This window comes from Homalodisca vitripennis, chromosome 1 (assembly GCF_021130785.1).
Source record: "Homalodisca vitripennis isolate AUS2020 chromosome 1, UT_GWSS_2.1, whole genome shotgun sequence".
In the NCBI taxonomy this organism is placed as follows: Eukaryota; Metazoa; Arthropoda; class Insecta; order Hemiptera; family Cicadellidae; genus Homalodisca; species Homalodisca vitripennis.
Window position 1 is genome coordinate 22,365,169 of NC_060207.1, and position 72,089 is coordinate 22,437,257.

At 32.6% G+C, this 72,089-nt stretch overlaps 2 protein-coding genes and 1 long non-coding RNA gene across 3 annotated transcripts; 2 read left to right on the forward strand and 1 right to left on the reverse strand.

The window, feature by feature from the left end:
- Window positions 1-5,029: 5,029 nt before the first annotated feature.
- Window positions 5,030-20,794, forward strand: LOC124358103 (lipase 3-like). Its single transcript, XM_046810400.1, has 7 exons — window positions 5,030-5,202; window positions 8,509-8,626; window positions 10,748-11,000; window positions 15,148-15,306; window positions 16,019-16,103; window positions 17,933-18,075; window positions 19,790-20,794. Exons 1-7 carry the CDS (start codon window positions 5,031-5,033, stop codon window positions 19,970-19,972), a joined length of 1,113 nt encoding a protein of 370 aa, XP_046666356.1. The 5' UTR covers window position 5,030; the 3' UTR covers window positions 19,973-20,794.
- Window positions 19,732-28,922, reverse strand: LOC124358121. Its single transcript, XR_006922041.1, has 2 exons — window positions 28,743-28,922; window positions 19,732-20,005 (listed from the first exon to the last, which is right to left on the reverse strand). It is a non-coding gene; the product is annotated as an uncharacterized LOC124358121 (long non-coding RNA).
- On the forward strand, window positions 27,686-56,526 carry LOC124358093 (lipase 1-like). Its single transcript, XM_046810389.1, has 8 exons — window positions 27,686-27,828; window positions 35,811-35,985; window positions 38,715-38,829; window positions 47,970-48,216; window positions 48,789-48,959; window positions 52,620-52,704; window positions 54,123-54,265; window positions 55,986-56,526. The coding sequence occupies exons 1-8, from the start codon at window positions 27,742-27,744 to the stop codon at window positions 56,139-56,141; spliced, it is 1,179 nt and encodes a 392-aa protein (XP_046666345.1). The 5' UTR covers window positions 27,686-27,741; the 3' UTR covers window positions 56,142-56,526.
- Window positions 56,527-72,089: the final 15,563 nt, after the last annotated feature.

A 72,089-nucleotide genomic window follows, 5' to 3' on the forward strand; every position in this document is an offset into this window, starting at 1 on the left:
CTCACTCTCTTGGATATTCGGCTTTTGGATAAAAACTCTTTTAGAGCCTATTTAAAAAGAAGGTAGCCTACTTGAAGAACATAATGTATCTCATAGAAGCAACAATCTTCTGAGACTTAGTGCAACATTATAAAGAATCATTTAATAGCCCAAAATAAACTGGTCTAGTTATATTTATGTTTTTCGATATCTCACCCATTTCGTGGTGAATAAAAAAGCAAAGACTGTTTTGGCCTAAGACAAGTCATGCAAATCTTTGTACATATCAAATTTAAATAAAAGAAAAATATGCGTCACGTTTTTTAAAGCAATAGTTTAATTTGAGCCAAAATTCATTATGAAACTTTGTAGCTGGGTGGAGTTTTGGACAAAATAAGTGTTTTGAGCGATTTTGGAAGAAACATTTGAGGTGTTTCACTTCTCCATAGAAAACTTAATTAAGAGACGACTGTAGTACAATGACCATGGCGGTTTTCCTCACTTTGACCATAACCATGACCATGGGAACTATGGTTAACCTCATGCTGTGTTATGGCCTTTCTTTATATTTATTACTTTATGAAAGATGTCTCAGTTTAAAGATATTATGAATACGTATACAAACGTTTTTTCAGGGTATCCTTTTTCAATATATTTACGTTGACGTACAAAAAAGTTGGAGATTTCTCTCTAAGTAACCGTAAAAAGACTTAAAATCCTAAAAAGCGTTTGAATACGGGTTAATTATACCATGCATCGTGTTCATGAGACATCTAACTCAAAGACTAAAAATAAGGTCGTAAAACAGCACGAAGTTTAACCTTGTTCTTATGAGGCTACACCCAAGATGGCATTTAATTATATTATTCTCTATAGAAACAGTGCCAAAAATTACGAACAACAAGGGTAGATAATTATAATTTTGTAAAATATAGTTTTTAATGTAAAAAGTAATGCTTTTTCAAAATTCAAGCAAGTCTGAGCATAACAAAATAACACTGCACACTACTGATAGTGTGATGGAAGAACAACAGTGAACTATGAATTAATATAAACTACCAAGGCATAAGAGCTTTTATTGGTATTTAACGCTGAAAACAATTTTATAATTAATTCGTTCATTTGTAAGTTTTGAGTGATATTTTAATTTTAACTATAACACTGATGGTCTGGAAATATATCTGAAGAATTTATTTAAGATCTTTCTCACACAGAGCAGTAACATCCACATGATGTCTCGTACGAAGTAGAGGAATCGGCGTTATGACATAAATTACAAAGAGGTCAAGGCCGAGGTCATGTCGTTACTGGTACCTGTATGTCTCAGCTTATTGCTCCACGGATCCGGGTTCGAATCCCAGTAGGGCAGTGCATTTTCACACGTTAACACGCTATCGTCATAATAATGTGGCAAGTGATTTTGTTAGGAGCTTCAAAAAATCGTAAATACCCTCTGCTCAGGATTCTACGTAACAGGTAGTTTAGTTACTACAACGGCATTGATTTAGACATTTTTGGATATGGCTACTATCGACGAGGTTGGGCTTAATGAATACTCAGAACAACCTCAGTTACCAGAGGCCTCATTCAGGAGCCGGCTGTGATGAAACGACCTTGACTTTTTCCCCATAAGGTCAATGTTAAACCTCGTGCACTTTTACGCCCTTTTTTTTTTTTTTTTTTTTTTTTTTTTTGTAGCTTTGTGAGAGATGGCGCGTGTAGAAGATCTTATTACTACACATCAAAACGCTGTTTATATTTTCTTGCGGACTCTATACTACTGTAATAATTAATTAAATAGTGGATTATAAAAATTTATATTCTTTCTGAATAATCAATAAAAATATTGAAAAAAATAAAAAGCGATTGGGTGCGTGTTAATTAATTATATCTTTCAAATTAGACATCCCCCATAATTGTACGACTAACCGTAATATCGTAAAAGTGCGTATCCTTACATTATTCTTATAGGGCAAACTTAAATTCATTTGAATATAGCCGGTTATTAAGAACATTGTAATCCTTAACTCAGTTTACACAGTGCGGGTCCTTTCAGAATAAATTTAAGAAACTTAGGCCCTGCCCTAAATTTATTGTATACTTCTTACAACGAAATAAAAATGTTTTCTTACAAAATTTGTGGTCAGCTTTCTAGAAAGTATTTTGATCCAGATTGCTTTTAGTTATATTTTTTGTAATACTGTCATCTCACAGTATTTAAAAATATCGCCACAGTACTAAATGAAATTGAAATTGGTTGGGACTTATACGTGGGAAGTAATGTTCTTGGGAGAAATTTGAACTTTATTTTGAAATTAAAAGAAAAAACTAAACACGACTGGGACTAAATATACGGTTTTACACGTTTAATGAAGTTCCTTTATTACATGAAGTAGCATTTATGTCACGTGCACACAACAGAAATCCCGAAATATTGCTGGTCTCGAACGAGGACAGTTCTGCTCCGACAGTTCTGCAGCGCTTCCATGTTATCTGTGTCGATAGTTTGACAAGCAGAACTTGCAGAAAAGACTAGCTGCTCACCAGGTCGGCTCGGTTAGTGGGGGGGGGGGGGACAGGAAAGTGTATCATCAATGTGGGCTAAGCTGTGTTGTGCGTGCACCGTGTACCGCATTACAAGGTGGTCTTTTGTAACCAGACGTGACTATCCTTGCTGCTTCCACTTTATTACTCAGTTTTGTAGCTCATCTCGAATTATGGTTAATGTTTTATTCTCAGTTTTTCTTTTACTCCTCCCGTCTTCCATTCTAAAATGAATGGTATTCATTCCATACGTTGAATGAATTGACACCACTTTTATCAAAGCCAGAGTTCCCAGTAAGTATCTTATGAAGCCAAACATTGCATTAGTAATTTGGCAATGGCTTTAAGTTCATTGCGTCCAACACAACATGTTTTTCAGCCCAACTTTGAAAGACACGGATCAAACATCAAACCATTTTTTATCCATTTATAAGATATTTTTATAATTGTTTTTAACATTACTTAAAATTAAGTATACTTCATACTTAAAATATTTTATCGTAATACATCATAATAACTAACAAATTCAAACTTTAGTATATTAATTAAATCGAACAATATTGCATTAATTTCATCACTAAAAGTACAAGCTATGAATGTGAACACTTAATTAACTTTATAACTCCACTTCTATTCTCCAAAATCCGAGGTAGTGATCTGACAATACAGAGGTATTATGACACAAAAGAATGAAGCCGTCACAGGATATAGATCAACTGCACGTGATCCAGTGGACTCTTTTAGATATTTTTTAAGCTCAATAAAAATATTAATGTATGTTTTTATGTATAAATGGGAGTGGGGAGGTTAAGAGTGTTTTTGATTGTTAAAAACTTTTATTTTCTTTACACCTATACATGAAACGATGCATAAAAATGTGTAACTCTTTGAACGTACAATTATTTGACCTTTACATTGTGGAGTGTTAAACTCCTTAAAGAATCTCAACAGTGAGAGTTATTGTGTATTCGCTATTAATAAAAATATTAAAAAGTGACAAGAATAAAAAACAAAAAATTAAGTACAGAGTTTTCCATAAGAAAAGATGACCACCATATTTCTGAAATACACACTTTAAAAAGTGCAACATTTAAAGGGTAAAATTTCGATTTCCAAGATCACAAAGGTGGCCCATTGAAAAAAGACAGTATTTATTGCTCAATGGCTGAGGAACATCAACATGTTTTAATGATGAATTTTAATAATGAGAAACAACTATTTTTAACGTCGATTGTTATTTACCTGGTGGTGTTTCACTAGCAGTTGTCGTATTCCCATACAAACAAGAGTTACTGGGAATTAAATCAGTTTCATATGTGCATAGCGAGAGATGGTTAAACAGTAATCTCATTCATACATCTCTTTCATTATCTCTTTAATAAACGTCAGCATGTAGCTGTACCAGAATCACCGACGACTGATTTATATATTTTAATGCAAATAAAATTACCGTTTCTTTTAAAACCCGATGCCAATTGATACCTACAAAAAATATCAGGTCTGAATTATGTGGTAAATCCATCGGTAAATTAATGTTGTATATAAGTAAAATATTAAATTTGTTTTACAATACTTTGTTAGAAATATAAATTAGCCTTTGTAAGCTATTTATTGTTACTTGTTGATTCAGGATGTTTGATACTCATTACTGGTGTATTTAAGTTCATATTATATAACATAAATTCATAAAATCGACAGTATGAAATAATAGTAGTTTTATGGAAGAGTTTAGTAAGGTAGATCAATTGACTTGAACCTTTTTCCATTAAAAATTAATAAGGTCGACCTATATAACATTTTGGTACAGTAGAATCTTCAAATAAATTAAAGATTCTATGTATTTATTTATGATATCAACGGCAAAACCAATTTCAAGGTTTATCATCTCAAATGGCTTTTTATTACATAAATACTACTAATTCTATAAACACAACGCTAAACTCATTTAGTATATACTTTTATTATAGAACATTAGCCTAAATGTTAAGTGGAATAAACATTTCAGCTAAAACTAACTATCAATAATAATATACAAGGCTAATTAAACCCAATATGCAAAATTAATTTATTTAAGTATTAATAATTATGCTAATATCAATCCAACAATAATAAATAATTGATAATACACATTTCATCATATAAATAATAATAAAAAAAGCATAAATTGCAAAAGCATAGATGCAGTATATGTTGGTCTAGAGGCTTATTGACAAATATTGTTGTTAATTTTTCCCTTAATGACTTAAAAAACAAAGAAATTACTTTCTTTTACTCACTAACAGTATTTATACAAATTCACATGTGTGAGCATTATTAAAATAAAGGGTCCTTCATTTCCTATTTTACAATAGGAACAAAAATTGAGATTTTTAATACCGTTTAAAGAATTAAAACTTTATATCAAATGGTGTATTCCTATTTTGAAAACTTTGAAGATTATTAAGATCATTAAAGATTTCATTTAAAAGTAAAATATGACATAACGCAAGTGTATGTTTTAGTCGCAGATGGCGCAAGAGAAAGGTGTGAACATCAGCAGGCACGAGGTACGGACCACGGATGGTTACTGGCTCACCCTGCACAGAGTAGGAGACTCCAAGGGCACCCCTGTGCTGCTGGTACACGGACTGCTGGCTAGCTCGGACCAGTGGTTGCTGCTGGGCCCGAGTGAGTCATATGGTGAGTCTCCTTACATTCCTCGCTGAAACAGAAACAGCTGGTGAATTATATTCTAATTTTTGCTTATAATCAGTATCGAGATAAAACGCACGACGGGTCAGCGTAAGAGGCTTCGCGTTCACCCCACAGCGGACAACATTATGGCTTGAAGAGTGTTTTCCACTGTACCGATATTTACCATTTTCAGTTTTGATATAGAGTTTCAGCATGAGTATATAGAAGAGTTACTGTAACATAGTAAATTACATATTACAGCATTGTTTTCCAGTTCAAATTTACAAATGTCAAGATCTTGTTAATATTCGTGAACTTACTACATCTTCGCAAAGTTGGTTCAAAAATGTTAAACTATTTTTACACGACAGATACACCAGACAGTGTCTCTATAGAAACTTTTCAACCACTACACATGAGATCCATTTCGTTTTTAATCAGTAAGGACAGTCAACATAACACAGTAAAATCGCCCTTTCATGACCTATGTAGATGATATTGCAGGTTAAGAAAAAAGGTTAAAGCTTTGTACGAAACCGATCAATGTAAGAATGTAACTTCAACTCATATTTTGATAAGTTACTGGAAAATGTCGTATAATTAATCTCAATATACTCTGTTTTTCATTTGTTTATTATATAGCCTACTGTCTTATGTAGTCTATGGTTTATTCTGTGTTTTCTTGGTTACCCATTCTTGGTACCAGAAATTGAGACTCATTATGAACTGAAGAGTTTACTAACACTGTTTGTAGATGTGTTTAATTTGATAATCATTTATATATATATATATTTATTTATATGTATTAATAAATATTGTATCGTATATATCAAACAATATTTTTTATACTTGGAAATACGTTTGTTAGCTATATCACATGATAAAATGCCTATTGTAATAAACAATTCACCAATTTCTTAATAGCCCATCAAATGTTATGGATTTGTTATGATATTGCAATGTATTGTATATGTTAACATAACATATAACACCGATTTATTTTTGTGTTGATATGGTGATGTGGGTGACAAAATCTCTATTAATAGTCGAAAAAAGGTAAATGGCTGAAAATACTTGAGTTGTTGAAGGTGAACTTGGAGTTAAAAAAAAACATGACAGTAAAATGATTTCCTTAGGGAACATCTCCTGACAACTGTCACGGCCACCTACAGAGATTCCCCGTGGCAGAAACGTTCTTTATACACTTCAAAATCGTACTGACTGAACTTAATGAGCCATTTGTCAAAATATAAATCCAAACAGGAACTAAGTAATCAATATGTTACTTTAATTCGTTGAATTGAATAAAAAACTAAAAGGTTTCATAGCAATAAATTGTCTATCGGAATCGAACAAAGTTATTATGATTCTTTGAATCAATATGTTGCAAGAAAACAGATAGGTAGCGTATAGTTTAGTTTAACATCTCACGCATGTCGTTATCACATCAATAACTGATCTAATTCAAATACAAATGATTAAACCATTTTCTTAGTTTTACTTAAATGTGTACAAAAATATTGTCAAAATTTGATTTTTCTCTTTTCCCATACAAGCACGTTTTCTATATATGAGCACATTTTGTTTTGTTTATATTTTATTACATATAAAGAAGTAGATAACATATAAAACCGTGTTGTTTTTGAATAGCTGGCGAAGGTGTGATTGGTATATAATCAATACCATAGTCCACATTATGGCCAATAGAAGATTAAAATTCGATGATTTTCAAGAATTATTCAAGGAGATTAATCGTTGGTTGAATATTGAATATTTTAAACTAGAAACTACTTCTAGTATGAAGAAAGTTATCGTTCTTTGTTAGCAACGAAAATTGTGGCCTTTCGGAACTAAATTGTTACATGTCCTTAAAGTTCATGTTCTTTTTCTGATACATGAGAGACAATGCAAACATGAATGGTACGCAAGCAAGGTATGCATTTTCCGTAATTTTGCATGTTGTAAATCAATGAACGTGTAAAAAATGACAATTTTAAAGTTAATGCTGGGTTATTACAAGTAAACAGTAAATTCAAAAATGTTATTATTTTATCAGGCAAAATTAGGCTAAGAAGTCCTAAAGTGTTCAGCTTGACCTCGGTATTAATCTACAGACATTGGTTAAAACTTTAGGAAGAGTTAGGATTACAAATCTTCAAGAAGTCTGAAAGTCATAAGTCTATATACAAGAACTGACCTGACAAAAAAAAACGAGAAGCGTCGAGGGGTCATCGTGCAGCTGACCGCAGTTGCTGGTAGTTTCCAATACTGGGCGAAGGAATGCGGCTGACCTTGCCGGATCAGCTGGCTGAGGTCAAGGTCAAGTCCACAGTCAGTGCCGTTCTCCCTACTGACACACTCCCCACCAACTTCCTGCCTTCCTTGCCTGAGGCCCTTGGTCTTGTACCATCAATCCCGCCTCACTAACTCGCACTGATTGTATATGGTGTCTTTATCCTTAGATGGATACTAATGATATGAAGAATATTATTTCATCTTAAATTAAAACGCTACCTTTCCTTATAATTTCGTGCGTTTAGGCTACACTCAGCTAAATCGTTTCTGTTCCCATTCTAATCCATACAACAAACTAGTGTTTCAGCACGTGAGAAAATTGCCTACCCTTTGAGAGTCTATAATTATTGAATCACATTCTAAACATCACATTCTATAAAAAATAAACAACAGAAATATTTTTTATTTTTTACTATTACTTCTTCAGGATCAGTGGCTTTTACTGTTTGCTAAGTACAATGAAAGAGTATAATACTAAATGAAAAACGTTTCATTATATTTCTACTTCTATTCCTAAGTACAAAAGGAACATAAGAAAGATCATTAGCCTTTAAATACCGATCCTCTATTATTGTTTTGCAGCCTCTATTTACTTCAGAACACCATCAGCAAAGCTGTATACTGTAAATAGATCCCAAACTTTAACGCCCTTTACGCCACGATTAACATACTTTGTTACCTTCGATGTATCTGACGTAACCATAACAAAATATTCATAGGAAATCACAAGAAAGTTTTTGTAGTATCACTAGATAAAGGAATACGACATTTTCCAATATATAATTTTTTTATTTTGTGCAAGGCCTTTCTGAATCAAAGATTCCATCATCAGGCACTTCACAAATTCACAATTCACAAAAAAAAAGAAAAAAAAAATATATATATATATATTGGAAAATGTCGTATTCCTTTATCTAGTGATACTACAATAACTAGTTTTTCCAATGCTCCAAGATTCTACACACAAGAAAGTTTCTTTATTTCGTTTGTTATTGAGACAAATATAATATTTTACAGCTCTGGTCCTGGCAGACGCGGGTTACGATGTCTGGATGGGCAATGTGCGCGGTAACGTCTATTCTCGTAAACATGACAGGCTATCTCCAGATGTCAACCCTGAGTTTTGGAACTTTAGGTAAGATTAACATTTTACTGAATGATTAATTAAATAATACATAAATATTTACATAAGAAATTCCTCATTGAGCAATATATTATCTTATGTATCAATAAATTAACTTATATTTTAACAGTATCCTTACGCTTTAAGATTTGTTTAGTTACAAATATGGTAAGTTGAAATGATACTGTGCTGTGGTGAATCAGGCAGAAACGTCCACCAGGCAGTGAGCCTTTATAACGATCAATTTCCAGACATGGTAGTGGATCGGGCGTGCATGAGACGTTTGGTCACAAGTTTACAACTACATTTAATTTAAATGATGCCCCACGATCAGGCCGACCAAGTACTTTTACAGAAGAAGATGAAATTGGAATGTTGGCACAGTTCACTGTAAATCCTCATTCGTCACTTCGTGTGGCCGCGTCTGAAGTTAATATTTCAAAAAGTACCATTGAAAGAGTGTTAAGAACAGATGAGTTAAGAAAAATAGTGCTTTTAGCGTAACTATTCAATAAAATTTTGACAATCCGTTGTTTCGTAATGGATTGAGATAGAGACCTCAAGTCTGTGGCATTGTTCTTCTTTTATAAAGACCTTTACAATGAGGTGTCATTTGATGGGGTTTGCATTTAAACATTTTGACTTGACCCCCCAACCCCCCATTTTAGGTTGAGGGGCTAAGTTCTCATGTAGCGCAAAAATCATCATTTGTCATTATATAACTACCCCCCAAAGGATATTGGTTTGTTTAATTCCGTTCAAAAGGTAGAAGGGGGGGACTGGGACTTTTGGGGCACCCGGTATATATCTCATTTTCAATAAATATAGAATCATAAAAAGTACTTGTTTCATGGTTACTCACACCCGGATCTCTCATTTGTTGGGTGAGCATGCTACCACTACACTTTTAACGATTCTATTTTTTCTTTAGCCGTTTCTCTCAATGTGTGTTTATGTAACAGAACTATATGGTAAAGACAGATATTTGGTCTTCTTATCATATGTTAGTTTAGTCTGTTTAAACACGTATGTGACAGAAACGGTCACATACAAAATAATTGAAACGTCAAAAGGTCTCTCTGTTGTAGTGGTAGCACGCTCACCCGGCACGTGAGAGACCGGATTAGAGTCCCGGGTGAGCTAATAGTTTTTGTGATTCTATGTTAATTGAAATTAAATCAGTCTATTATCTATAATCTCGATAAAGCAAACACACACATTTGAAACGTATTGAATAAGTATTGTGTAGTTACTTATATTTTGATTACATTATATATGTAAATCCTTTTCTTCATGGGTAAACATTTTATAAGAAATGTGTTAAACATACACCAACAATTACACATATCACCAGTCTCTCACAATCTCTAGTGCATGTGAAATGTGGTGTGAAGTGTGTTGGTTCTGTGCAGGGACATTATTTAAGTTCAGTCCCAGCGATCTGGATTTGTAGGTATATGCTTGGATTTTTACCGTACATACTTTCTGTTATTTAGAAAATAAATAATATCCACATATTGATGAATTTAAAAACTTTTGGGAGGGAGGGGGGTCTTAAGGAATGGGTTTTTTAGTGCCCACATTGACTGTAGCCAAAAAAAGAACAATGATAAAACTTCATGCACTTTTACGACCTTATTTTTATTCGATACACTACAAGTGTTATCTGTAAGATAATGCAAGTTTTATCGTAATAGTTAAAATATTCATAACATCTTTTAAAGTTTAAAACTTTATTTTAAGCAAACATCGTTATGTATTCAGTATTTAACATCATAAAAAATGAGTTTGGTACAAAATGACAAAATTACTTTAGAGATATTCATAAACAGTTGAGTATTTTTATAAACACGTAAAACGTAATCTTTGCATTGGTTAACTTAATTATCAAGAATAATTTAATTGTTATATGGGTATTTGTTTTGTACAAGCCGTTTGCTCACTTCCAAACATAAATAAAAGCACACTAGTAAGATAAGCAAACATGTTAGTGAAAACCATTTTGTTAGTCGACTATTCCCGAAATGAATATTTCCACTGAAATCCAAATCGAATGTTTTGTTGTATTAAAATTCTTACTTCAATACGCTCTGCAACTAGAAGATCGTAATGACTGTTTGCCCTGCACATCAGTCTGCACGAGATAGCATATTACGATCTGCCGGCAATGGTGGAACACATCTCCCGCTCGACTGGCCATGACCGGATCTTCTACTCAGGATACTCCGTTGGTGGAACACTGTTCCTTATGATGACGGCGGCCAGACCCGAGTACAACCGGAAGTTTCTGGGTGCATTCCTGCTAGCACCGCTCCTGGTGAGGCCCGACTCCACGGAGCTGTCACCAGTCTTCAGGATGGGCTTCGAGTTCATATTCGCTTTTGTGGTAAGGAAAAGCAAAACCAACCTACATCTAATATGTATGTAAAAAATAAATATCGCTTTTTCTAAGGAAAAGGTACAATAATGTAGTCTTCCCCTTCTACTTTTAAATGCTATGCATCTTAAAATCTTTTTGGGTAGTCAAAAATTGATTCTGTATCGTTAAATCAAAATTTAATTTCCACACTTGTTATTATGTTTCAAATGTAGTTAGTAAATGTGATTATATTATTACGTATAAATAGTAGTATAATATTACCCAGGAAATGTATTTTGCTACGATTGGTCTTCCAACCCATTAATTAGCATTATCAACCCGTGACTGCCTATCGCCCTAGAGGCTTGCATACAAATACTTTGTTCCGGCATGGATTCTTAGTAGACTGAAAACTTAAATCAGAGCAAAGCATTGAATAGTGTAATAAACACAGGACTTACGTTAAACTAATTAATTTATATTAATGATTTAGTATTATATTTTATATTATAGAAGAGGATATTTTTTAACCTGAACAAAACTGACTAACCAAAGTTGAATGTATTTGGATAAAAGAAACACGTTGCCAATATTTTTTGCAACAAAATTATTTTAAAATGTCTCTTTTTTCCTAATTGTATTGTAGTATTTAAAGAAAAAAAATATTTAATTATTGTTGAAAATAAGTGAACTTTACACTTAAAAGACCGATTAATAGAGATTTGTGCATCCCCTGAGTCAAGAGAATCCAAACTAAAAAATCCAGGATTAAGCAATAGCCCATAAATACATGAGCCCTGACAGTATGATAGGGGGTATACATCATGAGATAATGCTGGACCATTTTTCTTTAAAGAAACACTCTTCTGAATAGAAACATTATATTAACAGATTGTTACACAACGAACCAGGAACCGAGCACACATTGTGCTCAAAAGAAAGAGAATAAATAGAAAAATAAAAAGAAAAATAAATATGATTTATTTTACGTGAATGTGCTGGAAAAAAGAAGAAAAATTAGTATTATTTTAAGGTATGATAAGATAGCAGTGTGCATCAAACCAAAAGTCAACTTCAAAGTATTTTTTTTAATTTTTCTCAAACATTAATTGTAATGAAGCCAAATTAAGATCATAAAAGGGAAATCAATCATTGAAAATCAAATCAAAGATTACATGCAAATGGCACATATTTACCATATATAAGTTTCTAATAAACTTTAAATGAGCTGAGAAAAGATCGTGTTTAATAAATTTCAAGGAGGATGAGCGTACACTTACATTCTATGTATTCTACCTGTAATCGCGGATTTCGTTCGTTGTTATCGGTAACTTACGTTTTTACTGTCGCGATGATTTATTTGATATAAATCTAATAGAAACTATAGAAATAACACCTTTAAATTTACGTAGAAGAGATGGCACAGTATCCACTTAAACACTCATTTGTAAGCGTGACAAGCATGTTTGGGACGAGGACAATCGGATTTTGAAACAATAGACGGTGAGTGGGAAGCGTTAATGTGTGGGATACCGAGCAAAGCCGATCCCAGATTGAAACGTAAACAGCCGGCCTCCATTTATCATGTGACAAACAGCTGACAGCCCTGTGCCGAGTAACGGTTATATGTCAAACAGCAACTCTACACGACTGTTGTATCGAATATATAAACACACTTCTTTTTCTCAGTTCGTAAATGTTTATCCTAAATAATTATTATTATGAACAGAAAGTGTTAAAATTATGAACTATACCTGGAAGCGTCAATCGATCCATTTGTTATCGATCACGTAACTTCCAAAGTACGATCGACGCCGATAGGGTGAGTTGTTTATAACGTTAATGGTCTTTGATTTTTTGTTTTTTTTGTTCTCTTTTAAGCCTCAGCTTCAGCTATGTAGGCTTCGATGTACATTTATGTACATGTATTTTTAAAGTACACGCAGTGTTTCGTGTCTATACATTATTGGCCCTCTCCGGGATTTAAACCCGTGATCTCTCAGTTAGAGAGCAGAGACTATAACTATTAGTCTACGGAGGATGGCTGATTTTGTTTTATCCTGTTTTTAGTTGACAACCTGTGTGGGTTTTCCTACATACGATTTTGTTATTAACCTCTGTGTAGAGGGGCTTGTTTGTAAACAAATAATTGTGTTCGTTCGAAATTCTTTTTATTCGAATTGAGCAAAGTTTTATCATTCACAGTTCATTATTATACCTCATAATGAGTGATCCTTGTAGATAAATTGATATTGATGACATTCTAATGGAATCTGATATGGTTGACTTTGTTGAGTCTGAAGCAAAGTTTTGTATCTAATTTACTTTTAGTTTTTTATTTATTTTGAAGTAAAAACTTATTTATACACTTTTCTACGTTAGTTAACTTCATAAAAAGGTAGACAAACAGATTAATTTACATGAGAGCCAATTTTATTATGGTTATTTCATAGTGTTGCTTGCAATAAAAAATGGGTCAAGTTTTGCGACTGTGTTTTTTCCTCGGTAACAATAACAATTATTTTCATTTTTATTTCTGAACCCCATAACACTATATTTACACGACTAAGTTTCCTACAATTTATCCATTTCAGACATATTTTATATTTTATTATAATGTGGATACTTTTGTGTATTTTTAAATATCAAATATTAACACAATTTTTGCAGAAAAATATTTATTTTTTATTTAAAATTATGTAGTTGTGTATTTTCCTTTGATTCTTATCAAGAAGAATGATATATAAGACCTTATACTTATACTTAATGAAGATGTTTTATGAAATGTACATAGGGGCCCCGTAAAACGTACAAAAATCAAGGAATATTTTAGAATTCCTGATAAGACGCTTCCAATGCTATAGTCCCAATTTTCAGGAGTCATGTTTGTGACAGAGTCAAAGTACAAACACTCCACTAAGCGGAAGGTGAAATGAAGCTAAACTCAATATGTACATAAATTGTATTCAGTAGGTAAATGTTTCCAAAATATACTTCTTATTGTATACACTCAGATGGTGAAATCGTCTAATGGATGAAACTGTACTTAGAATATAAATATGTGTAATATGTCAGTATTAATTAAACAGTGCACAAAACATTAACAAATGCTTAGGTTACTTGCGTAATATTTAAATCATATACAATGCATGTATATTCAAATTTGGCTATTTTCACCTTCATGATAGTTGGATTTTATTTATATATTTATTAAACACATAATTTACAAAAACATTTTCTAAGTCATTATTTAACTTTTTAAAATAAAAACTAGTAACTTTATAATAAAGGTGTTTTATAATATTTTCATTGTCGTTGCCGTGATATTGAGACGGACGTATTGTATACAGATACGCATAAATGTTGCATTAGATTTATTGAAGGAGCAAACTATAATCAGCAAATTGTAGACCGTAGTAGATTAGCCTGTGTATTTTCATATGCAGTATTATTTATGTGAGAATACACATATTAAGTGATAAAAATATTATATTAAAGCTATTTAAAAAGAAATGCAACAGTTAGTAGCGATTATCTGTCGTGCCTTGGGTAGTATTGTAAATAATTAACCTTTTTTTAATACTTAAAATTAATGAAAGCACGTCTATACATAAAGTAATGTGCGGACAAATGTATTGTTTTAGTATTAGTTCATATTAGAGTTCTTAAGAAAAATGAACTTAGATGAAACGCACACAGCATTCTAAAGTAAATATCAAGTTTGACTGCAGTACAGTTTCTTTTAGTGCAGCGTCCGGAATGTGACGCCATCACAGACCCGCTCTTGGAATCGAGTTAAGTTAGTCTGAAGAACATCCAAAGAGTCGAAGAAACTCAAAATGAACTCTCTACATAGTTTTGACATCAGAGACACCTAGACTACAAAATATAGTGTAGCTATTAGGCGAATTTCACATTGACCCTTCCCACCATGTATCTTACGTTTTGCGTATTTTAAAGCTATGGTGTCCTGTAATTTAATACAAGCTAATTGAAGCAAATTGAGCCGAAGATATCAGCGTGGACTTACAGAATGGGTTTTGGGTCTAGATGACCTGGAATTTGTTTTAGACTCGCAGCCTACGATGAACAGCTGATCTTTATACTAATTAATAAACTAATGGCAGAATTTCTGAGAGATTGTCACATGTTTGCCTGACCTTGACTTGTGTAGCGCGTGCTGAAGGACTACCAGGTGGGGGAGTTCTACCCTCGTCAGGCGGAGATGCTGCGGATGAAGGAGGAGGCCTGCAAGGCGTCGGCCCAGACCTTCCCTTTATGTGTGCGAATGTTGTACAAGCCCTTCGGCCTCAGGCCGTCTCAGTACGATGTGGTACGTACGCATTTGGTGCTTTGGTATTTCTATTTCTTTCAAAGTTTACGTTAATACGTTAACTGAATCCGTGCATAGGATAGAACGTAGGATCACAACAAATTATAATAGTAGCCTTGCAAAATGACAGGATTTTGCAGATTACTTCTAGTGAAGGCAAAGTTGTATTAATACAGTAATAGTATATCGAATAAGTAAATTAAAACCTGGTAGAACATATTGATCTTGTGCCCTTTGATCATTAGTTCTTTTATAATACATATTTCTCGAGATCTTGTGTATTGTTAACAGTTTTAGATCACATGAGTTAGTGATACGTTAAGGGTTATACCTGAAATTTCAGACCATGATCATCTGCGAAAATTGTTATCACGACGTCATCTAAGAACTAAATTTTTATACTGTGTTCCATAATGTGACTGGCAACCCTTAAAACATTGTATTCTCGGAGCTGAGAGCTAATACACAGACCCTTAAAGTAGCGACACAGTACTTAGTAACACAGACAGGTTCATGATATATCTGAACTACGTGCTTGTAAACTCCTATCATAATACTAATACAATTACATATAGAAACTCTTCAAAGAATGGTGTCGGTATGAAGTTTTAAAGGAAATATACAAAATTCAGTTGACTAATTGAATAGGGCACAGACATAAGTTTTTATTGTAAACATTTCCTGATTAATAGACTTTGTATCTTCTTTGCAGACTAAACTTGAATATCTCCTTAAATCATTTGGCTCTGGAACGTCCACTAAAGTCATCGAGCACATAATGCAAATCATCCAAACTGGTAAGCTAATACTTGTTTCATTAAACAAAATTTTTAACGAAAATGATAGGTTAAATCATTGTCTTATCTCTACTTTTACGATTTTAAATTGTTTTACTGTACTTTTATCAAGAAAAATATTATAATTAGAAGTGTATTATGTAAATTCTAAAACAACGACATTTGTTTCTAAGAGACATTTAAATCTAAAGTACAATTGCCTTTCTAGAAGGCTTTTATTCTTAAATTCAATTTCAAGATTGCGCAAAGATTCTGTCTCCTTTTCCTTCAAACACTCTAGCCTCCTTAAAGGCGCCTTTCAAGCTCAATAAAAGGCAATACTCTCTTCTTTGCGGAGTTACCCATTCGTCCTGCTTTATTCGAATTCTTTCACTACAAAGTTTGTGGTAAATTGTGAGGGTTCTTTTTACAATCCCTCTTTCTTATTTTATTACTGTTTTATATAACGTTTAAGGTATTTGTAGAGTTTTAACTCTAAAATTAGGGAATACCACATTTCGTTATTCAAATCTTCTAGAGGGATCCCTTTTGGTGACCGACTAATTTTAAAGTGAACGCTTACATGTTACTTGTATGAACATACATGAGCCTATTACAGTTATTTGGCATATTTTATTATGTGTTTATATTTAAAACTTGTGTATTATTAACATGTGTAGATGAATAGGCCTTGGTATATAAATGAATGACGTTTCTTCTCGTAAAGCAATGGTGGGTTTTGTTCATAATCGTAATATGAACATTTCAAAATACATAGACGAAAGGATACCAGTATAACCTTAAGTTATTAGCTGAGCGTTGCGTACCCTATCCGAGCTACTGAAAAACTGATTCCTGTCTGCCTCCCTGTATGTATGTCTGTCTGTCTTAATGTTTGTCTGTCCGCCTGTCTGTCTGTTTGCACAACATCTCAAAAACAAAATATTCTATGAACGTGAAATTTTGCATTATGCTTCATTTCTATATAGACAATATCGAGTTTGATGACGATGCATAGCACTTTATGGTATTTAGCTGAGTGTTAGTAAACATTGTTATACCGGTATTATGGATAACATGATAATAAAGAGAAAATCGGTGAATAAATAAATGTGTAAACAATCTGAGTGTTATCATATGACATTTTAATATCTGACTTAGTAACACATGTAGCTGTAAACTTGATATTTTGTACCTGCAGCTCCATTGAAGTCCGTACGCAATAACTGATATAAATATATAAATATTATTAAAAAAGGAAAACTGTTAGGTTTGCCGTTATGCGGTGAAACTTCCCATTCTTTAAGATGACAAAACATAAACCTTGATGTGTGTGTGTGTGTGTGTGTGTGTGCGTGCGTGCGTGCGTGCGTGCGTGTGTGTGTGTGTGTGTGTGTGTGTGTGTGTGTGTGTGTGTGTGTGTGTGTGTGTGTGTGTGTGTGTGTGTGTGTGTGTGTGTGTGTGTGTGTGTGTGTGTGTGTGTGTGTGTGTGTGTGTGTGTGTGTGTGTGTGTGTGTGTGTGTGTGTGTGTGTGTGTGTGTGTGTGTGTGTGTGTGTGTGTGTGTGTGTGTGTGTGTGTGTGTGTGTGTGTGTGTGTGTGTGTGTGTGTGTGTGTGTGTGTGTGTGTGTGTGTGTGTGTGTGTGTGTGTGTGTGTGTGTGTGTGTGTGTGTGTGTGTGTGTGTGTGTGTGTGTGTGTGTGTGTGTGTGTGTGTGTGTGTGTGTGTGTGTGTGTGTGTGTGTGTGTGTGTGATAATATTGTGGTATAATCTAAAATATTGATTTGCTTATCTTGATGTCAAACTATCTTGATGTAGTTAACTGTATCGTTAATATGACGTTCATTTTTCAGGATGGCTCCAGCAGTTCGACTACGGTCCCCAGAAGAACCTGCTGATGTACGGCTCCCACAAACCTCCTGAGTACGACATCAGTAACACCACCTGTCCCGTGGTCTTACACTACGATAAGAACGATTACCTCGTAGACTACAAGGTCATATCAGTCACATTACCATTCTGCTGCTGATACTGTAATGATGGATGGTTTTATGATTAGCTATCGTTGACCGACATTAACGATGAAGTGATATTTCGGGTGCCATAATCCGTTTATGTTCCTTTATCTCATATGTTATCGATCTTCATCGAAGCTTAGGGACAATTTTGCGGTTCTTTAGCCAAGAGGTCACGTGTTTGACTCGCTGGAAAGTCACTTACAATTTAATAATGGCTTTTGAGAGTTGTCCTTTAAAATGATTGTCATTAAAATACCTCTGGCGTAAAAAGAACCTTCTTACAAAAACAAATACGAACTACGACATAAAAACAGAAAATATGAATAAAAAAGGCTGTAGAGATACTTCAAAATATAGCCATGATGCGGATTACAAATTTCAATTAAAACATTGATCATATTATAACATGACAAGTGCCTTTATTAACGAGGCGAAGTTGGTGTTGTCAAGCCCTCTCTACCACTCAGCCTCATATCATATACAGAAAATTAATAATAATTGAACACAAAGTAAAAGCCACCATTCATAAACATGTCGAATTCTTGTTATTCATCATTTCAAATATTTCCCATCTTCTCGATCACAGCTGCAATTTTTTAGTTAATTAATTTGGGATATTATAACTAAATCAAGTATAATAAACCACCGAGTATTTTGAGAATACGTTGAAAACACCTTACCCATTTACTCAGTATGTATCCAATTAAAACGCGTGTGGACGTCTGTATATTGATCTACAATTTTCGAAGGGATGAGAAATCCTTTACTACTTTGGATATTTTTTTAGTTGGTATATTTACAGTTAAGGATTCATTACGACTTTTCTGGCAATTTTGTAATTTTACTTCTCTTGCTTCTCTTAGCTGCTAAAACTTTATTATGCTCCAAAAGTAGGATTATACAGTTCTAAAACTGATTATCCAATGGAATAATATAGTATCATCAATATTTTTGTGTCATTATTAGTTCAATACAAATTATACATGTTTTAAGAATAACAAAATAATTAATTACACTAGCGTAAGATTTAAATAAATGTAATTAAGTAGCATCTGTCAGTATACACGAAGTTGTGAGTATTAAAGTCTTAGCGTACGTGAAATATAAAGTAGTATTACACAAGCTATCCACTTCTTTGGCGGTCGAGAAAGTTTTCTAAATATGTGTGACGATTTGTTTTGCGATGATCTCTCCAACAGGTCCAACCTGTTCCATTCCAAGTAACTTTCAAATTTATGTCATAGATAAACCACTCACAAAGAAGCCTGCGCAGAAGCAAATATCTGAGCAGTCACGCGTAGGAGAGGCTCCCCTTCAGTAGTGTGGATCGTGTCGCGCCATTATGTTTACACTGCAGCTATTTACATGTTTTATAAGTATATTTTAAGTATGTTGTATTTTTGCTTGTAGGTCTATGCAAGCGTAAAATATCAATATTTGAAAAGGCTAATGTAGCCATAGACAAATCCAGGAAGCTTGCGTTTTGGTGTGAGGTTAGCCGCTAAGTAGGAGTGGGCCGGTCAGGGAATAGAGCAAGCGGGCGAGTGCCGAGAAGTGGTGGGGATACTGGGAGAGGGAGCATCACATCGGCGGAGGGGTATTTACCCCACCCTGCGTGAACTAAAATCGCCCAGTGTCTTTTTGTAAGCAGTTTACTTAATAATAATATAACGTTGATGTCTCATATTGCAGGCTGTGGAGCTGGCGGCCAAGAAGCTTCCTTGTCTGTTCTGCGACTGTATGGGGAACAGAGAGGGCTTCTCCCACTTCGGCTATGTCATATCCAGTTACGCCAGCCAGTACGTATTCCGCAAGGTTGTCCGCAGCATGAGGCTGCTGGAAACCGAGGTCGGCCGTGACCTCGCCTGCTCCTGATTCTTACTGCGACCTCAGTTCTGCATTACCGACCTAGTACAAATATTTTCACACACATCATGGAAAACAACAATATTATTTTCTTTTATTCTCTATCTTGAAAGTAAATTTTAACTCTTTCAGTGTCTTTGAATTAGCATTTAACTTTAATCAACTTAAAAATAATACCAATTTTATAAATTTCGAACGGAGCTATACTTTACAGTATCAAAAATGATTTGTTTATCTGATAATTTATAACTTTACTCAAGTGTGCAAGTAAATTGCTTATATCGTTACAGGCATATCTCGTCGTGTCTAATAGTCGTGTGTCTAAACTGAAACCATTTTCAATTTTAAAGTAATCTTAGTAGTAGACACAAAAATTATGTTTTGTAAACTTTTTGCTCAAAGTTTACTTTTATTACACGATACAATTTTAGTGTGTATCATTAGTGACATAATAACTTGAAAAGTAAAAAACCTTAGAAGTTATTCAGTGAGTAATCAAAAATTTGCATTTAATTCCTCACTAGGATTGCGTGGCCATGCCCCTTTGAAAATTCTTTAATTCCATGTAATAAATTAATATTAATAAAACTGTAACACATCTTGCCCAATATGTTATTTTCTCGATAGAAAAATGTAAACTACTTTCAGCAGATTTTAGGTTAGTATATGATTTAGACTGTCCTAGTTCTTAGATATAGGTTCCTACTTTTGCAAAGTTTGACTGCAATTGTAATTTATTTATTTATTTTAATCGCATTTTTGTACATACTTGTAGTGATATACCGCTCATACGTTTATACACTTTAAATGATAAATGCATGAAAAGCTGATGATCGTATTATTTCTTTAACCTTAAATTTTAACCCATCTTACAACTATTTTTTCATGTATATATATATATATATATTATATATATATATATATATATATATATATCCGCGCAGTCTGCCGGATCCAAAAGTAAAACATTTACACAAGAAATATAGATATTACGATATACTGGTATAAAGATATATTTATAAAGAAAGAAATATATAAATGTAAAGATATACGAGTATTAACTAAATTGTGTATGTCATTTAGGGCGATTCGACAATGGTTTAAATTTCTAATTCGGTCCAATTTAAATTGTTTATTTAATTATTTTTATTTCTAAATTGTTGTGAATTTTGGCAATTTTATATTGTATCCGGCAGATTACACAACGACACATAATACAAAGTTAACTAATACGTAACAGCTGTTAATACTTTCTGCTAAGGTTTATCAGCATAAACATTAGTTTTACATTTAAATTTAAGAAAATATTAAATTATTGTAACGTGTACATTGATCAGTAGTACAATGCAGATTACAAAAACGAAGTGAAAAAGTCTGAAAAATGCAATACACTGTTCTCTGTACAATTTGTGTTATATGACAGTACGACCATATGTTTGATTAATTTAACCACTATTTTAATTTTTTTTTTACATTTATATGGTAATATAATATTGGGTATATAATAAACACTAAACACTAAAAAATTAGTAATTGATGCACAATATATGACTAACTCCATTTTTAAAGTATCATAAAACCCTATCGTATTACATCACAAGTGCTTTCCAACTGAACTTTAACTTTGGAGTTCTTCTAAATTGGTCTAAAATAGTCCATGTGTTACTTAATTCGTGGTAGTTATTCAATCAAGAACACGGAAAGTGGCATAGAAAGTGCGGTGCTGAGGACCACGCATCAATATGTTTTACATTAAATGTGTGGTTGAAATACAAATAAGGCAGATAAATATATGTCCATCGTGCTCCAACATCGATTAGTAACTCTCTTTTCTTACATTTATTTAGTGTACATGAGAAAATATTGATTGTCAGTTATAGTACAGATACAATAACTAAAAAAATTGAAATAACGTATTTAAATTCTTTTCTTATTATTGAGGTAATTATGTACATTAATATGTTATGAAAATCAGAACACTACAGGTACAGCTTGTGCAAGCTTATTAATTAATTAGTTTTATTAGTTTTTATAGTTGTTCCACCCTCCTTCAGGATCTTTTATGTAATACATTACGTTCGTAGCGATCACTCTAAAGTCTGCTACTGACGTAAATTACGCATAGTTATATTGTTCCTGTTTATTTATATTGTCTGACGTAATTTTGCGCAAGAAGTATTTCTACGACAAACAGAGATTGGCTTCTTTTGCGTGATGATAACATGGATACGGATGATGAAAATTACTTAGTGGACAGTATACAAAAATAACAGAATTTGAAAAAAGATATTAAGCATTTTTTATATTAAAAGTATATTCAAAATCTGCAAACCTTCCTCTGTAAACAATTTGCAAAAATAATCAGCAAAACAACATAGTTTAAGATACAAAAAACCTTTAAGGGGTGAAGAAGAGCTATAAAATAGTAAAACATTTACACAATAATAATTCAGACTCCCGCTTTCACTTGCACGCTCTCATTTAAAGCTATTCCTAAATTAGAGCTTAAGGTACCCTTATACCCTTAAATGTGCATTTATAAAAAAAAGTTGAATATTACTATTACCTGTGGTTATGAAACACAAATTAAACATGTTTAATGTTTTACTGTTATAACACGTATAGGACCATAATTGACAACGAAATGCAAAAATACATTGTGTTATTAAAAAAAAGAAATATTATTGCAAATACAATTTCCTTAACTTTCAGTAACTATAACTTAAGTTATCAAGATAGTCTAAATTGAAACGTTGTCAAGACAAGCCTTTCTGCTATCGACCCGATTAGATTCAAGTCAAATTATCGGAAGTTTGCTCGGAAGTGTAATGACATCCAATCTTCCTCCAGCCCGCCAGCATTCCCCAGATTTAAAGTTGTCAAGACAAGACTTTCTGCTATCGACCCGATTAGATTCAAGTCAAATTATCGGAAGTTTGCTCGGAAGTGTAATGACATCCAATCTTCCTCCAGCCCGCCAGCATTCCCCAGATTTAAAGTTGTCAAGACAAGACTTTCTGCTATCGACCCGATTAGATTCAAGTCAAATTATCGGAAGTTTGCTCGGAAGTGTAATGACATCCAATCTTCCTCCAGCCCGCCAGCATTCCCCAGATTTAAAGTTGTCAAGACAAGACTTTCTGCTATCGACCCGATTAGATTCAAGTCAAATTATCGGAAGTTTGCTCGGAAGTGTAATGACATCCAATCTTCCTCCAGCCCGCCAGCATTCCCCAGATTTAAAGTTGTCAAGACAAGACTTTCTGCTATCGACCCGATTAGATTCAAGTCAAATTATCGGAAGTTTGCTCGGAAGTGTAATGACATCCAATCTTCCTCCAGCCAGCCAGCATTCCCCAGATTTAAAGTTGGAGAGAGAGAACTCACATTTTCTACGACGAATCGAAAACAACATCTTGCCTTTTATACTTAATAAGGTTAATTCAATAAAAATTCTTGTTTTACGGTCTATATACGATCCTCGTAATATCTGTCTGTTAAGTGAACTCGACACGACTTGTTAGACAGCCTTCTTCGAATGTGGTTATTTATACTCTTGATTTAGCTCTTCGGTAACAGTACGTTCCCAAATAAATATAGAAATACATAAGGAACAATCTGTAAAAATGTTCTCGAAGATTGACTGCTACAGGGAATACAATATTCATTCATTTGAGTAGTTTCGTTTTGTCCGGACATTTATCAGTGAAAACTGGCATGTAATTGGCTGAGCTTTAGCGTAGGCTGGAAAATTCGTGAGACTAAAAAATTTCATTTTTGTCTGTTTGTCTATCTGTCTGTCTGTCCGCATGATATATCGAACACAAACTGACCTATAGACTTGAGATTTTGCGTGAATCTTCATTTATACCTAGATAAAAATAAGTTCAATGATTTTGCATGTCCAGCCACGGGGTTTGACTGAGCGTCGTTGAAGCCATCTCAAACAGGAAATTAGGTATAAACTTGAAATTTTGTATTCTACCTCAACAAAGCTTGAGCCGTACTAATAGCTAATATCGACTTTTAATTACAAATATTAAAGACTACATTAATTTTAAAACAAAATGTTACAGTTCTAACTCAAGGTAAAATAATAATAGTAACAGTACTATATAACCACTAATACGTCTTAATTAGTAGACAATTTAATAATAAAATTATAAACACTAAGTCTGTCCAATCATGTCAAGCAAAATAGTTCATTGGGACTTAATATTAATAGAGCACTTTCAATTAAATTAGAAGGATAATTTTAATACACTGAAATGGTATTGGTTCACTAGAAAATGTCAAACTTCAAAGTTTTAATTTGTTTGCGTCTATTTATTACGGAAAGCAACTAAAAGTTACTTTTATAGAGTGTGAGAAATCACCTAACAAATTTTATAAAAGGCGAAGTAAACCTTATCAAAGTTGCCAGGAATAAAGAGTTTAAAAAAGCAAGGTATATGCCTGTTAAATCTGGATACAATATGTTTATATTTATGTTTATAAATATATAGAATACGTGATTATAATATCCTCAAATTTCGAAATTATCCTCTATCCGTTTGTTCCTTCATGGATTCATATCCAACTATTACATTGTATTAAGGACTTATGTGAATACAACTTGTCCTAACAAATCTCAGTTCACATCAGTTACATTAAAGGCATGGTGACCGAGATGAAAGTTGCCACGCTGACTAATGGAGTTGCTGCTTCTCGTCAGCCCTACCACTTAGCGCTACAACTTGTGTTGGTACTTGATTTTAGTGACCGAGATGAAAGTTGCCAAGCTGACTAATGGAGCTGCTGCTTCTCGTCAGCCCTACCACTTAGCGCCACAACTTGTGTTGGTACTTGATTTTAGTGACCGAGATGAAAGTTTCTACGCTCACTAATGGATTTGCTGCTTCTCGTCAGCCCTACCACTTAGCGCTACAACTTGTGTTGGTACTTGATTTTAGTGACCGAGATGAAAGTTTCTACGCTCACTAATGGATTTGCTGCTTCTCGTCAGCCCTGCCACTTAGCGCCACAACTTGTGTTGGTACTTGATTTTAGTGACAGAGATGAAAGTTTGCCACGCTGACTAATGGAGTTGCTGCTTTTCGTCAGCCCTAACCACTTAGCGCCACAACTTGTGTTGGTACTTGATTTTCCACTGGTGAAAGTTTAGGCTTTGTGCTAATAGCGCAATTATAAATAGAGTTATTTCCATTGCTCCCTTCCTAATGGTGTAGTCTTATATAAAGTATTTAAAAAATGTAATTTATAGAAATTGTCTAATGCATTTTACTTCCTGCTAATCAATCTTCATCCTTTTTGGATTTACTCATATAGTAGGTCTTTAGTAACTCTCAGAATCGGTTTTATCCACTCAAAAAAAGTAATTTATTTAAAAATATTATAAAACGTTTACTATAAATTTAAAGGCTGATTATAAAACCCAGTTCTCTTTTAACAAAAGTAGGTTTCTCACATCTCTGATGTATATTTACATAATCGGAAAACAAAATAAAATCAACTGTGGAACAAAACATACTAAAAAACGTAAGTAAATTATAATGGCCATAATTATAAACTTTTTGACTTATTTTCTTTATCGTGTCGATAGGCAAACTTAACATTGTCGTTGGAAATATAATTCACTCGAACCAGCAGTGGTCATAAACATGCAACGCCTACTAAATTGCGTGCAAAACAGCAGGCAACTGCTAGCGGTGCAGATATAAGACAATGTAGTCAAAATTTAACTATACAATTAAAGACTGTTAAGAAACCTAACTGATTAGTCTTTTAACGCTGCTGTGTACGTATATACAAATATATTTTCTTGATCGGGAGAGTGGCAAAATCGGCTTTGGAACAAAAAATACTAAGACCGAAATAATTAAAAAGACCATAAATATACACTTTTTCACATAGTTTCTTGGTCGTGAAAAGAAGGCTAACTCAACACTGGCGTCCGAAATATAATTAACTCGAACCAGACAAGTAGGCCTACCCATACAAGTGGAAAACCTACTAAATTGCGTAAGAATCCGCGGGTAACTGCTAGTCTTCAATATTTTGGATCTTCTTCTTAATCGCTTGTTTATTTTAAACACGTTCATAACATGATAAATAAATTCATAACGCTTACATAATTACCTGATATATAATCATACAGTTTATATATTTGTTTTTAAATACCTTGTCATTTACATCTGCAGATTGTGTTTCCATGCTAGTAAAATACTATAAGTATAAAAAGAATGCCGATGTACTTCAGCAACACAACGGTTGATTACAGAAGCCGTGTAATTTCAGGTCAGTGCAATGTCAATAATAATCCGTGTCAGAGAGACTTAATCTCCAACCCGCTCAGTTATTATACGAAACTCGGTCAAAGTTGTCTGTGCTGATCATTGTGTTGTGTTTCCAGCATACTGTCTATGCTTGTTTATAGCACTATACTAAATAATGCTTTGTATATTCCCACAAGAAAAGGAAAAATGTATTCAAATAATTTTGTTGTTGTACGAGTTATAGACATGTTATGTTTGTTAAAAGGGAACAATATAATTAGGGATAATAAATGTTATTTTAATGGTTGTTATATTTTGTTGCACATTTTTTTCTACTAGCAAAAATCTTGAAATAAGCCATTTAAAAATTCTCGGGCGATTTAATACAATATAAAATTGCTAACAACCAACGTAACCTATTAGCTATAATTAACCCAAAACTCACTGAAAACTTATTTCTCCCTTATAGAATACACACACAAGGTACCCCATAATGGGTGACCAAATATTTCATAGCATCAACATAACAAAATTAAATGGAACGTACGTTCGAACATACTTTATTATCTGTATTACAAAAACGTGTGTCATGTTTTCTTATACTACCTTTATTTTGAAAACAATTATTGCTACAGGAATGACATTTTGCTTACAATCAACACAAAATAAATAGGTTTTGAAATGGTAATAGAATTTGAAACATTTACCATCGTTATATGTTACAAAATATATAACACTACGTTTCGAGGATTGAAATCTACCCTCTTCGTCAGGTAAGAAGACAATTAGAACACAAACGTGTACATAAAAAATACACCGTATGGAAATGGACAGTCAGTAAAAAAAGAACATGAGAATATGAAATCAGACGTTGTCACTGCACAGAAAGTAAGTCATGAGCACATGACACCAAGAGCACAACTACACATCACACAAAGCACAGCAGCTAATGTCCCACTGCAATGTTATTCAGTACATGAAAGAATGATTGGTTTTTATGGAGAATAATTTTGAAAACTATTGTCAGAATATGCCAATTGAACATTGCGTATTTTGCTGTAAGGACAAATACAAGTATATCAAGTAATAAATAAATTAAAACAATTAGATACTAATTTAGAGGCAGGATATTATTAGAAAATAATAATTTCCATTCTTTATATAATGTTTAGGTAACACTTTTGACAAACTATGGATTTGACGAACTATGGACAAACTATTGAAATCTTTACTAATAAAGGGTGGGAAGGGGGAGAGGTCGAAGCAGCTTGACTAAGTTGACTGTTTGTATGAACTGTTGCAGCGTCTGTGCCAGAAAATAAAAATAATTAATACTAAAACTCGATTATAATATTTTAATATTAGCGAAATACTAATGCAATTTGTAGATTGAGATTGACAAACTAGAATATTCCTTTTTTGCCAGTAAAGAAACCGATAATTGTGAATGAGGGGGGGGGACTTGCCAGTGAAAGTAACCAGTTCTGTAGACCCAGTATTACTATGTCGGTAGCTCTGCAAGTCTTGCTCTTACTGGTGTTATCGGTGTCGTCTCCTAGTCAGGCGGGATGGAGCACTATAACCAACACGGTGAGACGTCCTCTTATCACTGATTATCTGATAACAGAATCTATTATCTGGCTTCATTGGTGTTTTGCGTGATTATGTACACACATTACGTAAGCTTTGAAACAGTACCAAACTAGTAATGTAACTTTTTTTAAACTGTATAATAATGGGTTGCGTAGTAATCCTAGAGTTTAATTACAAAATGTAATAAAATTCCGGAATCAGTCTTAAGAATGTTAAGCTTTAAAAACGATAAATCTTTAGATGCATTAATTTTAAACTTCCGCAATTGTGTTCTCTTACTTACTACCACTATGGCCCAATGATTGGTTATTTGTGGTTAAACCTTCCATTTAACAAAAACCTCCAACCTAACACTGGCTTGGATCGCAAAACAAGTTAGAAACATTCAACACAAAAATGAATGTATTCAATACAAAGTTTTAAATGCTGGTAGGTCATAAAAATGTCAATATTGTTTGATACTTAAGGTAATAAATTTATCAATAACTGTAAATCTATTTACGAGATATCTATAAATAAAATAGTTCCACCAGCTAAAACATATTATTTCATTAAATAATAGAATACACTCGTGATTTAGGTCAACAAATATATTTTAGATTAAATATCGTTAGTTCATAAAAAAACTATAATATATTCATTCACTTGTTTATTTATACTTATTCTAATGCACGAAATTTTAGCGTTGCATATCGATCAATTTTGACTTTACAATCGCAACGAGTTTTATTGTTTCTTTTCATTTATAATAAATCACTTTGGCTTTTATAAATATTTTTTTAAATTTCTACAAAGTAATTTACATATTATCAGGTTTTGCACGAGGGTAAAAAGATATATCCCTTTGTTACAACAATTCACAAGAGACTCCCTATAAAACAGGTTACTTTGACAAGAACAAAAACGCTTACGTATCAGAGACAACTGAACAGTGAATATGAAAGGGGATCGCACATCAGCATTCTGCCCGCTTCCAAGAGTGATCCTTGGTGAATACCAACAACGAGACCGACCGGAGCGTTGTGTCACGGACAGAGAAACTGTTATCAGTCCGGAGTTGCGTCACGTGATGTCCGACCTCTTACGTAACAGAGCATCGGTGGCATCACTGTCTCCGGTCGTAATGCCACCTTTACAGATGTTGTTAATACGAGCCGAGAAAGTCGTCTTGACTGAAGTTATGTAAATTTGACTGCTACACTTAAAAATAAAATAATAATTAAATTCAGTACAGAAATGTTTCTAACCTTAGAGCAATTGTGCAAAACTAATTGAACGTGTTTCTTGAGAAGTCACGTGACTGAGTTTTAGTCTTGGATTAACACTAGCAATGGCGAAGCCAGGAATTGCCACAAGGATGGGATATACGTGTAGACAATGAAATAAACCAATGATTGTAAATTATATCAGGTTAAAAGTAGCTGTTTAGCAACTATTTAAATGCAATAACGTGGAAAGTTCTTATTGTATTATACTGTGAAGTCACTTCTTTAAAAGGTAGTGGTGGAGGGGGGGAAGTTGTAATCGCCATTAATAATGAGTGTTTTCATTTAAAAGTTAAGGCTTACTGAGTTTAAAATCTGTTATGCCACGGTCAAGTATTTCTCACTCTATTTGTAATATAGAATTGGTTCACATTTCCTTTGTAATTATTATAGCATTAGAATTTATTATCAATATTCTATTGCTGCATATGTGTACTGTCTGAGCAAATAAAAAATTAACCCTGTTTTATTTCCTTTTTATAATTCTAGAGTAAGTTTAAAGCTCGAATAAACAATTATTTGCATCAATAAATTATCCTGGTCTTTTTTTATGAGAAACTTGTTAAAATATCAGATTCCAGGAAAGAAACTTCTGCTGCGACAGGACGTTCTGGTTGACAGTAATGCAGGTGCGTTGTCCAAACTTGACGGTATCCTGTACCATAGAACTTTCCTCCACAAGGAAGATAAAGTCACATCCAACTGTTAAGCTTTGTTGAACTCCACAAACAATGTAGCTTACTTGTGTAACAATGTCGATCTTATCCAATTTTTGAGCGGATCTTCAACCACAAGAGATATTGTTGGAAACGCTGCATGTGTTTTTACTTAAATTGAAGTACAAATGTTAAGATTTAATAATAAGATTATTGAAAAAAAATTGAAACTAATAGAAACACTATTTCTGCCTTACCACTAAAAAATGACATATTATTAATTTGTAACTATACTATAAAGATCTTTGTGCCCGTATTTTCTCGATATTTGGGTTGGATAATGTTATGTATCAGCAGACCCGTTAATGCTGATAAATATTTTGAATTAAAAGTTATATTTTATAAGAAACTGTTGATTCCCTGGGTTATGGATACTATGCATTGTATCTTATAAAAAGCATAAATATATTGAACTTATTTTAAACATGTGTATGTGTGTGTGTGTGTGTGTGTGTGTGTGTGTGTGTGTGTGTGTGTGTGTGTGTGTGTGTGTGTGTGTGTGTGTGTGTGTGTGTGTGTGTGTGTGTGTGTGTGTGTGTGTGTGTGTGTGTGTGTGTGTGTGTGTGTGTGTGTGTGTGTGTGTGTGTGTGTGTGTGTGTGTGTGTGTGTGTGTGTGTGTGTGTGTGTGTGTGTGTGTGTGTGTGTGTGTGTGTGTGTGTGTGTGTGTGTGTGTGTGTGTGTGTGTGTGTGTGTGTGTGTGTGTGTGTGTGTGTGTGTGTGTGTGTGTTACAGAGTGTCCCAGAACTCTCCGCCTATATTTTCGGTTATTATTATTGGACTAAAGACAAACCAAAATATAATTTAAAACTTCCGAAAAGACAAAAATTACCCGAGTATTAAATTTGAGGACGGCTTCTTGTAATAAGCTATAATTAACCAAATAATTTATAACCAAAAGGCCTATTTACAGAAAGTTTAATTTTAAAAGCTTTATTCTTAAAATAGATTTAAAAAATTGTTTAACCTAAATGCTTTTAAAACGTTATATTATACAAAAGTCACGTTTAATATATTTTAGTTAGACACTATAATTACAAATCCAAAAATACCAAGTTTAACAAAATTCTGTTGATAAATAATAATTTTATTTAAATAGGGCAGCTAATAAATCTATAAGTTTTTTATTTTAAAATGTACAAAAATCAAACTTTGGGCTAACTCTATTGACATGGTTTAAGATGTGCAGCCAAACTGACACTAGGAATATTGAACATACAGTAGATTGTTAAATATTGAACTAAAATTGTTTATCCAGCAGCAGAAATCGGTCTTTTAATTCAAAACTATTTCTAATGTGTTAAAATAAAAAACTTATTACAAATCACCTGTAAATAAAGTTATTATTTTTGTAGATTATAAATATTTTCATTTCCTTATGTTTTAATCCAAAGAAACGTAAATGCAGGAATAGGTAAAGATATTACGAACCCAGTTCAACAATGTAATTATAATCAGCTAATTAGAGCAGCTAAAATTAAAAACCTGATTGTTGTGGCTCACAAACAATGCTGTCATATTGTCACAGTGGGTTTTGTTTAGTACTCGGATTTTTAATTGCTGCATTATTACCCTTATTTTTCAATCGATTTTCTTAAACTTGATATCGTTGGATTAGTAATTAAATTGTCTCATTAGAATGCAGTAAATGTGACTTATTATAATATTGACAGGTACTATATATATAATTTTTTTCAATAAACATTGAATCACAAAAAGTACTTGCTCCGCCGGGACTCGAATCTGGATCTCTCACTTCGAGTCGCTACTATACGGCCATGATTTATTGTAGAAATATTAGATGTTAATTATTTAATATATAATTTCATAGATAATAACTCATTATAGGCTTGCAGAATATTAATTAACTAAAAAACGACGTTCAGGCATCCTTATAGAAGTGGATTTTTGTTATGGACAAGAAATTGGAGAATTAAGTTTTTTAATATAACTAACTTAAACACACATTTTATTAAATTTCTTTATCATTATAGAAATCTTTGAACAAATCTTTTTAGCAACAAAAAGAAAATTACGTATATATTTTACTATAATTATTTTAAACGACGGGTGTTGTTTGAATGCACATAAATGACTTTTTATAGGAAAGAACTCATTTAATACCTTACGTCCCCATTAACAGGTTCAACTTGTTATTAGCCATCATATTTTGATGCGAGACTTTATTACTTTTAATATATAATCAGTTAACAAAAATTAATGGAAATAAGGGTTTTGAAATACTCGTTTGGTTCTAATTGGTTTGGGGGATCGACAAAATTGTGAAGGGCTACTTACTTTCACACTGTTGACCCACAACATCGTTCGTTACAAATGGTGTCCTACTGAAAACACTCATCTTAATAAGGTTTACGAGTAGAACGCGAGTGTTCTATGTTCGGCTCTCTGCCAACTGGGGTAAACTGTTTGCTGTTCACAAAGTCAGCTGAGAGCAGCTACAAGACTGTTCTGTTAAAATATGAATTTTATAACGTTTAGCTTATTCTCATATTATGCATTAGCTAAATCCATTCATAATAGTATTTTCCCATTTAACATTTAGTTTCAACTAAAACCTGTTTTATTTAATTTAAGCAAAGGACAACCTTGCTTAAATATTTGTCCGCATATACGAGTACATTATTTTAAACCTTAACTTAATGTATGGGATTTGTATTCTAACGTTCCCTAATAAAGAGCATTATTTTTTATTCTAACACACTGGAATATTTTTTTATCTTACTGCACAAGTAACAGATGTATTTTAAACTTAAGTTGCTCCATAAAATGTTTGTTTTTGTTACCTAATTCAGAGTTCTGAAAAACCAGCTGTTGCACGATCGAGTTTTTAGTGCGCTAACATCTAACTCAATTGTTGTTTCATTAGAAGTAAATGCAAAACTACACTTGTTTTAATATGAAAACTTGACAGTATTACTATATTTAGTTATTATGTAATAAATATGTCTGTATTAATTTTGTTTCCAGTATGATAAAAACCGTTGTTCATCACACGGATCAAAAGCTCTTAGTTGTATTTCTGACTTCGGCTTCGCCTCATACATAAAACACGATTGCGAACCAAAAATAACCACTTTTATTCCTAGTGGTGAAAATTATTAATATACACTCGGAACATGATGCGAAGGTAGCTATAATTTTGATGTCGTGTGTCACCTCCACCCGCTTTCGTTCATTAGAGGTGTGGATAAATGTCGTACTTTGGGTTAGTTATTAAAGGAATTCAGCTTAAGAGCTTATAGCAGATTGTCACGAACAGGCTTTACTGACAAAACTTTATTCATAATTGGTTGAACGTTATCGAAACCGACCATTCGAGTGATTGGAAAGATTTCATTTCTGTGTGTCTATATATCTGTTCGCACAATAAACCTTGTTCAAACCGAACTATTTCGAAGACAGATCCTCCACCGTTCTTAATAAGTTTGGGTCTCATGTCTTTGTGTTCAGGGAAATCTGGGTAGGACGAGATGACTTTCAGTATAGGAATGATAAAAAACAGAAGTCTCACCGGAATACATTTCACAGTGCGATCCGACGGCTTGATCCATGACCTAGCATTAGTGAGCCAAATCGCATCACTAGCGAATTCTGTTGACTGGTGCTAATTATTCACCTCAATGGGACATCTGTGTTTGGACTGTCCTTGACCACGAGACCTGAAGGATATTTGTGATGTCAGGTAGACTATCCATATTTTCCACGTGTAAGGATTAATTGGAACGGTTTGGTAATGCAGGTAAACAGATCTTTCTCGACAATCGTTATCTCTTCCACTATTGTATCGTTTATCATTTTCCCCGTCTGTATTGGTGATAATGTAATCTTTCTATGTAAAAAGCAAAGCTCCTCACTCAATCACCTATCTCTAATTCTCCAACTTCTCAATTTCGCAGAAAGTTTAAACTTTGCACACGCATGCCTCATAACTGAAATAAAAAAACCATAGGGGTTTTAAATGGGGTTGCATATCCTTAAAGGACTATACTTTTTCAACTTCTCTATATCGTAGAAAAGATGAGACTTGACACACAAGTGCCTCATGACTCACAAAGAAAATAAAAACATTTTTATGAAAATCAAATCTCTATAGTGGTTTAAATGGAATTTCAACCCCTAGAAGTACTATATTTTTAATTTTCAACTTCCTAATGTCCTGATACGATGAAATTAGACTTTTTTGTTTGAAAGCATGGCTGTCGTAATAAAAAAAAAGATTTTTCGCGAAAATATCAACACCATAGGAGCTGAAATAGGTTTAAAACCCCTATACAAACTATACTTTTTTTCAACTTCGCGGTTTCAGGAACGATGATTTTTAAAATACATGTGCGCTGCACGCAACAAAGTGAAGATTTTTCTAGAAGCTCTACTACGAACATAGGTTGAGATGGGGTTGGTAATACACTTTTGGCCTGAATATACTTTTCAGACCAACGCATGTATATATTTTCTTAATTGCTGCAACAAGGCAAACTTTAATATGACGCCAAAAATATTTTAGACCAAGTAGAGTAGCAGAACGTAGACATTTTTTAGCCGAGTAGGCTTTTGACACCCAAGTATGATTTTGATATTTTATTCGTTACAACAATTCAAACGTGACTAGGGTACCGGAACTTTAAGGCGTGAAAGTAGACACTTTTTGACTAAACTAAGCTTCCCAAAGAGATTATGTATAAGTTATTTTTCATCGTGGCAACAAGGCAAATTCTACACTGGTGTGTGAAATATAATTGATTCTAATCAGAAATGCGTCTTCACGCGTCAAAACCTAAACTAAGAACGAGTAGCTCTTAAAAATTGTTTAAATCATTAATCTGTTAAAATCATTAATTTGAGAGTATTCCCATAAATTACTACTACGAGCATCAGTACATTTTGATGCTCAGTAGTTTGCATTAATTTTGTAAGCGATATTATGAAGATACTGATAATTCGCAATAGCAGCCAATATTATCCAAGAAGGGTATCCTGCTGCATTCTATAATATACGATATCTATATAAATGAAGATGAAGAACTAATATTACCAATGTTAATTAGTCTGAGTGCAGTGCTTATTTTTAATGGAAAATTACTGACTTTAAAAGAACTGGATTTATCCTAGGTTTTCAGGATGAATGTGCGAACCCGTATTTGATTAGTCGAATTAAATGAGAGCATTGAGTTATTCAGAGCTGAAAAATTTAATATCCGTACTTTTGCTTTTGAATACTCAAGAATTCTTTTGCACAGGTTCTCGGATTTTCATTTGTTAAATAGAGGTTGGTTTTTTCAATTACGTCGGTGAGATTATTATTCTTTTCAAACAGCTTTTATTAAATTTGAACAGCATTCTGTTCTTAAAAACCTCAATTATGTTCCAAAGTGATGGAATTTACCAAAACAATTCTTCTCAGTTGCAGTACATTTAGTGGTATTTAGTTGGCGCTGTTTATTTTCATTTACTTTGTGTTAATTATTCTACAACGATTTACTTCACAAATAATTTGTATTATTTCATTATTATAAGGTAGCAGAAGCCAAACCACGTGTCGTAACAAGCTTCGCTGAGGTTACATGAAAAATTTCAAATCTTTAGCCCATTTCATTCCCGAGAGGTCCTACGGGCAGATAGATTTGGCAAACAAAAAATATTTGGCATAAACATTACGCATCATAGAACTCATTCCTGTAGAGATTAAATTTCATGCCAAATATTATATATGAAGAAATTCTTGCTAGGTGATACATTTAGGGATTTTGTTCGTTAAATTGAGTGTCACATAAGTGTTTAAATAATAAATTTCTTCAATTTAAGTTAGTATAAAATGTTGTCGGGGTAGTTAGGCTACATGTGTTAATATGTCACATGTATGAATGAATATCTTACGGGTGTATTGAGTTTGTTAAAATATTTATTTATTCTGTTACTTTTTTTCAGTTGTTGATATCGTACACCTATCACACCTAAAAGTTGATTATGTTTTCTGTTACAGACAGAGCTGATATCCCGGGCTGGATACCAGTCAGAGAAGCACACAGTGGAGTCCCAAGACGGTTTCCATGTCTCAGTGTTCAGGATACCCGGTCCCGGTGCTCCTGTATTCCTGATGCACGGACTCTTCGTCGCCTCCGACTCTTGGGTGCTGCGTGGCAAGGGTCGTGACTTGGGTGAGTACTACACTAGCAGATGATAATGTAATAATATAACTATCAGAACTATATGTGCTGCACGGCTTAAATTGTCCATCGACGGGTGATTCTAGTGTAGAATGAAAAGTAGAGAGAACTAAAAGGAACCAGAAGTGGATGATAGCGCTTTCCTTACCAGTCTATGTCTATAAAATAATATATTGGTGATTGGTTTAGATTTTGGTTCCACACAATATTGTGTTAGAAAGCCTTCCTATTTCTGACGTTTAGTAAAGAAACGTCTTGGAGAATAAAACGAGATAGTGCTTACAGATGATTCTTTTTCCAATGATAGCCTTAATTTAAACAGCATTGGCCCCTAATTATTCGCTATTTTTGATCATACTGATTGAATTATAGCGCTGAGATAGCAGTGATATTGCCTTACAGCGCGTAACTATAGGGGGGGGGGGTGATAAGATAGAAACTCCCCCTCTCCTAAAATGCCTACAAATAAAAAAGAAGATAAATCCAACTTGTTTCAAGTACGGCAATTAAGTGTTTTAGTTTGAATTATGCCTATCTAGTTTATTTTAATTTACGTGTTTTTGTACATTTATTTCACATACACCAGTGTGGTGTGCTCGTCAGTTGGCATCATTTCCCCCAAAGTCAGGTCCCAGTTACGCCACTGTGGTTATTTTCCAGTAACTCGAATACATCAATTCATTGTTGTCTTGAGCAGTATAATTCCTTGATCTTTGGAAATATTTTTTTCTAAGGAAGAAACATATTAAGCGTTTAGAAGTTTCCAGAAAACCAATGGGGAAAGCTGCGACATGAAATATCTTTAACTCAGACTCGAAAATTTTGTTCGGAAAATTAACAATATAATATTGAAATTTGATAGTTCACATTCAGTAGCATTACTGTTAAAAAGTTTTATCTAGTTAAACAATTTATATAATAACATTTTTCTAAACCGCTTGTACCAACGATACAGGCTTATCTTTTCTTTTGAAGTAGAGCGGCCAATAATAACTTTGCCAGCTCATGTAAAGCACATAACGAAGTGTACGTTTATCAATAAATAATTAAATAAATCAATGTAATGATCTATTAATGTTATACGCAGTGAATATTTTCAAATATGTTTACTTAATTATTTATGAACTTATTAAACATATTAGTAAGGAAATTATAGGAGCTTCATAGACAAAAATAGGGCTTACATAACTTACATAACATAAAGTTTTGATTAAGATTCATTGTTTTTAATCATTATGCTAACACATTTAATAAGATGTTTTTTTATTACTGAACCAGTTTTAAGTGTTTGAGTTTGAATTGTCGGAATGTACAATTTTGAATACCCTACACTAATTTTCTACCAAATAAGACGTAGTCAACATTTTTGTGGGTAAATTATTGCAAGAAACGTTGGCAAACATTAGCTTTTTTGCTTGAAAATCCACATTCAAGTTTGATAAGAGAAAGGCGCAAGTGTTGCTTACATCGCTTCTGAACTTGTAAAAAGTTTGGCAGTTATGGGACTTCATCTTCCTTGTCGTGACAGGAAGTTGTGCGACGCTGGGTCTCGTAAAGTTTGTACGACGTACCTGTTTCACTGTCAGCGACACATAACTGAATTGTCAGAGGTGTCATTTCGGCACAGTTTCCTCATGAGCCAGAGATAGTGAAACGCTATTAGTTTTACTACACAATAACAATGTTAACCTCTAACACTTTTCGCGCTGACTTTTGGTTAAATTATGAGGTGTTTTATTTTAAAGGTATGATTAATACGCATCAAACACATTGTCTTGTCAATTTTATACTTCGAAATATTAAATATTTACTTCTAGGATTATATCTCAATTTCCGGTTGTGGTTTACAAAATTAGGACATATGGGAAAATTTCACTGTTCTATACTTACAATAAAGGGTAAAACTGTTCTATTGAACTAAAATCAAGATGCCCGCCAGTTGTCAGTACAGCTGGTTCTTAAAGGAAGCGATCAATTGAGGTTGTCTGGCTTTGAGGAACAGCACTTTAATTTTACCAGCTTTATTCCACTGAACAAAGGATAAATTGCATAATTTAGATAGTAAAATATAGTATTAATAGATTTTTTATTCCAGGATAAAATCAACTCGTATTTCATTTAATTATCGAGACAAATGGGTCTTATGAAGAATGCGTAATGAAGCAGACAATTTGAGAAAGATTTTACATAAAAAAGGTAATGTTTTACCTAAGCCTGTGGAGGTTCTCCATACTTTCTGGTAATATTCATTTCACAAAACACTTTTAATTTTAATGTCTAGAGATTTTACGGATAGTGGAGAAAAACGAAAATTCTTACACATAACAACTGAGTATGCTTTTATAATAATGAAGGCTACCAACAAAGACTACCATATGGGTGAGGTTGGCGAGTCAGAGTTGTTAATAAAATTGCTAGAATAAATTATTTTGCTCGACTTTACTGCTTTCAACCAAGTAAATGTGTAATAATATATCCACATTGTTAAAAACCAAATACAATCCTAGATTCGGTTTCAATTTCACGTTAACTTTTGTTAGTAAAAGGTGCATGTTTTTACTTTTCAGTTTCAGGCACGTTTAAATTGGTATATTGAAACTTGAAGAATGAAAAGAGGTATCATGTAACGTAACTACTACAACCATATGGCAAACAACAATAAACATTATATGCAAACTTCAAACTATCTACATCCCACCAATAAAGTGAAATGTTTGCAGTATTCATGTTGGCTGACCGGGGATATGATGTTTGGCTGGGGGATGCCCGAGGGAATTTCTACTCCCGTAGCCACAACACGTTCACTCCAGATGACTCGGTCTTCTGGGACTTCAGGTTCGTGATAAGTCAAACAGCATATCCACTATTGTATAATAATCCTTTCATAGGTAATATGGAAAATTATACGTCTAAGTCCTGCTTATACTCTTCATTTTGAGTCACAGTGATAGGTCAATCTGCATATTCACTATTGAATAACAATCCTTTTTAGGTAATATGGAAAAATCATACGACTAAGTCCTGCTTATACTCTTGATTTTGAGTCTCCGTGATAGGTCAATCAGCATATTCACTATTGTATAACAATCCTTTTTTTAGGTAATATGGAAAATTATACGTCTAAGTCCTGCTTATACTCTTCATTTTGAGTCACAGTGATAGGTCAATCAGCATATTCAATATTGAATAACAATCCTTTTTTAGGTAATAGGGAAAATTATACGACTAAGTCCTGCTTATACTCTTGATTTTGAGTCACAGTGATAGGTCAATCAGCATATTCACTATTGTATAACAATCCTTTTTTTAGGTAATAGGGGAAAATTATACGTCTAAGTCCTGCTTATACTCTTGATTTTGAGTCACAGTGATAGGTCAATCAGCATATTCACTATTGTATAACAATCCTTTTTTAGGTAATATGGAAAAATTATACGACTAAGCCCTGCTTATACTCTTGATTTTCAGTCTCCGTGATAGATCAATCATCATATTCACTATTGTATCATAATCCTTATGGAGGTAATCCGGAAGTCCTGCTTGTACTCTTGATTATTAGTCTGCATGATAAATAAAAAAGAACAACCACCATTGTGTAACAATCCTTATATATGTCATCGGGAAAATTATACTAATAAGTCCTGCTTGTACTCGATTATATGTCTCCGTGATAAATCAAACAGCACATCCACTATTGTATAACAATCTATAAATAGGTAATCGTGAAAATTATACGACTAAGTCCTGCTTGTACTCGATATGAGTCTCGTTAGTTACTTGTTACGTGAATCATTTATGTAACGTATTGAAAACATTTGTTCGTTTTTTAATTTATAAAACCATCGGAAGATATCTAGGTTTGAGCCCTAACAAATATAAACTGAATTTACTAACTTTTATATTATATTTTATCGTTATAAGTAGTATACTTACTAACTTAAAACACAGATATTTATTTAAAATTAAAAACCAGTAATAAAATGGGAATATTACAAATATTAATAATTATTCTAATATTATTTCTTGCACACCTTTGTAGCATGGTGAATGTGACACACTGATATAAAGCTATATCTTAAAGGTCAGTCTTGGCGGTGAAAGATGTGAACGTGAAGATATAAATTCAAATGTAGATAATTTTACATGTAAAAACAATGTTTGTATTAGTCATAATATTATTATTGAAATCCATTACAAATTCAATTTTAGCTTATACCACTTAAACGTTGTTTTGTAAACATTACTAACCTTTTTAATTGTCTCAAGCTTGTCTTGTCTCAAGCTTTGACACAAGAGATGTTAGTAAAGATTTTACATGAATTCAAGAAAGATATTGCTGCTGAGCTCAAGAACTATGGCAAGCAGTTTGAAGAATTTAGGGAGTCTTTGCAAATGTTCTCAGATACCATAGACAAGGCAAATGAAAATATGAAAAAGCTGACTGAAAACTATAAGGACTCAAGAGCGAGAATCGACAAATTAGGGCTAGTAATAAGGAGCTAAGAGAAGAAGTGGATAGTTTAAAGATGAGAATGAGACAAATTGAGCAATACTCGAGGAAATCAAATATTGAGATTCAGGGCGTTCCTGTAACCAGCAACGAGGACCCTGTCCTAATTGCCGTTGTGGGGAGGAACTGTGGGTGTGGAACTGAAAGCAGAAGATGTGATGGCTGCTCACCGAGTGCCTACATTCAAGCCTAGAGCCATACCACCACTCATCGTCCAGCTTAGGGACCGTAGGCTTAAGAATACGTGCATTGCAGCCTACAAGAAAAACAAAAAGTTAAGTGCTAAAGACATAAACCCAGCGTTCCCGAACAAACATCGTCTACGTGAACGATCATCTGACCCCGGAAACCAAGAGCCTTCTCAGACTGGCAAAGATGAAAGCAAAGGAAATTAACTATAAGTATGTCTGGTGCAATGACGGCAAAGATATTTAAATGAGAAGCGAGGATGGCCAAAGGTGTATCCGAATCGACTGCGAAACAGGACTTGTGTAAAATAAAATAAGTCTATTCACCTACTTATGTTCCTAAGGTATTTGTATTTATTTCTACAGTATTATTTATTTTAATTAAAAAATATGTTTCTAATGAATTTTAAAATATTGAAGGCACATTTATTAATCAGTTAATTACAATTTAAACTGATTAATTGTAATTAATAATTAACTATCAGTATATTCATAGTTAACAACAAATGAATTTGGATGATGAGGAAGAAGTCATTTGGCCAGTCTCTTATACTCTAGATAATGTTTTTCCAGACACTAGTATTGAAGGTTTTACTTTTGTTCATTTAAATTTTAGATCCATAAGAAAATAAATTTAACTTTTTTACAAACACAAATTAATAGTTGTAATAAAAAATTTGACTTTTATAATTTTCAGTGAGATATGGATTAAGTCAGAGGAAGTAGGACTCTATACATTTAGATGGATATAATTTTGTATGCGACTTGTAATGACAATTATGCTTCGGGTGGAGTGATGGTTTATGTTTCAGATAATATCATATGTAATAGCATTCATAGTGATATGAAAAATGCTGACTCTGTAATTTTGAATTTTAAGCTGAATAATATCAAATATACTTTGGTTTCTTTATATAGACTTCATGATTACTCAATTAAAAACTTTTTAGAGGAATTAGAGGTTATATTGAGTGCCTTAGAAGGTAATTTATTGTATTTAGCCGATGGTAACATTGACATTTTAAAAGATAATTGTTATTCAAAAAACTACTTGACCTTAATGAGTAATTATGGTCTTTCATGTTTAGTTAAACAGCCAACTAGGATGGGTAAAGATACAGAAACGTGCATAGATCATGTGTTTTATTAGGTTTAGGTACTTGAACTCTTTTAAAATTGAAATTTGTAATTTAGGTAATATCAGATCATTGTTTAGTAGCAGTCAATTTTAGTAATAACCGTCGTAAAAAGGACTTTAATCCCACGATGAAATCAAATTTTTTAAATATCAAAACGGTTAAAAGATATTTAGAAAGCTCACATTGGGATGAGGTAATTAACTCACAGGATGTTAATCTGTGTATGGATAAATTTTACAGTAATTGTTAATAAAGCAATAGAGGCAGGTACAGAAAGTAAAGTTATATCACGCAGAGAGAGTAAAGCAAAAGCCAAAAGCCCTTGGATAAATAAATAATACTAGACAAAATTAAAAAACGCGTTCGCTGATGATGTTGCTTTTTTGTTTTGGAATATAGATAGCCAGAGATTATGTAACAGTGTAAACGAAACACTCCCCTCCTTCTTGAATAGTTAATGTTTAGAAAATAAAATGTGTGTCAATGTTTCAAAAACAAAAGTTTTTTAAATTTTAAAATGAATAGGCCCTTATTTGAAGAGATCCAATTTAAGTATCATTCATTAAATTGTCAAAGTGAGCCAAATTGTAATTGTCTAGCCATAGAAAATGTGGGATCCTTAAAATATTTGGGGGTTATAATAGACAGGGAATTATCTTGGAAGGATCACATTGAGGAGCTAACAAGAGGATTAAAAAGGGAGCATTCGAAAATTTTATTTTTTGAGGAATATATGTGACCAAAGGCTTTTAAAGATACTCTACTATTTCGCTCTCATAAACTCTAAATTACAATATGGCATTCATTTTTGGGGAGGAACTTTCAAGAAATTTAATAACAAAAGTAAGAACAGTGCAGAATCATTATATTAGGATTATATTTACATAAAAATAAAAGAGAATCATCTTTTAAATCTATTTAATCAACTAAATATATTACCTTTACAACATTTATATATCTTCAAGGTTCTTCAAATTTTATTTATTCGTAGTGGCAATAATGAAACCGAGCTTATAATGCATAATCATAACACACGTAGTAGATCAGCCAATTTATTAAGAAAACCAAAAGTTTCATAATCCTTAATGACAAGATCTTTTTATTTTTTTAGGTGCAAAACTATTTAATGAAATACCAGCAGGCATTAAATTGTGTAGATCAAAAATTAGGTTTAAAAATAATTAAAGCAATGGCTTTTTAACTTTGAGGACACGTCAATACTGATACATATTCTGAGATAGTCTGATTTGGTATATTTTGCTGAATGTGAATAAGTTTGAAATAATATTTTGAGTAAGATTATGCTATTTTTGTTTCTTTTACAGATACTTAGTACAATATTACAGTTCAATCATTATTGTTATTAGTATTTTCTTTTGTGGAACTTTGTTAATTTCAATTTGATTATATCTTAGCTACGACATTTTGTTATGTTACTTATGATGTCACATATTTTTTTATTAGAAGTGAAGCTTTGCTTTTGTCTAATTATGTTCTGACTATTGTTTTTTTGTATGTTGTTTTACTGATTTAGGTAGTGTACATACTGTGTTGGTTAAGATGTTGCACGAGCTCGTCGCACTATTTATTTTGTAAAGGTAGACTCTAAGTTATGTTTTTTTTATGTATTGCTAAACCATCGCAACTGGTTAAAGATGGTTTAGTATTTTCAAATGAGTAATTTATGATTAAATTGTAAATATTTATCGAAAAATAAATCATTATCATTAAAATAAATCATTAATTTGTCTCTTTAAGGAAATATTTAGGTTAATCCTCTCATCATCTTAATCATAACGCAAAAATTGGTTATAAGACCTATTCCGCGATCTGTCACAGTTCGCTTATAACATCTCAGATATTCTAGATGATACCAAAGAAAGTGGAACGGTAATAAAATCTCTCTTCATCAAGAAACTAATAGGAACAATAATATAGCATGTTTCTACTTGTTGCTTGAGTAATGTATGAAGATTTATTGCAATATTCCAGTTACAATATGAAGTTAAAAAAAATGGTTACAACATTGGAGTATAATCCACAACAGTTCTCCGTATAAACAGCGTTTCATTGAGTTCAGCATTTTACCGCCGAGCAGCACTGCTTTGCCATTCTATACCTAAGCAGTTTTCATTGTTCTGAGCTGTTTTATATTTTATTCGTATTCTGATATACTGGCAAAGTTACGTTTCTAAGTAAATAAATACAAACTATAGTTGTGTTTCAGATTACTCATATTTTAGATTCGCCAGTTTGTTGTCAAGTTGGTAACTTATGAAATATCATATGAGAACATACGTTACCGTAGTCATATTGTCTATTTAGGTTTAACTAAATTTGTATAAAATTATTACAGTTACTATTGTTATTAATGCATTTAGTAATTACTTGTTGAGTATAAAACGGGTATTTCTAAATCGATATTATCCCAAAGTATTCTGAGATTAATTAAAATTTTATTTTTTTCTATTTGGTAAACGGTTACATCCATGTGGTTTTGAAGTATAATTTAAACTCTTCACTAAACTAACACTTTTACGTAATTTACTCGCTATTAATCTCTGACAACTGTGAAGAGTTAAACTTATCAACCGGTGTTTACACTGTGGGTCGGAATCCAGATTTTATGGAGACATTTTGGTATTATTAATTTTTTCACCTACAAAACCTCAAAATAAGTAAACTTAAAATGTATTATTCGCCCAAAATCTAAAGTAAACTCAATAAGTAATCGGTTGAGTTACTTATTTTATGATCAGTTCAAATCCATAGTAATTGTTTCTCCACAACAAAATAAGGGTATTCATTAATAGCCCTAACATACTTGTCAACAGAAAATAGTTACCGTTTCCTCCAGCTGTTTATCCGAATTTTATGTACTTTCAATAAATAAATGAATGAATAAGACGTGCCTATGGACTTTAAGGTTGTGTTTTATAATGCATTGAAACCTATTAGAGCTTATTAAGTTTAGAGGAGTATAGAGATTTTCAGCACCACAACGATTGTCTCAATAAATAAAAACTAGGATAAAAATACTATTTATTGATGTTCCAAAAATATTATTTTAATACTTAATATTCCTTTATGTGTTTATTATAATGTTATTTACAACTGTGACTTAATAGTAAAAAACTATTTCATCAAAAAGAAATTATAAAAACTTGTATATTAATTATTAAATATTATTAAATAATTATTAATATAATAATATTAATAATAATAATAATATTAATATATTAAATATTAATTAACTTGTATAGTAATTATTTGTAAATAATTTTGATTACTTTAGTGGTACTAGTCGCCGTCTAAACGCAACTCAAAATGTTTTAAAACAGCTCAAATTGCAATGTATTATCTTAAAAAAACTTTCCAATATATACATGTTAGTATTTTTTTAAGTCTTGCGGAATATTCATTTCCAGATAATGAAGCAACAATATAGTAAAGGTTTTCATTTTAATGAGCAAGCCTTTGTGTTAAACTCCAACGCATCTTTCCGCATGGCCTAACACAATATGCACTGAACTGACATGGCATTGTTTTACCCATGTTTACAAAACGTTGTAAATTGTACTTTGTGAATTAAACATTTTTGTCGAATTAATCAAGAAAGCCCCTTCCTATTTCTCTCAAAAGCCTCAATAAATTTTGTTATATTCCATTCTATGTTATAATAACTTTAAACAGATATAAGAAGATGAATAAGATGTGAAAGTATTTGTAATTATTTACTTATTTTTTAACACATCAATAAAGAATTTTAATAAATACTCATTGCCTTTACCTTTTCGAATCTATTAATTTAAGGTTAGAAGAGAAATTATAAATTAATGCTGCAAACTATCTTATTTATATCAGATTAAATAAAGATTAGCCAACATTAATTTGTGTTTATAATATAATAATCTTTTTTATTTAATAAACTTCAAGCTCGAACAGTTTTCATTGAGAATTTCAACTTTTCTAAATGCAGGTAGACACAATACATAGGTCATTGATTTGTCAAACTTGTTTATGGACTATTATGAACAATGATAAGACGTTCCTTGTTTTAGTTTAAATTAATTACTCGTCAAACACTTGTACATAAAAATTATATATTTCAAATACAATGCCTATTTATTAGAAATAATGTATTAGTGAAATGTTAATGAAATGATTTGTTATACTGGTACAAATTTAGACCATTATTTTACGTCAATGTTCATAATAATGTTTAATAGCAAAATACTCTCAGTCATGTAAAAAGTATTCAAATAAACACTATGTGCAATAAAGCAAATGTGCTTTGGATATATAGTCTATTCTCATTCGGAAAACATGAGCTTTTGTTAAAATATTTCTATTGATTGATAATACTATATTAAACATGTTCGGTATGCACTAGATTAGATTAGATTAGAAGGGGGCACAAAGATTTAGGTTCTAGCGCCTCAACCCAAGCTTATACTCGTACATAAGCGCACTGCAGATACTGTTGTTATTAAGACACGTCAACGCCTGCACCTTCATTATCTGGCTGAGAAATTCCAAATAGGGTCATTCTTCTAACCGTATGCGTCTTACAATCCAAAATTAATATAGGATCATCAATGATGAATCCTGAATTGTGTAGGTGTTCCCTATTGTTTCCCTATACTCTATTGTTGTATACAGTAATGGGAGAAATTGCTTATTATTTTCTAAAGCCCTTCACCCAAGTTCCAACACCCAATTCGTGAACTCAGTGCAATTTCAGTAATATTGTAAACTTGTTTATGTTCAATAATCATCAATTTATTTCAATTATTTAAGGAATAGCTTATCGGCGTTGTCATCTTAGTCTGGATCTCTTTATGGATTACTGGTCTGTGTGGAGATTTCACATCCCTGCTTAGAAAATCGCCCCCAGAGCATCATTGAACATTCACTGGCTACAAAGTTATGTGTTTTTATATTGCAATAACACAAAGGTTCCTGGGCCGGAGATGTTTCGGTGACATTTTATACATTATAGCTGAAGTGGTACAAATAAAACACAATATGATTTACGAATAACATACAAACATAGTAGTATTCCGATACATAAAACTGTGGTTGTTGTTTTATGGACTGTTAAAGTTGTGGAGTACTTACAATAAAAAATGGGGGGATACGTTCTTTTGTTATGTATTAATGAAGGATTGTAAATAGATTATTAGAAATCAGTGTAACTAATCTAACATAATCAAATTTAATTTAAAATGTTATATTTAGTAATTTGAAAAGAAAAGAAATAAATATTATATTTTAACTAACTAATGAGCTCTCGTTTAAAATCTGTTAAATACCATACATAAAGTTGTTTTAAAATACGTTAAAATTCAAAGATCACCGTCTTTTGGAGATATTTCATGGATAACGGAATACACACTCACAGCAACCACGAGTAAACAAATCATTTTTCACAAAGCAATTTATTCAGACGTAATTTATACCTGAGCATTAAGTAAAGTTTAAGTCTTGCAGGAAAGGTAGTAAGGTTTCACAAATATACTGATCAGCGCAAGAAGAAACCAAAGTTCAGTCTAGGAACTGTCAATATTCTATTACTTGAAACTCTATTTCAGACTAGACAGACTAGATGCACGTGCACTTATCAACAACACCAATGTCCAGATTATGGAGTTCCCCAGTGTGCACGAGATGGGAGTGCACGCTCTGCTTACAATGATTGACTACGTGCTGAACGCAACGGACCACGGCAACCTGTGTAGCTAGGACATTGTATGGGCACCACCGTGATACACGTGCATGTGTCGACAACACAAAGGTCTAGATAATTGTGTTCTGCAGCATGCACGAGATGGGAGTGTACGACTTGCCGGCAGTGATTGACTACGTGCTGAACGCAACGGACCACGGCAACCTATGTAGCTAGGACACTCTGGGTACCACCATGATGCACGTGCATATGTCGTCTACTCAAATTTCAAGATTATTGTGTTCCTGCAGTGTGCACGAGATGGGAGTGTACGACTTGCCGGCAGTGATTGACTACGTGCTGAACGCAACGGACCACGGCAACCTATGTAGCTAGGCCACTCTGGGGTACCACCATGATGCACGTGCATATGTCGTCTACTCAAATTTCAAGATTATTGTGTTCTGCAGTGTGCACGAGATGGGAGTGTACGACTTGCCGGCAGTGATTGACTACGTGCTGAACGCCACAGGTCACAACAGCCTGGTGTACCTAGGCCACTCTCTGGGCACCACCATGATGTATGTTATGAGCGCCCGCCGGCCTGAGTATGTGTACAAGGTGCGTCTCATGGTGGGGTTGGCGCCGGCCGCGTTCTTCGGCAGGTACCGCGCCGCGGTCCAGCGCTTCTTTCTCGAGTCTAGCTCCTCCTACTCGGTGAGTTCGTCATCGATCCTCTGTAAGAGCACAACTAAAACCTTAAACTATATTATTTTCTTGTTTTTGGTCATATACAAATCAAATAAATCAGTTCATATTACTCATTTAAAAAATCTCAACTAAAACTGTTATGGAAATATATTTAAAAATAAATATTTTTCGACAGCCACCAAATAATATATGGTTTCGGATGTATTTCAGACTTAAAATTTATTCTGGTATGTATACCTAAAGACTCTTTGCCTCGTAGAAATGAAATGTTTGACCCCCGAGTGAAAGGCTTCCCTAACGCTCAGCCAGAAAGGGTTTATTCAATACGGAAATATCCTTGCGAATATTCAATGCGAAAAATATTGTATAGTGATTCATAAGTATAATCAGAAAGAAAAAACTTAGATAACAGAAAACCCGTTGCTTTATTTCAATGCAGAATAGCCTAAATGTTTAAATTTGTAAATTAGATATGTATAGACAAACTGCATTTCCATACAAAATATCTAGAAGTACTGAGAAATAGGCATAAAAAAATGATTGTGTCAGAAAGACGAAAATTTGTGTATGTCCTGAAGGCGTACTTCGGGCGGGTGGGCGTGCACGAGGTTATGCCTCGGACTCCGCTGACGGCGGTGATGGCTCGGCTGTTCTGCAGCAGCAACTCTCCCACTCAGCGGTTATGTCTCCAGTTCTTCTACTTCACTGCGGGGTTAGGCAGCCTGTCCGACTTCAGCCATGTCAACAAGGTTGGTTGTAATATCTGAAGCAATGCAAGCCAAAGTTGTTATGATCCTGTCCTTAATATGTTACTGTCGTTATCTATTTAAGGAATATATCAAACAAGAAGATTGGTAGCATTGGGAGAGCCTAGGGAATGAAACATAAGTTTTCATTGGACCAAGGTGGAAGTGGTTTCAATACGAGGACAATAATAACGCTTTGACAAAGACAATTTCATTGCAGTCCTTTGTCACTTTATGATCAACCGTTCCTTCATTAGGTTGGTGGCCATGGAGAAGATGTATGGAAACATTGATACGTATTTGAAACAGCTTGTATATATTACTTTATCCATTGAAATATTAGAATTGATGCTTGAAAACTAAAACACGTTTTTATGAATGAAATAGCTTGAATGTTTCATTCAAGTGAATTGAATTGCCTTTAAGAGGTTTCATGAAAAACACAGGTTGTTTAGAACTTAATCTGGGCAATTATAACTATTATTTTTAACACATACGAGTATATTAGGTAAGCGTTAACAATACTAATTCGGTTGGTAAAAACATTGATTGAACTCCGTCTTCACGTAAATTTAGAAACGTTTTCATCTATATCATTAAATTCTGTACATCTTCACCATATAAATAATAACCAACAACTTGTGTCTCCTTCCTCCTCAAGTGGCGCACCTCAGCCAAAGTCGTGAGTTATCATCGTACAAGTTCTATGTAAAAACAAAAACATTCAGGAGAAATTAATTATAAATATAGTAAGATATTTTTAGCTATTAAAATTTGTTTTGAAGTATGGCATTAATGGGTTTATTAATTACTAGTAGTTACCCACGGCCTTAAAAAAGATTTCCTGTTTAATACTAGGTACGTCATAGGCATATCCTTTTTAATTGGGTAGGCTATAATAAACTTAACATAATATATTGTAGTGTAAATAATATATAATATATTGTAATATGTATCTGTAATGATCATCCCCTGATCCATTTTACTACAATTATACACAGTCCGTAGTAATCTTGGTGAGACTAATTATAATGCAATATGATGGAATATATAATTTTAACGTATATATTATTTTATTCTTCATTATTATAAGGTTCAAATGTTGAACAAAATTGTCACTGTCTCTTATTTCAGGTATAGCACATTAACAAGAATTTATGGTTTAAATTAATTATATTTCACACGCCATAGGAACGTTTGCATTGTTTCCCAATCACGAAAATATATACATATACAGGTTGAAAAGCCTTCTCCTGTCAGAAGTAACATACATTCATAATAATCTACCTAATTTCCGCCCCTATAAAATGTTTGATATTTATGAAAATGCTTCAGTTTTTTTTTTTTTTTTTTTTTTATTAAAAGGTATACGTATACTAAATGTCAACTTTCTTTGCAATCAGGCAGTTGGAAATTATTGATGACTTAGTGAGTGAGTGAGAGACTTGCCTTTTATATGTAGATATTAGAACTTAATTCTTTTGACTTTATGATAAAACCTCTTTGAGTGCTGACTCTGAAATACCTGATTCTTTACAAAATGCAATTCGTTTTTAGTGACTTAAAAAATCATTGCTTGCAAATTATATTTTTAGTTAAATAATATACTCACTTGACTAGAGTTTCCTTATTTTCCTTTATTCTAACAATACAAAGTTTTTCATTTACCAAATTTAAATAAAATATGAAAAAACTTAGAGTAGAAATTAGAAATTGTCAGCTTGTATAACACATTTTAAATACCTGACACACAAGATAACTGTCGGCACTTTTAGCAACTATTAACAAGATTTTGTAAATTTCACCGTAAAGCGACGTGGACGGCTGACTGACGAAAATTAAAAAACAAACCAAAATCAGATGTTGCTTTGCAAAGTGGTCAAACATTAGTGGCATTAGCAGCACGTGCATTTTACCGGAGAATTGTGTTACTAAGTTCATTATAAACATTACTAAAATTAAAGGCGAAATCCACACTCTGAGTATCTGCCAGCGATCGTCAATACACTACACTTCTTACTAAAATGTTTTGAAATCAATGGATCCTTTGATCTTTTATGGACAATTCTGATACAAAATGGGAAACAGTTCAATGTTTTTTTTTTTTTTTTTTTTTTTTTTTTTTTTTTTTTTTTTTTTTTTTTTTTTTTTTTTTTTAAGAAAAACATTAATAACTAAGTATTAATTACATCTGTAATAATTATATTTACATCGTAATATGAAAATGAGTTTTGGCTAATTAAACAATATTAGTAACCTATATAAATGTTTCTTTTTTTACTGCAACACTAACTATTAACTTTCCTCAAAGTTCGCACCACTCAACAAAGAAAACCTTCAGTCTCCTACGGGAAGAATGTTTTATATCATTGCGCCGTGCAATCAGCTTTATTTCAATTAACTTATTTAAATTTTTACAGAAAAATTTGGTCACAGACCTTTAAAAAACGAAAAATAGAAAGGTTTTTATTATTCCATACGGAGTGGTAAGAATTTGAAACAAAACATTGTAACGTCTTATAATCAGGCCTAAAGAAAAACTGTTGAATGGTATGCACCTTTTACATTATGTACTGGAGAGAAAGACCCGTTTTTTATATTTGTCAAAAAATAATTTCTCAAATAAAAATATTGTTAAAATACATACCATTATATTAAATTTTAAAATGTGACTTCCCTAGGTAATAAATAAATTGAAACACGTCATTCCTTGAAGCTACAACTTAAGTACACATTGTAAAACATTCATATTTTTATCGTGTCCCTTCTTTATTTGGGCCTGATTACAAAATTGCTTAAATTCCCTACTTTAAATGCCTGTAATTCCTCATAGTGATAAATATATTTCTACTTTTTCTTTATTCAGAAATTGAGTATTAAAGGCTATCAATAAATATTCTCAAATTAAAAATGTCCACTGCAATACCCTAATTATTAGTCCAATTCCGAACAAAACATTTTAGCAAAGAGGAGTTTTATTAGCTTTATTAAAAATGTTAAAATTAATTTTTGAAATTGCAGTAAATGGTTACAGAGAAAGAGGACTGACATTTGCTATTGCGCTGATTATTGATTTGTAATATTAATATATTGATTCGCTGTGGTCTGACCAATTATATGTCCAAATAGTATTGTACAAGTGAATCGTGTTGTTTGTAGCAAGAATACCTGATTTTGCCCTTTAGGAATATTCTGGAGATTCTACGGGGGTTATTCCACTGGCCGTAATGGCACGTGTTTACGTGCGTGCACGGCGCACGAAGTGTGATTCTGTGTCAGCTGTTGTTCCGTGGCGACATTGAAGCGCGCTCGTACTACATCCAGAAACGTGTTTACTCCATTGTTTACGTTCGCGTTTCCGATGCACTCTCATTAATATTCATAACAGTAAAATTCCTCTTCCATATGCGCAATGCTTTAATGTTTATATTTTCTAACATGAAACATAATTATACCAATAGTAGCCCGTACGTTAATGTATATTAGAAGTTTTGAAACTTGCTGTTGCAAAAGCTAAATGTGATATTTTAATATAAAATATGTGTATATTATCGCATTTCAGCATGGTCTGGTCAAGAGTGTAGTTATGTCATCTATTAATAGACACGAGGTTACAGTGCTGTATTAAAATGTTGTAATCACTAAGTTTCTAAATATTTCCAGACGCTCTTGCCAGAGTTTGTAAGTCACGTGCCTACCGGAGCCTCGCCCAAGACTTTGTCGCACTTGGGTCAACTCAGCAAGTCCGGTAAGTATATACTGATTCTGAGTAAGTCTTAAACAATACTACTTAAATATATACCGTATATACTATCTGAAATACCTCACATTGATAAAAACATTCATTCAAATATTTTCTTACAATTTCATACAAGCAATCGTTTCACAGAACATTTCATATTTTTTTAATGGACTTTAGAAACAATAAAACATATAATATGAAAAAATAACACATGCATCATTTGTCCAGACCATAGTTGAATAAAACTTAAAACTCAGTCACTCGTAATATCCAAAGAATGAAGTTATCCTAAGCAGGAATTTCCGGGCGGGTCGAGGTAATAGAGAGTAGATTGTTCATGAACCTGCAGCATCTGAGGTGTTCAAGAATACAGACAAGACCTGCATATTGCACGGTTCCGGTTGCTGTAATGTTCTAGACATAAGATAGGGAAAGAGGATAGGCCTCTTAAGGTTTCCGAGAGGATATCTGATGCTCTTAGATATTCTAAGAACTAGAAATTCTAAAAACACTGTAGTTATCCTTAGCAGGACTTTCCGGGCGGGTGGAGGAAAGAGGTTTTCAAGAATGCAAAGAAGACCTGCAGACTGCACGGTTCCGGTTGTTGTAATTTTCTAGACATAAGATAGGGAAAGAAGATAGGCCTCTTAAGGTTTCCGAGAGGATATCTGATGCTCTTTGATATTCTAAGAACTAGAAATTCTAAAAACACTGTAGTTATCCTTAGCAGGACTTTCCGGGCGGGTGGAGGAAAGAGGTTTTCAAGAATGCAAAGAAGACCTGCAGATTGCACGGTTCCGGTTGATGTAATTAGGCTGTAGTTATACGATTATAGTGTTCATATGCTTCATAATATTAGAGGTTGGGGGCTCCTAGAATCATTACTGACCAGGAGAAGAGTTTCAGAGAGTGGGGACTTCAAAATTCCAGACTTGTTCTTAAAGATGCATGGGTGTGCCTGAAGGTCTTCTGTAAGCGAAAAGCTATTTGATCTGAGAGTGTTGAAGGTTATGAAATATCATGTTTTTAGAGAAGTTTATCCGAAGGCAGACAAGAACGTTTGTTTTCTCACGCATTTCAGTACACGAGTGGTGGATGACCTATTAATAATTGAAAATTACCGAGCCCGGTATTTATAAATACAGAACTGTGCCCATGGGTAGGAATTTGTTGAACATCGAACGTTTTACGTTTCTGTTGTTGTAAAGAACTGAGGTCACATTTACCGCGAGAAAGTGAGCATGGCTAGGGGGAACACCTACAGAAGGTCAAGTAATGAACGTAAACATGGAATCATCATAAAATGTAAACTGTATACTGTACAATAGAGAGTACAGCATAATCGTATAAACTCAAGGTGACAACAAACATTTTAGTTACAGTAAAATGGACTGAACACTAAAGTAACCCTTTGTCTTCCAAAGGTCGGTTCTGCAACTACGACTACGGATCTGAGGAGAACCTGGCGAGGTACGGGTCCAGCTCTCCCCCTGACTACGACCTCAGCAAGACCTCCATGCCAGTGATCAACTTTTATGGAGAGGGTGACACTTTGGTGGATTCTAGAGTATGTCGTTCTCAAATACTTTAATTGTGGAAATAAAGTACTTCGGGATACTTTTATCAGATTTTAGAAGAGTAGTGCAATGCTTTGTAAATTAAAACTGGTTTAAAATAAATATAGCATATAAAAAATATGGATTCAATGAACAGTTTCAGCTTTACATCAATAGATTAGCTTAAAGATATCGTTAAGTTGTGCTCAGGATTTTTCGGCGTTGCTTATTGTAATTCCATTGTTTATCTGCAAATCTTGTTTGTTTGTTTGTTTATCTATTTTTTTTTTTTTATCTATTGTTTGTTTATCTGCAATTATCTAACATGTTTATCTTCATAGTTTTGAAATAAAATGTAGGCTGAGCTTAAAGATAAAAAGATAAGTTGTTTAAAGTTCATATCTTTTTGTGTCACATTATTTTATACGCAAGAAACCCAATTTACAAATTAACGACGTAAAACAGTTTTTAAACTGTAGTATGGTGATAAACAATAATAAAAGATTTTTTTATATTTTATGTAACTAAAACCTATGTAAACACTTTTATTAACAGTATTTTATTATTTTATATACAATACAATTTTTATGTGCTTTTTGTGGATATGATATATATATATTTCAGTATTACGAATCTGCCCCGCGGGCATCCAAAGTTCCAGTGTTAATTGTATGTGAGTTTTTTAACGGCTAATAAATAAAAGCTTGTTACTCATACAAATAGGCTTATTCTCAGTTAGTTCACTAAACGGCAATATCTGCTAATCTGTTATAACATCCACTAACTAAAACAATACCAGTTAATTTATTTAAAATGGTTTACACTCCTGCTTATAAATTTCTTTCAAAATTACTCATCTCCAAAAAATACAGATTTAAATATTTATTTCTATAAGAAATTCTATTGTAAGATTACAATTTTATTCTATATATTAGAGAGAATCTGATGTCCCTGACCTTCACATAGCCTAGGGCTTTGGCTGAAACTTTCTAACGGCTCCTATTCACAGGAAAAGCAATTAAAACTAATTTGGTTCGGGTCGTAAACCTGGACAGCATTTCACTTACTCAAATTATAAAATATCTCAGCAGCGTACTCATCTCTCAGCAACTATTTTGTGGAATCCATAGTACTTTCATTATATTTGTAAATAACTCTTGTTTCAATTACTTCATAGTTTTAATTTGTTTAAGCATATTTATAAAGAATAATAGGATTTCGGACATTTTCCATCGTTATATGTTACAAAAAATAATAAAACTACGTTTCGACGACAAATATGTACCCTCTTCCTCAGCTGAAAATAAAGGTCCTAAAGCATTAAAAAATGTGGCAAGGGACTGCCATTCAAAGTAAAAATTATTAAGGGATAACTGACGAAGTCCAGTCTGGAGAGAATAAAAACAAACTTCATGTACTTCGTCGGTTATCCTTTTGTTAATTTAACTTTAAGTAGCAGTTACTTTGCACATTTTTAGGTTTTTAATACCTTATGGATTTTTTTACCGGATGAAAAATGTAGATTTTAATTCTTGAAACGCGTTCTCCTTTTTTGTGACATATAACAATGGCAAATTTCAGAAACCCTATTACTCTTTCAAAACTCCATCGTCAATAACAAACTGTTTACATATTTATAAATTGACAATAACTTATGACAGTTTATTTAAGTTCAAACTTTACAAAAATTATAATATTTCTAACGCATAATGTACCTTTAATGTTGTACAGGATGCGACAGAACTCAGTGCCAAACTTCCTAACCTGATAGCCAACATTGCTGTGGATAATCCTCTGTTCAACCACATGGACTTCATCTGGGCGGAAGATGCCACCGATCTTGTATATCAGAGGATTCTGGAGGTCATCGCCAAATATCCCGGCTAATGAAACGTCGTTACTAACTACCCATGCCAAGACTTTATATTGGTCAATATTTCTTTTGCATAGTTTTCAATTTAAAATCCCTTGAAAGTCACAAAATATTATTCTAAGCCTAAAATTAAACTATGGAACAGGAAATCCCTATCTTTTGTATATCTGTGAAAGATGGCACTAAATAAGAAGTCCAAAGGAAATCTGTGCTGCCAACTAGAATTTATAGAAAATTATGGAAAGGTGCAAATTGCTCACTTTTTAATTTCTTTTAACATTAAGAATTATTTATAAACTTTCCAAAATCGAAGAAGTTTTACTGATGTTACACCACTCATCCCTATGTCTACACCACAAATATTGAATATCCTAAATAAACCTGAGCCATAACCATGTAGCACTTAAAAAATGAGCCCTTAATAAAAACATACAAAGCGAACGTAACACAGTCACAGCTCCACAAGTCGTTTGGAAAAATTCTAAATCATTATAACTCTTTGAACTTTAGGAGCGTCAAATTATGAAAAAAGTTCCTCCAAAATACAGAAGCATGAGCGTATTGCTCATACAATGGTACACTCCCGAACTCCGATAATAACTGTAAATTTTCTTCCGACAAGTCGTAATCATGGAGAAATCTATAGAAAAGTTTGGCACAGTAAAACGAGGTGAAAACGTTGAAAGTGCCTCCTTTCGTAACTTCCAGACGATCCACGAAGGGAGTCTACACTGAACAATCGCATGTCCTATATCTGTGTAATCTCAGTGTATATTCTAGATAACAGAAGCATAATCAGGGTGGATAAGGATTAAATATTTGTAAAAATACAAAGGATCATATAATAATATTTGTTTTTTTAACTAGTGATCCACATGACAAAATTCAAGCTTCTCATTACTTTTTATACAAAACATTCAGAGAAGATAAATGTAACATCCATGATTATACACGGCTTGTTCCCTCTCAACTCGAATAAATCTCATAAAGAGAACGAAGGATTAGTTTTTCGATTAAAAGTAAATCCGAACCATTTTTTGACGTTTAGGGGCATATTATTGATTTTAGTCTGTCAGTCCAACGATCAGTAGAAAGAACTTAATAAGTTTATCGTTAGCTTAAAACATTAACCAAAGATATTATGTCATATACAGAAATACAAAAAGAGAGGCCAAATTAGAATCTTGTGGCACTCCTAAACAAGGAAATACATTACAACAAATCTGACTATATACTTACTTTCAAAAAGGGATAATTTGTGAATAAGTTTAGGAAAAAATGCCAAAACCGGGTTCTGAAAGGTTCTTTAGAAAGTGGTAGGAGGATTGTAGGCTAAAATTGTTTCGTCCTCGTCTCACGTAGCTCAACCACAGAACCAAGTAATCGCTAAACATAGCAAGTATGTCGATATGCATGACCGATATGTCATGTAAGGTAGCTAATGTGACATTAAGTGAAAATTGCTAACTCTTATAAAACTGCAAATGACCTTTTCAAATATTTTTAGAAAAATGCCTAAATAGAAATTGGTCTAACATTAGAGTGCAACAAACCTCAGCTGAATAAAAATATAACCTTAGAATCAGTGATATTAGATTTTACTTTTGATAATGAACTCAGATATATCATACCAAGGGCCTAGCTTGTCAATCGATACGGGACTACATATCAAAGCTTGATTTAGACTTATTCACCATCTCTGGTTTATCTCATTATTGCATTTATAATCCTGTAATTAAATAAATATTGGCCACTTTTAAAATATTTTAGAATATATCTTTTTTATAACAGTTGGTGTTTGTGGCATGTGTGTGAAATGTAAATCTAAGAAAGGCTGTTACAAAATCGTAGAGAAAACAATATGTAAATGGTAAATTCTACATTTACATTCTACATTCTACATGTAAATTCTACATAAGCGTACAATTACTGTATATAACTCTCACGAATGATAAACGTGAATTCTGAACTACTTACATACTGATACGAATGTACAGCAATGGTAATGTACAGTACGGTAATGGATAATATTGATTATTTCATTCAAATACCTGTATGACGCAACCAAACGTCCCCATTCCATTACAGTCATCTTTGTGATAGGTCAATAGCCATCTGAGGTCGCCTGAGCATTGTTTTAACACATTGCTTCACCAAACCCGGAAATGGCGAAAACATCATAGGAAAGTAAAGGAGTGTTATGAAGACGGAATACTGATTCAGACTGCATCATAAGGCTCCGAATATATAAGGCACGTTAGTACTTCGGAGGATTGTCAAAAACTTGTCTTAAAATATGGTTTTAGAAATATATTAACATTAAATTGCAGCAAACACATTCAGGTATTTCAGTATGATTAATCTTTTATAATCTGTAAATGGAAGAAAGATTATTTTTAAGGAAACCCACCTGCACATATATAGCTATCTAACTATCAATATTACCAACTAAATTTTTCGTTAATGTTTTTATGTGTAATATTTAAAAAATATCGATTAAGCCTTATCACTCTCTAGTACTAATTCTTTGAGTTTGGCTGGTTCTTACTTGTTAATGGAAATACTGACGCGTTGTAAGTATGAGTTTAATTTTCCCTTAAACATGTGTTTTTTAACGTTCAGAGAGTTATCTTGGATACGGTTTAATTATAACACTTAAATTTAAAGCAAATGTACAATACAACACGCACAGGTAAAAAGTGTATTTTTAATTTAGCAGTTGCGAAAATATCAAATGTTAGATACTTTTTGTAGCCATAAACATATGTATCTCCAAACTCAGCTTTAAGTATCTAACAGAAACTAAAAATAAAAAGATCTTTCCTAGTAAAAGTTTTAAATTATATATATATTATATATATCCCTACAAATATAATACCATTTTTAAAACAAGAAAGGACTATAACAGTTCTTACTTATTTAGATGTAATAAATCATACAGTGATGTTTTATAGAGTAATTCATCGATACCCTTGTATATACGTATAGTAAGCTGCAGTAAATACATCAGATAAATCCGATACAGTAGTTCGAAAGCTGTTTGAAACTACATTTAGATAAATGCTTTTTTATATCAAAATAAAAGTACATACTTTATAAGCAACATATTAACATACACTTAACCCTGATATCAGTTTGCTGTCTATTGGTTACTGATAAAGTATTATTATGGTAGTTACTTTATGAATTAAGAAATTGTACTGCATGTAAATAATGTAATTAATGTAATATAGTAATACTAATGCCATTTATGAAAATAAACGTATATGAGTATATTGTACTATCTTCATATTAATCCCACTAAACAATGTTTTACACCGAATTATCACGTTTACAAGTTATCGTGTTTTTACCATGATAAATGTATCTCCATTGAAGCACGAACTCAATTTTTTTACGAATTTGAATCAAGGCCGTCGTATTTTACATTTGTAATACTTCTAATCGTAACCTAATAGTATTCATCTCCGTGTATTAAATAGTGTTTGTATTTCTAAAAACCCCACAACAGGTGCCTTTAAATACTTTTAAGCATCTTAAAGATACATTAAGACATTTTAAGATAGCTACATTTTAAGACTACACACGCACACGCCTTTCGGCACAAACTCACGTTAGTACTTCAGATCATTCAGTATTGAGCCGCAGTGAATATTATGGTGTTAATATTATTATGTTTAAATTTACTTAAAAATAAAATAATAGAAAAGCTTGAGTAACAGACATTTCTAGCACAAACTAAATTTATCTAACTTAAAAAAGTGCTTTGTGTTTTTACTGTAGATGTTTATAATTACAATAATACTTATTGGTCGAACGTTTTCCATTGTATTAATGTAATTAAAATACATCTTTTCTGCAATTCTTAATTTTTATATTTGATTGTAAATTATTAAACATTTATTTTGTTGGTTTAATATATTTTATTACTACCACGTATGGTATGACAATTAGCCTTATGATTTCTCAAGTTGTTAATTATATTTAATGATACGAGTATATTATAAACTAACTTTTAGTTAGGTTTAACTATATTTAGTAAGTCGGAATTTTTATTTTATTTGGTAATGTTTTGTATTATGTCAAATCTGTTTTCTATTATTCTTTTTATCAGCTTGGAAAGTAAACACATGCAATTATTTAATTATTCTTAATGCTTAGTATTTGCACAATCTTCTGTCTTGTTTAAAACTATGTATTCTGTGCTAGGCGTTAGTATAAATTATCTTAAAATAACGATAAATTTATAGAACTGTATTGATCAAAATAATAATAAACAAATTTAAAATGTATGAGTGAGTGAAACAATGTTAACAAATGTTTATTCTTATTGGTGTTCAAACAAAATTAGTAAAAAATATTAAGTAACTATTTGAAAATAGCAGTAAGAGTTAATATAATTTTGTTGGTATGCACAATAACTTAAGTTTAAACCAAAAGGAAGTACACACACATCGATAAGCGGTCTCGGGATTCGTGCAATCACAATGATAGTTCAGAACCAATTATTCTGGATCGCCCTGTATCTGGTAATCACAGTCTAGGCCAATTAAGTGTTGAAAGACAAAGTAGGCAAGTAAGTAATCGAATCACCATTGACGCAAATACACAGGACATTGTATAAAGCAACGCAACAAGAAATTAGATCGTGCCTAAAATGGTACAAATGTTTTCTTTTTACGCAGTGACCGCCGGACTGTATGTACAGAATTTCTTAAAATGTCCAATACAAGAAATAAATTGTGAAAACTTTATGAATCGTGAGAGTTCTTTTTGAGAAATATTAGCTATTAAACCGTAATTAATTGAGTACACAATAATGTCCCTAAAAACAAACAAAAAATTAAAAACCAAACGTTCTTCAAGAATTTTTAATTAATTCTAGATATCAAATCGCATAAAACAGTTAAGATTACCTTAAATATTGTTTCTACACTTCTTTTACCAAAAATTCAAGTATGATCTATTAAGTTTTCTTAAATACAAACGGTTCAAAATGCTGTTTTTAGCGTATCTTTAAACGAACATAATAAATTTTAAATGCATCAACCCTGTTTTTCTTCACTTCATCTTAAAGTAGTACTGAACAAGCAACTATATACAAAATTATTGTTGGGTAGCAAATTCGTTTTCTTTATATTTTAAGACGCAATCTATTATCCACCATGTTGGGATAAAATTTTCTTTTCAGAAGTAAATGTAGTGTCATGACGCGTTACTTAATATTAATTTTTATGCTTAACACACTTTGGTGTAACGTTCCCATTTATCTTTCTTTCGTTCTCAATATAGGATTTTAAAACTTTACTTTAAATAAAACGTTACCGTATAGGATCTGTTGAGGTTTTTTAGGATCATGTTATAAAAACTGGGATTTGAGTAGAACAATGGAAATGGCAGTTGCTAAACCTGTAATGGCAAGCAATTTTTGCTAGTTTAACACGTCATCGTTTAAAATACTGAAGGGTAGCAATCATTGAGGGTAGGTACTCGTATATATTATTACATATTTTCGTGATCAGTAGTGCATTACAGGCAACATCTACGTCGCAATATATTTTTAAAATGCTTGATTAGTATTTTTATTGCATTTAAATAAAAAATAAATACAAGTTAAAAAGTAATTTTCCAAAGTAAGGCTTTTTGAAATAATATAAAAATCTTGTTATCAGAGCATACAATAATTTTAGAAAATTAATTTTTGTATTCCTGAACTTTTCTAGAAGTGGCGAATTAAAATTTCTATCGCAACTTGTACATGTTTTCAATGTGTTTATTATGCGTTATAATTAAATACTATGTATTAAATTAAAATGTGAAGCATCCCAAATAATCCGATATATCACATTAAATATTTATTTCAATGTCAAAAGATTGATTAAGATGGTAACTTTAAAAAAGACTAGTACAAGTCGTTTATCACTGGGGAAACGTTTTGACGTGACTTTTTAGTGTAAGTGGTCTTCAACCACTTACAGAGAAGGACCATTATTTTTACTTTGCTTTCAGTTTTTCCTTATTTGTTGGAAAAGACAAAGTGAGTAACATTGTACGTAACAAATACTGATGGCGAGAGAAAAGAAGAGACCTGGCCCGTGCCGGCGCACAGCTGTGTACTAGTGTGTTGCCGCGCGGTAATTTCAGGCCCTTCGCCCCACAGCCAACCCTGCGAATTGATTATCATAGCAATGGAACAGTGAAACAATAATGGAATTACGAAACAGGCGCGGCAACATACTAGTAGTAGCGCCTGCAAATTTCAGATAGGCCAGAATCCAGGTCTCTTCTTTTCTCTCGCGAAGTCAAATGCCAACATATGTCAACACAAACATTTTTAAGTACAACAATCGGACTGTGTTATCATTTTTGACGCTCCTTTCATGCCACCTTGGTACTAATATTTAACCTAGAGCCTCTACCTGAGGTATGACTAGGGTATACCGTGGCAGTCATTAACTTTAACAGGTAGAACAAGTTAGCATTAAACCTGTAGGTGAATGTCTTACTATAAATGAGAACTGGGTCAGAGAGTTCACCCACCTGTAACATGGCAGAAACGTGGAAATCCTTAAATATATCGTCACTTTAGTTGCTACAAACGTGCTCCGTGTTGATTATTTGCTATACAAGTCATTCCACTCATTTACATTACACGGTATTTAAACAAATATGGACTACACTGATACAAAATTACATGCATTGTTATACATTTCACATGAAAGCTACTGTATAACAGTTTATGTTTTATTGTATACTACTATATAGTGTATTATTATTGATTCCAAGGCTAAGGACTTTGGGTATATATTATACAATTCAAAAACTTTATATTGTAACCGTATATTTTTTATCGGAACAATTGTTATTAGATCCACCCTCTATTGGGCTTTATCTACAGTTCTACCTATTCCGTCGTGGAAAACTTGAAAATATCAATAATATAATTTTTTTTTATAAATATAAAAATAGAATATATTATGTAGCACACACATATTTTGACTATATTAGTTAAAAGACTTAATTCATTTAATTGTATAACTGTAGGAATGGCAAAATTGAGTTCTCAGGTTGCCCTCTGTGGAGTAAGAGGCTTAGTAGCTCAGGTATCAAATATTTTTTATACCTTTTTATACCACTAAGGTACCAATCAAAGTTACGTTGTATAACAAAGTTCTGTTCTCAGAGCAAACTGAAATAAACCCCCGGACCTCAGCACACATCCAGAAGAATCATAGAACCAGAGGTACAACTTGTTACGTTGTATAACAAGGGTCTGTTCTCAGAGCAAACTGAAATAAACCACCGGACCTCAGCACACATCCAGAAGAATCATAGAACCAGAGGTACAACTTGTTACGTTGTATAACAAGGGTCTGTTCTCAGAGCAAACTGAAATAAACCCCCGGACCTCAGCACACATCCAGAAGAATCATAGAACCAGAGGTACAACTTGTTACGTTGTATAACAAGGGTCTGTTCTCAGAGCAAACTGAAATAAACCCCCGGACCTCAGCACACATCCAGAAGAATCATAGAACCAGAGGTACAACTTGTTACGTTGTATAACAAGGGTCTGTTCTCAGAGCAAACTGAAATGAACCCTCGGACCTCAGCACACATCCAGAAGAATCATAGAACCAGAGGTACAAATTAAAGTAAAGAAATCCTGATAGGCAGACAAAACCTCCAAATAAGATAGATATCCAAACTTTACCAGTTCATTTATTAATCCAAACTCACAATAATAATGAGATTCCTCCAAATCATTAATTTTCGTTTATTGCCAAAACTCCCATATTGGCTGGAAACCACTTTGACTACACCGAAATAGCAAAGATGAGCAGACAAATTTTTAAAACCACATTTAAATTGTTCAATCCGTTCATCCTTAAATTGGTTACGACCTTTTGATCAATTTAAGTATGAATAATCCATAACTCATACCTCAAGGTCTGGAACGAAAAACACAAAATCTTTTGTAAAATCGAGATGGTAGTTGGCGCATACACAAGACTAAGCACAAAATCTTTTGCTGTAAATTATATATTATTATATACCTAATATTAAAGGTACACTGGTTTAATTGTAGCTAACTAGTTCGCCATTATGATTGGCCTTGATCTATTACTGAAACAAGATATACGATATTATTTAAAGAAAGTAAAACAAACTAAGCCTCAAACGTACGTATACTACTAGACATTTTGCCTACTAATATTTAGAATAACTTTGGGTTGTCACACAAGCGAGTACCACTGTCCAACCATCATAATCCACTGTCATTACGATATATTTTTATAACCGATCATGTTTTCATTTATCAGAGGAACGAGTGAGGATGAAACTGATCAAAATGTCTTGTGAACTTCATTCATGTGTTTGGATACAGGTCGCTTTATTGCATCGAATTCTTTTAAAAGTTTGTATTCACCCATCAGTTTTGATCAATGATGTATAGTTGATGCTGCTACGTGATACATACAAACCAGTTTACCCTGATTTGATTCAACTACTTCACATAGCGAGTACTTTGGTTTGACCCTGATGTTCTGTTCTAACCTTGCATTAGTTGTAGTAGGAAATACATTCTTGTAATAACGGACAATTACGTTCCGTGGTTAGTGTGGTCTTTGAGTTTAAAACAAACGTTTCAAATTGTTAAAGAGGCACGTGAGAAATTATCGGAAGAGCAGTAGTGAGCTGGCTGTTTAAACTAAATGCGATGCAGGAACATATGATCAATTATATAGCCTGTTAAATTTATTTTAAATTTGAAATTCAAACAAATACTTAAACATAATGCGAGCAAGATTGCTTTTTTATAGAATATTTCAAAAATTACAAAATAGTCGAAATGCCATTAATTGGTTTTGTGGGGTTTCCACACACTTTTAATTTGCATTATTGAGTCTATCTTAGTTAAAATTAGAAATAAATTAATAACTAAATGAATAATTCATATTTTAGAGTTATTTATTAAATTATATTTCTATGCTGCCTTTAAATAAATAGGTAGCACTATATCCTTTCTGTGTGTAACACTTCATCGCAGAGCCTGAAATAGGAATAAATTAGGTATCCTCATACTCTCCTTTGAGGTAGTTGAAATCAAGTTAGCAGTATATGCAAGTTAAATTCTGCATATGTACCACCTTGACCTAGGCATGTTATCAAGAATTATACTATTTAAAGTGAAATATTTTAATTTACAGATTTGACAGCATATATTTCTAATTCAATTTGGTAAAACCAAATCATATATTTAATTTTTTGTAAAAACTGTGTTTTGTATAAGACTTTTCGTTAGCGCAAGCCTTTGGGATAGTAAGATTAATTTCAATATTCGAATAAGAATGTGTTGGGCTTATAGATACTTTCTTTCTGAGAGTTGGTAAAGTGAATCAATTTATAGCGACATATTTATTATTGGCAATTCACAGCTTGGTTGTATTTCACTCGATGTATTTAAATATCCATTAAAAATTTCTGCAATTACACAAACGAAAATAGGATGTTCTTTTACAAAAATCTAAGGTTTCGAGATGGCAGTTTTCTACAGTGCAAGGAGTAATTATTATTCCACTTCTTTAAAATCGAACAAAACTCAGAAGAATAGTTATATAATTATAAGAACATTCGAAAACATTTTCTATTTACAAGAGCTCTTATTTAAATTTTAAATGAAACGATACGAGTAACATCTGTGACTGGGTAGATAGTTATGCAATAATATAGTATTAACATGAGAGAAATCGATAACTATAGTAATTTCTATGAAACTCCAACTGAAAATAATAAATGGTATTGGTATTAATAACATGTATGGTATCTAAAATTAATAAACTATAAATTTATAACGTTTATTCGATAAACAATTTCAAAATGGTAATTTTTAAAAAAATATATTTTCTAACTACTGCACAAAATATACCATACTAGCACATACCCACTGCTTCGCCAACAATTTCTATGCAAAGTTGCGTGAATAGCTCTTACAATTTCAGTAGCACAACCTGATTTTAGATACATGTAGAGGAACTCCAAAGTCGAAGTGTATAGCTTTCTTAGTGAAAGCACTTGTAATGTAATACGATATGATCCTATGACTTTTTTAAATATTGAATTATTCACATATCATGCACCTATTTCATCATGTCGAGTGTTCATGGAGGGCCGTTAAGTAAACTTGGGAGTAATTCATATTTCAGGTTTTACAGTTCTATTTTAAATTAATTATATTTCTAACACAACATCAAAGTTTACTATGTTACCTCGTGAAACAATATACATAGACCTTCATAAAATATTTTAATGAGGTTGGATTCAAAACAGTACTGTTTTATGAACTGTATGGATATAAATAGATTGAAAATAAAAAATAAAATCAACATTAATAATACTTCCATATTTCAATACCTACATTGTGACAGTTGTCATCCATATGTAAAGATGATAAATTTACAGTAAATTACATGTTCTTGGTTCCAAATATCATACCGTTCTTTATATCATTTGTTCGCAGTATCATACTATGTCCTCGTCCTGTGTAAAAATTATATCACTATTTATCAAACTAATCAGAATCGTTTATTTCATCAGTGAGAAATGTATGCGATTTTCCCTCAATGATTTTCTGTCATCAACATTGCATTTACTGTCTCGTTTATTGCTTTGTGATCCCACTTTCTATAATCACGGACTCACTGCGCCAAATTGGAGTCACGGAGCAAATGGTTTGTTGAGTCAAGCTAATGCCCAGTCCCTCCGATTTTGGCCATATATCTACTGTATATATGCCGTCCTACAATTTCTAAGGAAACCACATTTAATACCTAACATGTACACACATTCACAATGTAGTTCATTCATTAAATTCCAAAATGAACCAATTGGTTTGCCTTTTGTTGCTACGATTTTGAAATAAGAAGTGTTGATACTTTTGTTATGCTTTCACTCTATAAATCAAAGGCATTGTTTAAGTTAACTAAACATATTATCTTGCTGGCATAATATAATTTTTACACATAACAGTTGATTTCCTTTAACAGGCTCTTTCAATTTATCACAAAATTTTGGAGACCAAGATGGGACTTTTCGCTGCTTAACAGACCAGTGGGACATAGCCCTGAGGGTTTTTTAAAATAGTAATAATCCCAGAGGCTCTAAGAATGTCCATGTAAAATTCCAGTACAATAAGCTGAATAGTTTATGCGCGAAAGCAAAAGAAACAAACAAAGGAACTTCACATTTATAATATTATTATTTGATATAATAACTTTTATTTGAACAAATGTTTTTATATTTCGATGGCTTTTTTATTTATAAGCTTGCTAAAGGGAATAAATTTGCTATTTTTAGAGCAAAACTATACAAAACTTAGTAATCGTATATCATTTATAACATATTTTGTTTTTATGTGGTTTTTTTATATTTCGTAAGACTTGGTATGTGTATGCTCTTTTGTTATTTATTTTAAACTATTCATTAAACAACCAGTTAAAAAGCAAACAAGTTCAAAAGGTTAGTTTGAAGACTAACACATTGTTAGTAACAGACGCAATCAAATGTGAGGGAACTTCTGTTGGAAGTACTGTATACTTTATGAGTGACGATTATGAGTCACAGCTAAAACTATTATGTCCAAGTTATACCTAGAACACCTTCTGGTGATATTCTGTTCATACTTAGCTAAAGCTTTCCATTAATCCAAGTTATCTCATTAGACCGTTTGACGTGACCAAATCTTGGACAAATCATCATTATGGACTCCTCCAACACATCAGCATAAAGCAAGTAATGGACTTGATTTGTCTGAAAACCTCGTTTGGTTTTGACGGAAAACCCGACATTGTAGGACAACAAAAAATTCTTCATACATAGATTACAAAATTGTTGATTTTCTTTGTTTGAAACAGCTGATTCAGAATTTGTTGTGCCGTAGTGTTTGTCAAGTAACGTCAGTATATCTGTAACCAGAAGGAAGTGGACTTGTTTGTTAACACAAATTAACAAACAACTCCAACTGTTTCTGAAACAGATAATGATTTGTGGAAGAACAAAGTTGACTTTAAAAGTGTTCTAATGCAGTTATATCCCACAAAGATACTGTGGTCCAAAATCTTTTGGTGTAAGTCGAATAGCAGTAAAATGTATTGTGAGTTTTGGGGAAGGTTTTGGATGCCTGGAAAAGTTCACACTGTTTATAAACATAAGTAACAAAAGTATTATGAACATTTTCTGAATTCTCATTTCAATTGGCTAAGTTAAAAAAGAGTTATGGCAATAGTTTTGAGAAATCTAGGACACTAGGGCTTGTGTGTGAGAAAAATACATTTGCTTTTGATAGTTCGACTTATGATATGTGTTTAACTGTTACTGGTAAGCACAACATTATAACATATTTTATATAAAGTTTGCCGAATTTTACAGCAAGACAGTTCAAAGCATGCATATATCTGAACTATTAAAAAGATGTATATTTTAATCCCTTTTACAGTACATATATGGTTCTTCTCGTGTTTATTAAGAACGTTTATTAAAGTGTGTTACTCTGTTAATAACCTGCAGTCCTTTACTGTTAATGTAACAGTAATTCCAGTTATTTATCCAAATTCCTCATATAACTAGACGATTAGGTTAAAATTAATCAATCTATGTACTATCTAATATAAAAAGTACAAATATCTGCATTGTACACTTCAATGCGCAAAGAGCTAATAAAAACACTAGATATTATTAGTTTATATCTGAATCGAACAGATCCTGACCTATTAATTAGTAAAACTTATAATATAAAGTATATAAGCAAAAGTAATATAATGTACAATTCCATAACTTAAAACCTACCTGCAAGCTTTTACTTTTATAAGAAAAAGCCACAGACACAGTGCTATATGTTCTAAAGTTCGTTATAAAGATTCACTTTGTTACAACGAGATGAACATAAAATGGGCGGGTAATGTTTGCCTCAAGAAAAAGAAAATTTAATAATTATTTATATGACATCCAGAGGATTATTTAATTTACTGTTAAATACACTAAATAAATAATGGTTACAAATAAAAATGGCAGTTTTGTAAATAATGCTTGGTGGCACTGGTATTGATTTTTCTGAACATTCGTCTAAATAAAAAAAAGTTTTATTCATTTAGTAGAGAGAGAGATATTCGAAACATTGGTTAATGAACCAACCATAATTAAAAAGGACACAATTTTAAGAAATATAGATTATGACAATATATTACAATCATGATGTATTAAATTGTTGTTTTCAATTCATGATGTGAATAAATGTATTGAGGTTTTCTGCTCGAAACTGTGTACCTACGAATTCCATTGTAAATCAATCAGTCATATTTTGGAGAATGTGTTAATTTGAAAATCATATAGAGCTAAGGTTATAAACTTATAAACAGTAAAATATAATACATTAACAGCATAATAATATATTAACGTGATAAACGTTGGCGCGCAAACTGTTCACAACGTACAGTATCATTACTTTATGTCTTTATTTCCCGAGTAAGACAGTTTTGGAACAATTTTGATGTAAGCATAAGAAATAATTTATCAAACATACAATTTTCTACTTATTATTTTGTACATAACTCCATGGCTTTCGTAAAGGCCATCGAAGCCGAATTGAAGAATCGGCGGCCTTTCTTACTTATTTGGTATTTCAAATAATACTTTACGTTAAAACATCGAATACCAAAGAGGCACAGCTTTTAGCGAGATAGGTATTCACAGAAATGTCTATGGAACGTTTCATGAAATTGAATTCGATAGTTTATGAGATCTCAGTAAAGTAAATCATAGTCAACACACTGAAACTGAACGCGTTATTATACTTTGATTGAACTGACTGGGCCATAAAACCTTATCGTCGTCACGCAGTTTGTCTCATTCAACTGAATGAGTTTGATTTCTACGAATTTACTCCCTATCGCTGAATTCATTATACAAGGATATATAATTTTTCATAGCATCTTTTCTTTGCAAATTAATATTCCTTCATTAATCCTAATAATGCGAAGGTTTGTTTGTTTTGCTTTCACGCACAAAGTATTCAACCGATTATACTGAAATTTTATATAGAAATTCATAGGATCCCCCTCCATTTGAAACCCCTTCTGAGCTACGCTGGTCTCTAAGGCAGCAAAAATCCCATCTTGGTCTCTAAAGTTTTGTAATATGAATAGAAAGAGCCAGTAAAATGTAATCAACTGATCTAACATTGTATTTTGACAGCACGGCCATATATTGAACCACTATTTTAATTATAATATTTACGTTGCATAATCAAAAGTTAACCCACTAAACTCCTGTTCTCAGTCCTAATATGTAAGTATATTTTCTTTACTGTGATAACAAGGCAAATTCAACTACTGTATTGCACTGAACATATCTTAGAACAAGAAAATATTGCAAAAGATTTAAGTGGACCCTTTATGACAGAAGCAGTTTTATGAGATCTGCATTTGTATATATTTTCTTGTTCGAGGGACCACATTAAAGTAAACTCAAATTTGACACCATAAATACATTAGACCGATAATTTACAAGACCTGAAGCAGACGCTTTTTAGATTTTTGCCGAAATAGGATTCTCATTTCTAAGTGTTTACATGTATCATATTTATCAGAACAAAGTGGGAAATTCTATATGGCACTAGAATTATCTTATAGACCGGAAGTCAAACTTTTGACAGGAGAAAGTTTCTTAGATCTATGTACACTCACATACCCATATATGTATAATATATTATATTTTGTTGATCGAGTTAATGTGGCAAACAACTGTAGTGCTGCAAATACGTTGGAAGTGAATTTAAACGCCCTTGTATTCCTTTGTATTACATTGCATCGCAAGTAATTGTCTGTTAAATAGTATTTAAACGGCAAATACTCTACACCTTCACACAGTAACAGACTTACATTTCACACTACTTTGTCTTCGGATCCAGGTTTTACTTTAAGATGTTCCAGCTGCTCATCATGAACTCCTCTATAGAACAAAACGCTTCATACACCAACCCTACTGATAATGCTGGGACTCTAACTGTGTCAATATATGTTCCACAAACCTATAATATAATCAGTAGCTCTAGTCCAAAACAGATTTATCTCGCGATAATTGTTCCCAACAGCAGAGGTAACTACGCCCAATTACTGGTGGTTACCAATGTACGTGCTCTTCCCGCCCTAGTTAATAGCGAAAATTTAATTGAGCCTGAAGGAAGAGTCAATTTACGCACATTGTTAACTTGGAATCAAATATTGTCACGTTACTGAAATTAAAATTCTAACGCTTTGATAAACAATAAATTCTTAAACTAGCGCTAACTTCAAAGTCACGTATTTAAGATCATCACATCAATTATTGCTAACATTGGGAAGTTTAAGTATATGTTAGAATTACAATTAAAGAAGTAAAAATATGTTAATGCACTTTTGACAAACCGATTTCTAAAATAGGTTATCGGTGTGTCCTATGTTGTAATGTAATATAATAATACACTTTGACCATATTACACAGAGTGTTCAGTAAAAGTGTTCCAATACTTTAGGATTTAGTTCAACACATAAAAATGAGCAGAAAAGTACAAGTGAAGGTATGTCTTAAAACCTTTATTTTTCCCTCTATCTATCTGTCTGTATGTTTTTTTTTTATTTTAAAAATTATATAATTAATTTGAACCAGTTATGATAAAGTTATTACACAAAAAATGTATTGACCTTTGGTAGACCGTTTTGAAAATATTAACATCATTTTCTCCGTTTCAAAATGGCGGACGTTTAAATTATTCCCATCAAAATATCCCAAAATCGACTTTTTTACTTTTATGTGTAGAATAAAAACTCAAAGTATTGCAACACTTTTACTGAACACCTTTTACATAGTAGATTTTATAATAGAAGATTGAACTGCTAAGTTTAAATGGTAATGGTATATCTTCATAT

Coding starts and splice junctions, on each gene's coding strand:
- LOC124358103 (XM_046810400.1), top strand. CDS start 5,031: ATGGCGCAAGAGAAAGGTGTGAACATCAGCAGGCACGAGGTACGGACC. Junction 8,627..10,747: donor CCTGAGTTTTGGAACTTTAG/GTAAGATTAACA, acceptor CCTGCACATCAG/TCTGCACGAGATAGCATATT. Junction 16,104..17,932: donor AATGCAAATCATCCAAACTG/GTAAGCTAATAC, acceptor TTCATTTTTCAG/GATGGCTCCAGCAGTTCGAC.
- LOC124358093 (XM_046810389.1), top strand. CDS start 27,742: ATGTCGGTAGCTCTGCAAGTCTTGCTCTTACTGGTGTTATCGGTGTCG. Junction 52,705..54,122: donor GGGTCAACTCAGCAAGTCCG/GTAAGTATATAC, acceptor TGTCTTCCAAAG/GTCGGTTCTGCAACTACGAC. Junction 54,266..55,985: donor ACACTTTGGTGGATTCTAGA/GTATGTCGTTCT, acceptor AATGTTGTACAG/GATGCGACAGAACTCAGTGC.